Source organism: Electrophorus electricus, chromosome 22 (assembly GCF_041902795.1).
Source record: "Electrophorus electricus isolate QZ-2024a chromosome 22, ASM4190279v1, whole genome shotgun sequence".
In the NCBI taxonomy this organism is placed as follows: Eukaryota; Metazoa; Chordata; class Actinopteri; order Gymnotiformes; family Gymnotidae; genus Electrophorus; species Electrophorus electricus.
Genome location: NC_137518.1, coordinates 7,114,519 through 7,186,228, shown reverse-complemented (window position 1 = coordinate 7,186,228; position 71,710 = coordinate 7,114,519). Strand labels below are relative to the sequence as shown.

General features: G+C 38.1%; 4 protein-coding genes across 12 annotated transcripts in view; all 4 read left to right on the top strand.

The window, feature by feature from the left end:
- Positions 1 to 13,382: 13,382 nt before the first annotated feature.
- On the top strand, positions 13,383 to 19,589 carry LOC145653085 (uncharacterized). Of its 2 annotated transcripts, none has more exons than XR_014119394.1 (7): positions 13,383 to 13,518; positions 15,013 to 15,118; positions 15,224 to 15,289; positions 15,522 to 15,581; positions 16,234 to 16,317; positions 16,663 to 16,757; positions 16,873 to 19,589. XR_014119394.1 is itself a non-coding variant. In XM_081705545.1 (7 exons), exons 1-7 carry the CDS (start codon positions 13,501 to 13,503, stop codon positions 16,905 to 16,907), a joined length of 444 nt encoding a protein of 147 aa, XP_081561671.1. In that variant the 5' UTR covers positions 13,383 to 13,500; the 3' UTR covers positions 16,908 to 19,584. The 2 variants fall into 2 exon arrangements, 1 of the variants encoding a protein (XP_081561671.1); XM_081705545.1 differs by having other exon boundaries at positions 16,254 to 16,317; positions 16,873 to 19,584.
- Positions 19,590 to 21,724: 2,135 nt separating this feature from the next.
- Positions 21,725 to 41,585, top strand: lima1b (LIM domain and actin binding 1b). 5 transcript variants are annotated; one of them, XM_027001929.3, is made up of 11 exons: positions 21,725 to 21,862; positions 27,360 to 27,507; positions 28,902 to 28,947; positions 32,887 to 33,276; positions 36,493 to 36,547; positions 37,397 to 37,494; positions 38,031 to 38,114; positions 38,293 to 38,329; positions 38,580 to 38,650; positions 39,178 to 39,317; positions 39,705 to 41,585. In XM_027001929.3, exons 2-11 carry the CDS (start codon positions 27,386 to 27,388, stop codon positions 40,792 to 40,794), a joined length of 2,133 nt encoding a protein of 710 aa, XP_026857730.2. In that variant the 5' UTR covers positions 21,725 to 21,862; positions 27,360 to 27,385; the 3' UTR covers positions 40,795 to 41,585. The 5 variants fall into 5 exon arrangements, with proteins under 5 accessions (XP_026857730.2, XP_026857729.2, XP_081561845.1 ...); XM_027001928.3 differs by having other exon boundaries at positions 21,737 to 21,862; positions 27,338 to 27,507; XM_081705719.1 differs by lacking the exon at positions 32,887 to 33,276 and having other exon boundaries at positions 21,737 to 21,862; positions 27,338 to 27,507.
- A 17,870-nt stretch (positions 41,586 to 59,455) lies between these two features.
- Positions 59,456 to 60,844, top strand: igfbp6a (insulin-like growth factor binding protein 6a). The gene is made up of 4 exons (XM_027002042.2): positions 59,456 to 59,795; positions 60,262 to 60,296; positions 60,383 to 60,502; positions 60,731 to 60,844. Exons 1-4 carry the CDS (start codon positions 59,456 to 59,458, stop codon positions 60,842 to 60,844), a joined length of 609 nt encoding a protein of 202 aa, XP_026857843.2.
- A 10,803-nt stretch (positions 60,845 to 71,647) lies between these two features.
- Positions 71,648 to 71,710, top strand: part of LOC113572444 (atypical chemokine receptor 5-like) — a 2,701-nt gene continuing 2,638 nt past the window's right edge. Inside the window, exon 1 of one of the 4 annotated variants that reach the window (XM_027002026.3) lies at positions 71,648 to 71,710. This exon is cut by the window's right edge and continues 47 nt beyond it. The gene's annotated coding sequence lies outside the window, so the exon portion shown is untranslated. The other 3 variants (XM_027002028.3, XM_081705542.1, XM_027002027.3) reach the window with 3 other exon arrangements.

The following is a 71,710-nucleotide window of genomic DNA, read 5'->3' as shown; positions in this document are numbered from 1 at the left end:
CATTGACTCACAAGCCCATCTCACCACGATATACAGCAATGACATCGGAATGTCACCCGGACTGGATAAGTGTGGTCGTATGGTTACAAGGAGAGAGAAGGTGGCTAGAATAGAGGTACCTATACAAGTATCTTAGAATCCCACAGGCAAATGGGATTCATGAAGGGGCCACAATGAAGGCAGCTACGGCAAAAAACCTACAAAGAGTGAGGCAACTCCTGAGAAGTCAGCTGAATGGTAAGATCTGGGATATCAACATCTATTCTCTACCAGTCACCAGATACTCCACTGGTATAATAATGGAAGTGGCTGATATGGAGAAATCCTACCATAGGCAGGAAAATGCTGGATTGAAAGACAGCACAGAGGCACTAATCATGGTAGCACAGGAACATGCGCTAAAAATGAGATCAATAGAGGCTGGGATCTACCACATCAGGCAGGACCCCACATGCAGGCTGTGCAAAGACGCCCCTGAGACAGTCCAGTACATAATGGTGTGATGCCAGATGCTAGCAGGTAGGGCATACATGGAACGTCATAACCAAGTGGCTGGCATAGTGTACAGAAACATCTGTGCTGAGTACAAGCTGGATGTTCCAAGGTCTAAGTGGGACCTTATGCCTTTATGAATTTCTGATAGCTGGCTGATTTCTCCCGGTGTGGTCTTTATCATGGCCTCCAACCTCCTCCACGGAGGACACTTCTCCTTGATGGTGTTCATCTCGTAGCCAAGCATCTCACTTTAACTGTTATATCACTGTTTCTGTTACATATCAGCTTGTTGGTTTCAGTGATGGTCACATTAGGGATTGTAAGTAGAGCTGCATTCACATCTTCCAGCAGCCGTTCAGGTAATTCATTTGGTCTTGGTAGTCTGCTACATTTATGTAGTCGGTTCATCTTATCCATAATTTTCAATCCAAGGTCAGCAGCTCTGGTATTGAGCTTGGACACATTGGGTCTTAGTTCTGGGGTGTGGGGATGATAACTCCCCACTGACCTGCCATCCCCTTGCCATAGCATATGTGTACCTCGTCAGTCTCAAGTTGTGATAGTGATTTAAATTGGTGTTCACAAATTATATATATATATATATATATATATATATATATATATATATATATATATATATATATATATATATATATTAATTACACACACTATATTGCCTTCACACGCATATGAATTTGACATCCCAATCTTAATCCATAGGGTTTAATGTGATGTCGGCCCACCCTTTGCAGCTATAACGGCTGTTATAACAGCTGTTATAACTCTTCTGCAAAGGCTTTCCACCAGGCTTAAGGGCGTGTTTATGTGAATTTTTGGCCATTCTTCCAGAAGCGCATTTGTGAGGTCAGACACTGATCACTGATGCAACCGTCTTGTGCAACAAGACGGACAAAGATTTGATGACACCAATAGAATATGATAGGCTTAGCTTTCCACAGTTACTCCCTTTACCAACAAGGTGACTGTTTCTATATTTTAACTGCGGGACTTGCTGTGATACTGCCGCAATGTCTAGCAATAGAAGCTTTAGCATAAAATTTTTAGCCAGTGGCCGGTCTCCTAATATAAAATGTTGCTGATAAAACTCTTCAATACAGAAGTTGAAAATGCTTTGGATTAAATTTTGTGGAAGTCCACACATTTAAAATCAATTTTATTACTGTTCCCATGAGAACTCCACAAAGTTTATCCTCATTTTCATTGTTACCATTGGAATATTTTAAATTTTGTCCCTATACCCATACAGCCTCTATTAAAAACTTGTAGGGGTATGTTACATAATTAAATATAGGAAGTGTAGGTGAACTAGTCATAGAAGACGTGAAAATATGTTGTCTGGTGGTACAAGCAAGTCTGCATTTCACACACCATATAGCAGTCAAAAAATTTAATTTTGCATTGTGTTTTTAATTTACTTAAAGGGGTTGTATTATGAAAAAAAGCACTTTTTTGGTACTTCACATATATTTTGGGTATCCTGAATGCCCAAACTGTCAAATAAAACAATCCAGTTTTGTGTGCTGCCTACATCAAAAAAACATGAGCTAAAAAATCTGTTTCAATTAGGCTCCATTTGCTACATCAAGAGGGGAGTCATTAAAATTATGCCAGGATTATGATGAAGGGAAGATCTAAGCATGGGAAGTGTTTTGTTGTTCATTGTACAGGCCAGCACAAAACATTACATTGGCCCTGAGCCTCAGAGAACAGAAATGCTGAATGAATAAAGTTTATTTCTGATGGCAACATCCCAGCTACAGTCAGCAAAAACCAGTAACTTTCCCTAGATTTCTATATTAGAAAATGTCTGGTATGATTAATTTTCCAGCGTGGGTCAGTACAACCCAGGACAAGCAAAAAAGAATAATGAATACCAACTGTGTCAGGCTAAACTGCAGATGAGGGAAAAGTAGCTAGCTATGTATTTAAAAATTAATTATGCTAGCTAGCTATCAATGTATTTATCTGCAACCTATGCAGGGGTATTTGCTGATCTTGCATTGTGCTACTTTCTTTTTTGTTAATTGTTTTTGTTCTTATGTTAGTAATGTAGTTAATGTGGTCTCTGTTTTTTAAATGTTAGATGGGTGGCTTGTTCCTTGTTCTGATGCATCTTTCTTAATGGGTATTAAGTCACTCAAGGTGACTGGTGCTGTAGGAGACCTGGAAATGGAGAGGTGTTCATTCTCCTCCTGATAGCTTGAGGTGTCTTTCTCAAAATTAAAGATGTGAACTAAGGACCTCTACACATCCTCATGAGATGTGATCACCACTTCTTTAGTGTGCACATCCTCACTCAACTTCAAGTTTAGTGTATCCGGTACCATGGGAAGCTCAGATGCTGTGGGTAGCACAGCCCTCTCTGTCATGATGTTTGGTGAATACATGTCATCAAACAACAATTGGAAATATTAAAGGAGGACTTTATTCACCTCCTCAAGCTATGCAAATGTATTCCTGCTCAGATATTTATCTCAGGACCAATCCAAACTTTTACACGGGAAATTGAGCAGTTCAGCCAACTACTTGTGTAAAATAGCTGGCTCTCCTCTGCCTGGGGTCACCGCAAAGTGAATTTTAACATCCTTTGGGTGCATAGTGACTCTTGGATTTTCGTTGTTAACACACCTTGACAACAGACCAGGAAGTCCCCAATACTGCGCCACACCATGCCCTAAGGGGTGAATTGACTGACGGGTTAGAAATGATGCTACGACACAGTCTACTATTCCAGCATTATACAATAGCCAGTGACATGGTCATGAGATCCACAAGTTCACTTATTAGACCCCTATTAGATCTAACTTGATTATACTAAAGCTGAACAAACAAACTGAAGTATCACATGTTAAATGCAGCAGTTCTTAATGTTAGATTGTTACCTAACAAAGCCTTTACAATAGGGTGAATTGTTGAAGACTATTAGTTGGATATTATCTTTCCAACTGAAATCTGACTCAGCAATGACAATAACGTCGCTCTTATAGTCATTTTCCACCAACAAGCAACCAGAATCATTCTGGATCACACATCTAATTTTGAAATGTTCAGTGCATTTCCACCAAAATAAATACGTTCTGGAACCTGAAAAGTTTGTTATAAGCTGGAGCCAAAGAATAGTAGCTTCTTCAGTGTGAACCGTGATGACATGCTGGGACAAGATGTAGAGGAAGGGGTTATTGGCCAGTGCATTATGTTGTGCTTAATGGCATGCTAACAGACCAGCAAACCAGATGACCGGAGCACTGAATGCAACTACAGCAACACTCTAAGCTAACCCTGCATTTCCATCCACATCGGCCATTAATGACAATAGACATTATACTTAGCCTAAATGTAGTGTGTGATGGCCCGAGTGCCCCAGGGCAAGGAGCAGGACACGCAGACTCAATGAAGACAGACATTTATTAGATACAACATCATACAATGAACACAGTGGCACTCATGTGGAACAGGCAGAGTGAACACGAGCAACATGCACCACAGACAGAATCAGGATTACAATTAAAGACCGACAAACAGGCACACACTAACAGGGGGTTAAATATATACAAACATAACGGCAATAAACCAGATGCAGAAGTGTGCTAACAGGGGCTATGGTTATAAACAAGACAGTCTATGATCTCCCACCTCGACCCTCCAGCCTCAATGACTACCGCCCTGTTGCCCTCACATCAGTCGTGACGAAGTGCTTTGAAAAGCTAGTCAGAGACTTCATCACATCTTCACTGCCAGCCTCCATGGACCCACTGCAGTTTGCATACTGCCACAACCACTCCACTGATGATGCAACTGCACATCTGCTCCACACCACACTGACCCACCTGGACAAAGGGAGGGGTAATTATGTTAAAATGCCGTTTGTCGACTACAGTTCAGTATCATCCCCTCCCTACTTACTACTTAGTTGGAGGATCTAGGACTGCATACATCCCTGTGCTACTGGATCTCCAACTTCCTAACAGACAGACCACAATCAGTACAGGTGGGCAACTGTGCCTCATCCACCCTCACCCTCAGCACTGGAGCTCCTCAGGGTTGTGTCCTAAGCCCCCTTCTCTACTCACTGTACACCTACAACTGCACAGCCACTTCTAGCTCCACCATCATTGTCAAGTTTGCTGACGACACCGTCATGGGCCTGATCTCGGACAATGATGAGAGGGCCTACCTGGAGGAGATTAAACACCTGGAAAACTGGTGCCAGGAAAATAATCTCCTCCTAAACGTCAGCAAGACAAAGGAGCTGATCGTGGATTGCGGCAGGAAGCAGGAGCGGCACTACCAACCTGTGAGGATCAGTGGAACCACGGTGGAGAGAGTAGATAGTTTCAGGTACCTTGGTGTTCACATCTTGCAGGACCTGTAGTGGTCCCGCCATACCAACTCCCTGGCAAAGAAGGCTCGTCAGCGTCTTTACCACCTCAGATGCCTAAAAGACTTCAGACTACCCTCCAAGGTACTGTGGAACTTCTACACCTGCACTATCGAGAGCATCCTCACAGGGAACATCACAGTCTGGTTTGGGAATAGCACCAAGCAGGACAGACAAGCACTCCAAAGGGTAGTGCGTTCAGCAGAGCACATTACTCACACGGAACTTCCTGACCTGCAGACCATCTACTACAAGCGATGCCAGACCAAGGCCAGGAGGATTGTGAAGGACCCCACCCATCCGAACAATAGGCTCTTCTCTCTGTTGAGATCAGGGAAGCGCTTTCGCACCCTGAAGACCAAGACAGAGAGACTGAAGAGGAGCTTCTTTCCACAGGCCATTCGGGCCCTGAATCAGGGAAACTGATAAACTTTGGGGACCACCACCACCATGTAACATAACTGTAAATATGTTCAATTATCACCACGTAACATAAAACTGCAAATATGTCATCTACAAGATGGAACTGTACATTCTGTACATTGTGTACATACATATATACATAACCATATACATTGTACATTGTGTATATAAACATAATATAAATATATTGTACATACAATTGTTAATATATTTTATGCATATATAGAATATACATTTCTCTATGCACCCCTGTTTTCTTTTTCCTCAGTTTGGACAGAGCACTCTCAACCATTTCACTGCGATTTATACTGTGTATGACTATGTATGTGACAAATAAACCAAACTTGAACTTGAACTATCAGTTAAGGCACAACAGTATATCAAAAACCTAGGTGTCACATTTGACTATGGGCTAAGCTTTAAACGGCATGTTAGCAATATCTCCAGAACAGCATTCTATCATCTTCATAACATATCCAATATGAAAAGTATCCTCACAGCAAATAATAAAACTACTGCATGCATTTGTATCCTCATGTCTGGAGTACTGTAATGTACTGCTTGTAAATGTCCATAAGAATAATATTTCAAGCTTACAGAGGTTTCGGAATGCAGCAGTCAGGGTACTAGCATGCACAAAGATAAGAGATCATATTACACCCATCCTTGCCGTGGCTACTCATGTCCTCTAAAATTTACTTTACAATACTACTGTTTACTTTCAAGTGTTTACATGGCCTTCCCCCTCTATCTCAGCAATATGATCACAAGGCACACAGCCTCAATGCCCCACAGATCAGATGACAAAAACATGCTGATGGTGCCCAAAACTCACCTAAAAATTCAGAGGCTGGCTTTTGCTGCCATGGCCCCAAACTCTGGAAATCTCTCCCAGATGACCAGAGGGTCCTTGATGACTTTTAAGCTTTTAATTAAGCTGCTCTGCCTCCTCTCAGGGATTGATAAAAGACTGAGATCCTCTCAGGGACTGAGAGAAGAGTGTGTTGCTATAGCTGTGTATGGTTGTAAGAAGACTGCTATTCTCTCTGGGATTGAGAGAAGACTGTGTTGCTTCACCTGTTTATAGTAGGTATGCTCCAGTGAATCTAGGGAAAGATTAATGGAAATCTCCCTAGCAAGCATGGCAGAAATAGCCCTGTGGGGCCAGGCTTAAAATATGGCCCCATTTGGGCTTCCCACAGTAGACCCATTCCAGCTTGAACATTGGGGGTGTAACAGGGCCCAATTTTGCAGCTGCCTACACTGGCCCTACATAACGTACTCACATTTTATCTACACTTTTGTATTGTTCAGCCCATAGTTACCAATATTAGTGGCCCCTTAATTTACCCACAGTTTAGCATCTTGCCCACTCTGGGCGACGTATCTAATCAGGGCCACTACTCAGCCCACAGCTGCTTACACTGGCCCCACATAACTTACCCATGTTTAACACTTTTGCACTGTTCCACCCACAGCCACAGTGCTTTCCTCTAGTTTACCAACAGTTTAAAAACCACCCAAGAGTCTGAAAAAGGTCAAGTAATTTTTTTACTGTACAACATACAGAAAAAAAATATTAATTGCAGATTTTTCATTTGGATTCAATAAAGAATCTTAGACTTTATAACATGTCTAACATGCCTGCTGAATATTCTAAGCACACCAAAAATAAATATTAATATAAATAAACTGGAAATGTAATACCTTTCAAGTGCAAGGAAACGGACAATGTCAACCCTGTGATGGCAATGTAATGTATGACTTCTCATTACAAAGTGGCTTTTGTGCATAATAGCAAGCCCGTGAGACTACAGTGATCTGAGTACTTTGTATGTCAATTTCATGTATAATTTAAAATATACAAAATATTCAGTACAAGAATCTATAAAAGAAAATGACTGGCAAACCCTTATATAAAGGGGAAACCATAAGCAATCGACTGAACACATTACCATTAAAGGCTTTGCACAGTATTTTTACTACTTACTTAAAATGTTATATTAGTAAGAAGTATGTGATTATCTCTGTATGTCTGTTTCAGGTCAACATTTCTTGGGCACTGCAGAGTGCATAGCACAACCTCTAAATTAAAAAAAAATGTATTCTGCCCCCTAACTTCCATTAAATGATTACACTTTATTTGGTATTATCTTTGACCTCATAGATAACACTAATTGACTAATTACCTATAGAGAATCATAAGTTACCTTATATTGTATTTATATTGTATATACCTTATACTGTTTTTGGATGCAAGTGGGAGAAAGGTTACTATTTACATTTTCTTTATATTACATTTGTGGTGATTTTGTCGGCCAGAGGATGACAAAGTTCAAAGTTCATGCAGAGTGTGTAGCTTTCTCTCACAGAAACCGATTTTCTCAGCTGATTCAAAGAACTATTTGGAATTCTATCTCTTTTCCTTTGTTATCAGTGGGCAAGCATACCAATTAGAGCACACTGGGGTCATTGGGCGGGAGGGCTAAAAGATACAGGAGTACTAACAAACAATTTCTCTCATTTACAGTAGAGATGTACTGTATTAAAAAAATGTTTTTGGAACATTCAAGCATGTAAATTATTCTACTATACAAAACAAATAAAACTATGAACACTGAAAATGAGCACAACAGGTCTCTTTTAAATATAAGTGATATATTTAAACAAGTAATACAATTAACTATTATTTTTAAAATACAAATAATCTGCATTCACTTATTCTTTTGAATTTTTGCAAATTCAGTCTTCACTTAGGACTTCAGACCTGTGAACCTAAAATAAATAATTCAACTTTACTCATCATTTAATTTTTGTAGTCTTGATCCTTCAGTAGAATCTCCAGTCAATCAATATCCAAAATTGTGTTTAGTGGCTATGTAAGATCCTTTGGTGGAGCTATACTAGCTGTCTGTTTTTTAAAATACAGTTGTTAGCATTAGTTTGAAAACTGTAACTTCTTTAAGTTCAACTGATGACAATTTATGACAGCACAAAAATCAAAACAGAGTCCTTAAAAGATGATAGCAGATGCTCTGCGATAGATTCTCTATTATAATCAAGGAACCTAAACGTAAAACTTAAATGAGCCTATAAAAACATTTAAAAGTAACAGTTGTGGAAGTCTTTGTTAAATTATTTTTGGAGAGGGAAGATATTAGCATGAACTGGTGAAAATAAAGGACCTGGAGTGACTGAAGTAAGAACGGGGGTACTTAGAGGGGCCGGCACACTTGGAAGAGAAGACTGAGACGGGGAAGAGGAGGAACCAAAAGAGCCATAAAGTCTTCATCTTCGGGGGAGTCAATATATTATTTGTTGGTTCTAGTATGGAAATGAGAGCATTGTTTGCATACAATTTCTCTTATAAATGACAATAAAAAACAACTTTAATCTAATCCTAATAACGACAACACCTCAGTTAAAGAATACATACTGTTTTGAGTGATGTGCCTTCCCTAAGCATGCTAGAGTAAAGACAGTTTCAACAGATATAAACAGAATGTACAACAGCAACAAATCAGAGGCTTTGAATTTGTATTGAAGTTAACAATAAATTCTACAATTCAGATGAGATTTCTATATGCACATTTTGGTTCATTTGTCCATTTACAATACTGAATATCTACTATATAAAATTAGTGTTTGGTTCAAAAAGCATTTTTGTTTTAGAAAAGAAAAAAAGCACTTCTTCAGTACCTTAGGTTAGTAGTAAGACTAATTTACCAGTTCTGTATATAGGACAAATTTGCATGTTGTCAAGGCCTCCTCCTCACGAAACAGGAAGAGTTGTCTTGGGTACACACATAAGACATTTTAAATTTTAAATAAATATTTTAAATTCTGTATGCTTTTAACTTTTTTGTCTGTTGTTTGTCTGCTTTTACCCTTATTGCTGTAATGAAATATTTGAGGCCCAGAAGGGAAGGGTTACCTGTATAAATGCATCTAGTCAGCACAGCATGGGGGAGTATTAAAGACCAAGGTAAGATTGTTACTTCTCTGTAAGTAGAGAGCAGTTTTTGTCTGTGCAGACTTGTGGTTGACAGACTAATTAACTCATTAGTTACTACTAAGGACTTTGAGGGTTTTTTGGCAGAAGATTATTGCTAAACTAATGCACCACTGGACTTGTAAATACTTTCTCATTATTTTCACTTGTACGTTGGCTAAAGTAATAATTTGTGTGTTACATTACAGAATGTAGGAGAACAATCTGCTGTGGGAGCCTCTACAACCACTCAACACCCACACCTCCTCAACATCACACAAATCACAGAAAGTGCTTCATGAGTTAATTTGCACAGTTGCAGTAGTGTGCACAAAGAGCTGAGAACAACAAATATATCCATAAAGATAAGACTAAAAAATGATCATATATTGATGTGCGAAAGTGTCATATAAAAGAAATTGGTGGAATTCTGTAGCTTTCCGTCTGCTGACTTCAGTTAATCTTCTTGGTTTGCAATGGAATTCCCACAGAATGTGGCAAGCCATATTTACTAAAGTATCTTATATCCTAGTGACAGCATGTAGTCCAAGTCTGAACAGTTTACAAATAACTCCTAAATATGATATGCATGTAATCCAAAACAAACTTCGTGACCTTGTGACCTTGCCTAGTTTCAGTTGATTTAGAGATTGGCCTCTGTGATGGTCCTTATCTTTTTGCTGAGCAAAATCCTCATCTGTTAATCAACTCTGGTTCAACAATTGTCTGTTTTAGTAAAATCCAATCCTAAAAAAGCAATTATATTTAAATAATATATTATATAATAGTAGTAGTAGTAATAATAGACTAATAAAAATATAGCAAAGGTAACTACATCTACTGCTACTAACGCTAATACTACTACTACTACTAATAATAATAAAACAATTTAATGCAATAACATTTATTTTATTAATGGTAGAATGCTGAAATTCCCTGGTCAAGGAGGTCTGTTACTTTGCTACTTCTCTACTATTTGAAAACAGATGCAAGCTATATTAATTTATTCTATCTACCCTTAACACACTAAGTCAGGATCATATGATTTTTACAGCCCTTTTTCAAATTGGTAGGGAGAATAAATATTCGCATGACATGAAACAAATTTGAAAACCCACTTTTTTTCAAATCTACATGCAGGAAAATCTACATGCATGGTTTTGAATATTTAGTGAGTTTCCTGATTTCCCCTCCTCTGGTGTTGCGGTTCCCACAGTAACACCCTGCCATGTGTTCTTTGGTCCTTGTTTCATTTTTTCCATGTCATTTTTGTCCCACATTGATTGTTCCCAGCTGTGTCTTGTTTCCCCTCATTAGTCTGTCTATCATGGTTGTGTCCCTGTCTCTATGGTTTTCCTGTCTTGTGTCTTTGTTTTGCTATACTTCCTTGTTGTGGTTCATTCCTTAGTTTCCTTTTCTCTGCCCCTCATGAATTGCACCTGTGTCTAGTTAAATCTTCTTAGTACATGTATTAAACCCTCCCTTGTTGCTTGTGTATTTGTTGGATATTGTGATTCCTAGCCTCTGTGTTAATTCTTACAAATATTAGTTGTTTGTTCTTTTTGTTACTTGTATCATTGTATAGCATGCTCCCTTTTTTGTTATCTTGTGATTTTGTTTGTTTGTTAGTTAAGATGTATTCCCAGACTCTACTTATTGGTTCTATGGCCCTGGACTGTTCCAACGATTTTGATTCTGTATTTGCCCCTAATAAATCTCGCTCTTCTCTGCACAGGCGTCCGCCTCCTGACCACTCCAAGTTACACTGTCCATTTAAACCTTGTATTTCCTAGTGTGAGTCATTGTCCATGTTTCACTTAAAGTGTTCTATATTCTGGCTCCCTTGTCTTTTTCTTTTCTATCCTTTGCTCATTTTTCATGTTTTGTATTTATTCTAGTCACCTGTATGTTTTGTTATTCAGCCTTCTGTTTCTGATCCTATGCTGTCATGTATTCCAGGGTTATTTCTCTGTCAGACCCTGCTGACTTTACAACCCTGGACTGTTTCCAGGCTTACAATTCTGCATTTGTCCTTATTAAACATCACTCTCCTTATTGTTTCTGTCCTGCCTCACTATGTTCACTGTAAAAAGTAATTTTATGCCAGTGGTGTCTCTTAAGGACTTTACCATCTTGGCCACAGTTGTGTTTCTTCCTCTCTGTCATTCTGTGGTATAGCAGGGTGTCCGTGCTACCAAACAAGACAATTAAAGTCACATGCCTTCACAGGGGTGACCACTTAAAGTTGCCTCAGGCACTAAAACTTGGCCTGATGTACGTTTCTCTCTCAATCCTGGCTCTTTTCTTGCAATAAGCAAGACTGTAGCAGGATCAATGCAATGGCTACTATATGTAGCAAGAAGAGCAAGTGCTTGTCACCTCCTTGAATCTGGACACTGGTTGTTTTAGCAGATTGCCTAGCCAACCAACTTAAAAATGTTACCATGGTCCTAACTTCACTCAGAACATGCTTTGTCAATCACAGGGATGATCTACTGAAAAGAAAACAAGCTGACAGAAACCTGCATTTACATTTAGGCTAGTCGTGGTGCAATTTGCATATTTCTACAAGTTCTAATTATAAAAATTGAGATATTTACTATGGTTAGTTTATTACTCATTTACATTCATCTACATGTACTTCCTCAGGAAATCCTTAAATAACCTGTAGGAGTGTCCCAGGGAAGATGATAGGGTGTTGATGCAAACAGATACCTGAGTTCTGCTGTCACTGTGAGTCAGATGTTAGGTAGCACCTGGGTGACACAAACTCCCACACATTTCATGTTGGGAAAGGGAGATTTGTAGCGGCACGGAGCAGAACGCACAGACTCGCTCGACGGAGACTAACGCTTATTGACAAACGATGCAAACACTGAAACTCACGTATAACATAAACTATGAAAGTGAACATACAAACATAACCAATGACTGACAACAGTGCACACAGTCACAATACATACATACACACAGTTTGAATACATACAAACGAGGCAAGACTAAACCGATGCAGGTGTGTGCTTTGCAACATAGGCGTGGTTACAAACAATACGGTTAATGAAGAACTCCCACATCTTTAGGCGGGCCATACCACGTCACCAGTGGAAGGGGCGCATTCCGTGACAGATTAGTATTCACAAACACATGTTGTCATAAAGAACACCCTAATTGTGGCTACTCAGTTTGCCTGAGTTGATTTTAACAACTCATTAAATAAATGAACAGTCTTAAATCTTTGATTTAATTTAATTTAAAATGTGAAAAGTAAGGCCAAAATAGTGTTTATAAAACTCATGGACTTACTGAATGAATAAAAAGGTTATTCCTAATGGAGTATTTTTTAGTATTTTTTCCTGTTGCCAGAAAAAAAAAATATTTTAAATATTATTATAATTATCCTGAATTAAGACAATATTTCAGAAGATGTCTACTTACAAGCATTACACCAAACTTGCTCTCTCCCAAGAGCAACCGCCTTCTGTAAGCCCTTCAGCCAGCCTATACAGTGCTATCGTCCCTATGGATTTGCTTTTTTTGGCTTTGGCTTTGATGCAATTTCAAGTTTCCTTTTATAAATGGAACTGAATTTTACATACTAGAGACCTGATTGTTACTTGAAGAATTTAAACAAATATAGTTTGTCATTTGCTGTCAGGTTTGTAAACTGAAGGTTTTTTGTTTTTATTTGGTGCTATGCTGATATAGTCCTTGTTTCCCAGCATCTAACGACTGTATCTGACTTTCTGATTGAGGCTGGCGCTGAACCAACCTCGCCACGCCTGCCATGTTGCCGGTTCCTTAATTACCTTTGAGCCTGTAATGGCATGCAATTCTGTGCCGTGGGGAGGACTATGGGATGTTATTTTTACTTTAGAAATATGCATTTCACACAAAAATGAATAAAAACCTGCAAACATTACAAACATGGCGAAACTAATTAGGTAGTTATATCTAGACGAGGAAGTATTTAGAATGTTTATGTAAATGTTCATTAACACAATGTGAAATATATGTGAAGTTTTTTTGTCAGCCTTGCGCTCCAGTGCATGTAGAGGTGGAGAATAAACTGCACGTCTTACGCTCCACCTATAGTGCGTCACCTAAATACAAGGACTAGTTATAAACAGTCCATTCGGTTAAATCATTTTAGTATGATTTACTATCTTACGTTTTACAGGATTCAGGAATTGAGATGTGTTCGCATTTTTGGGTGAGTGATTTTGTTTGGTCTATCGTGTACTTAGACCTAAACATTCTATAGGTTATATATAAAGGTAAATTATAAATATACTTTTTATTAATTTTATGAGTTGTTTAAACCCTTAGGGTGCATATGTATTTATATTATATATTAGGTCCCTCGGTCTAGAACAAAGCAGAAAACAGCTCAAAACCAGATGTATAAATACAATTGCCTAATTAATATAATATTTAAGCCTCAAATAAAATAAATCTTAAAATATTTTTAAATGATAACACTGATTAATGGCTACACTGGCGTTAGGTTAGTAAAATAATTGCTCGTTATATTCGATGTCAAAGTTGATATTTACATATTTACTGTATTTAACTAGCAGACCAGAAATGTGACCAGAATACAAGAATCAAAGCCTGCTAATTTATTTAGGTTTAATTTCTGGGAAGAACATGTAGCCAAGGTATAACTTTGTAGGCTACATTCGGATAGCCTCGCTATAGTCCAAACGTATTCTGAACGTATTTTGATCGCAAAATTGGTATTGAAAATACAGTACCCAGGTGGGCGGAGAATGATGGCTTCCTAAATGAGCACACAAAGTTGTAGCTCCACGCTTTAGCTCATCATTTAGCTAGCTATCAAATACATGCACTTAAATGGATGTTTGACTAGGTCTCTTAGACGTATCTTAAAAGTGTTACAAATATATACATTTTATGAGTTGTGAGTTGTTTAAACCCTTAGGGGGCATTTGTACATACAGTCTATGCACACAATCATAGACTGATTATTAGAAGATAGAGGATTATTAACGTAATGCGGACGATTAGTAATGTAATGGGGTTCCGGCTTTATGCAGCCATAATCCAAACAATGCTAAAATCCACTTTCTATACGGCAACTATGTGGCAAAAATGACATACGTGTTAGATTTTGAATATAATGTAGTCCCTGTTTTATATTAACTGTTTAAGATTTTTCCAATACTTTATTTTTATTTTTTTTAATTATAAGATGGAATTATATGTTTCTTTTTTCAAAACCTTCATCAACTGCATCCTCAAATGGCAATGTTAAAATCTATGTGGGACCTGTAGTTTTGTTTTGTTTTTTACTACTTGCACTAGCAATTTCCAATGTCACACTTTACCCTATTTATCGATATTTATAGCCTGCGCTCTCTCTTATCGAATCAACATGCTGATAAACTGTGAACCTAATTATGTCTCAATGTCCAGTGACAAACTAACCTTACATGCTGATAAAATATGCTTCAGCATGCTAAACCCTGCACATAATTGCCAACTATGATCTCCACTGTCCAAGGTTTTGCCGGTCAATGTTAAAAAAAAGAGTAGGCTTGTTAGTTTTTTTGTAAAATAACTTTGCTATTCAATGTAATGTTAGGAGTAACAATTCACTTTTTTATGTTTGTTGCAAGTCAAAAATGACATTCAATGCTGAAATGATTTATTTATGAACTATTTGTTCTCTTCTAAATCTCAGATTTCAGTTTTAGTAGTGGTGACACTGGGCCATAGATGTGTAGAGACATGCAGAGAGGGTGAGTTTGCACTTCAAGATTCAACATGTTGTCCCCTCTGTGCCAAGGGTGAGTAAAGGAATAAAGTCTTTTGAGAACATGCTTTAAGATAAGACAACAGTCCATATAATATTTGAATGTAATTATACTAATATGTCAAATATGAATTTACAGGGTGGTATATAATCCAAAACTGTACCACAAACAGTGGTGTACGCTGTCATCCTTGCAAGAAATGTCGTAAGTCTTCCTCAAATGTATTTATAAAAATTCAGTAAAAAAGGTGGAAAAAGTTATTTTTAAAGGTACTGTTTACTGAAACATTCAAATGCATAGCCTGAGACAAGCATATCTACAGTCCTGTATGATTTAGTAGTTCTGGCTGTTGTGCCGTGACCACTACAAATATTTCATGGATCATAACATTTTATGCTCTAAATGCCTTTCTCTGGGTTTTTCTATCTATATCTAGAAAATGGCTTGAGGACTACTGCAAACTGCACCTGCTTTTCTGATACAAAATGTGAAAATGGTATGGTAATCTCATGTCCTGGTCCCAAACTCTTCTGCATCATTGTACTTTTAGGTACACAAGGGGTCGACCTTTATATGCAATTCATACTTTGTACCAGGAGGTTTTGGATGTAGTTTTGTTTCACTGTTATATTTCTTAATAATATTTCCACTCTGTTTTCCTTTTTTAATATTTTCAATATTCAATTTAAAAATCTCATAAAAGGTGTTCCCAAGAGACCTTGAGTGACAAGATAAAACCTTAAAGTTAAAACTTTAAAACTATATTGATTTAAAACTGAAATGCTGGCAGTTGATGGGCTTTCCTCACTACATGCATTCTGACCCATTTTAACATAATAAATACTATTAAGTAAACACTGACACATGTTTTCGAAAATTGGTAGTTTGCCAGTTTGGAAAAGAACATATTTAGAACATTTAAAACTGGTTTATTATGCTTTACTGTAAGATAAAACTTTCTTATAGAAAGTTTTAAAATATGCAGCAAAACCAGTTCAGTGTTTATGTATATTCAGAGTTTAGTGATGATTATGCCGCAACCTGGTTCATTAAATTGGATACACCATGTTTAGATTTTGTCTCATTCTGTAATTATATGTATAACATTTTGTCTCTTTGTGCTTTGTCTGTCTACTTATTTATTTCAGTTTTGTTTACATTTTTACAGTAAGTCCCTCATCCCCATGGATGACCAATCCCTCATCCCCAGTGACAACCTTTAATAATGATATGTAAGATTTCATCAGCACTCTCCACATAAATCTTTTGGATTTCTAATTCTTTTCATTTTCTCATTTGCTTTTGTTGATCTGTGCTTCCATATAAAAAACCCATAGAACCTATTTAGGACATGGTAGCTCAATGGTTGTCTTGTAATCAGAAGCTTGCCGGTTCAAGCCACTGCTATGTTGCTATTGTTAGTCCCCTGAGCAAGGCCTTAACCCTCAATTGCTCAAATTGTATTCAGTTATAATTCTAAGTTGCTTTGGATAAAGTGTCAACTATATGCTGTAAATTATTGTATTGTCATTAATCCATAGAATTTAACAGGTTTTTATGGCATTGTCATTCCTCAGCACTCCTGTGAGTACTTCATATGCTACAGTTACTGCTGCTGTCATTTTCCTTCTGATGGCGGGAGTCTGGAGGTGGTGTATAACTCATAAATATGGTAAATATATAAAAACTTGATTATTCTTTTGTTATTTTTGTGCCTGGGTTTTCTCATTCATGCTATGTTATCAAATTGTGTAATTGAGAAGAAGTCATTTGCCTTCTTCTTTCAGGAAAGCCATTTAAAATTTTGGAGATAGACATTTGAGTGGAATACTGAGTTAACAACAGTGGTGTGCATCAAGGTTCAGCTACACAGGGACTTCTGCTTAGCAACTCCACAATCTTCAACAATTGAGACAGCAATCAAGATAGAAACTTGGTAAAGATGAGTGGGTTTAAAATACCAAAATATTATGCTACCCTTTAGAATTATGAATAGTTTTGGCAATACATTCTACATTCTAAGATTACTTTGAGAGACTACTAAGAAGTCATTTTATTTTGATACTGTGTGTCATTTTATGTTTTTAAATCATTTATTGCCTGATTTTCTAGTAGGACTACTGTTACATTTTTGAAAGGTTTATTTTTCTTTTATAATGGACTAATAGACATGTTCCAAAAAGTTTAGGCAAATCCTAATTTTTAAAACAGTATTCTTTTTTCGTCAGCATTCCCTACAGTACCTCAGATCACAGGAATGTAGTTGGTCCAAATCTTGCAAGTTTTATGCATGTGGATCTTTTTGCTTCTCATAGAAGAGGCCTTGTTTTATAGGTCATAGTAAACAAAATAATGCTAATTTATCCATGAGTCAGCTTTTTTAAAATAAGAACCAAAAACCTACTTTATAGTACTGATTGATACAGAATTTGGTTATAGCACTCAGAATAGAATTTGGTCATGGTCAGCAACCTATGTTTTTAAAGTACTTTTTATTTAGTACTTAGTGACCTCAAAATGAGCAAATATAGTTGAGTTGGTAAAGAACATTGTCTACAAAAACCCATTCATAGCTGTACCTAAAGATATGATTGAAAATAAATATATTTATTTATCAAACACCCATAATTGTCAAAGCATGTAATTAGCATTACTGTTAATGTCAGTGAAGAGACTTGAGATGTTGTAATATGTCTATTTTTCAGGTTAATGCCAAGTGAAATATCTTTGAATGTTTTATAATTCCTGCAAAATATTTAAATCTTGGGGATTATAAGTATAATTTCACTGTGGCTACTTTGATTCTAAATGAAGTAGTTATTTGAAACTTTAAGAATTCTTAAAGGAATGATCCATCTTTTTTCAGTTCATTCTAGAGTTACTGTTATGGTTATCTACTGCATCTGTTGCATATGATTGATTACCATGTTTGATCATTTTGACAAATTCCTAATTCTCTAGAAAAATGGATAATCTTTCCAAGTTGTCGTAACTTGCTAGATTTAGGCCATTGGGAACATGTGACCTTTCTATGAACAAATAAATGCAGTGTTTTCTCATATCATGTGACTCTCTCAGACACAAAGATACTCATACAGATTATACAGCTAAAGACGTATGTCATATGAATTAACAATACATTTTATTTCTGTTAAAAATCCAATTAATTTCAATGTTATTCATATAACACTTTAAACAAAAAAACATGTCTAGACCTGTAGTAAACAGACCTCTAGTGAACAGGTAACAGCGGCAAGGAAAAAAAAACCTTGAGTATAAGGGAAAAAAACCTATGGAGGAGCCAGACTCAAAAGGAAACACATCCTCCTATGGGTGACACTGGATAGCAGTGTTCATACAAATAACAACAACAACAACAACAACAACAACAACAATGATAATGTAAATAAATAATAGTAAGTGAAAACAGAGATGCAAAATAGTGATAGTACTGGTCCAGGTATAAGAACCCTATCAATATCAACAATATGACATCTGAAGTAGCACACCACAATCTATAACACACTGCAAAATAGCATACCACAGTCTACCACACTATGGAATAGCACACATCAGCCTTGTCCCAGAATCCATTCAGACAGCAGGGCCGCACCTATAGCTTGGCAGAAACAGAACAGATTGTTAAGTATTTACACACAGAGTGATAGTAGCTAGATGATGCATGTAAATATCCATATGCCAGGAGCGACTTCAGTAGATCAAGATATGGCATCTTGGCTAAAAAGTAGATACATAATATAGCCCAGGTATGAGGTTTTTCAGAGATATCTCCAACACTCCAACATGAAATTGCCTCCATGTATACTAAGAGAAATGTTAAGAGACATTAGTCCACATTCACCTCACATTTCAGTTACAACACACTAAGACTTGGGCAAGTACAGGCACATTACTTCAAGGCAATTCTGTGAGTTTAACAGTAAACATACATTGTTCAACCTATCATCCCAGTGTTGAACAGTTTTAATATGAATACAAAGCATACAAATGCATTATATATTATGCAGAGTGGCTAGCTTGTGCCTGCTGAATCAATTTGCTTCACATACTGTCCCAGGCACGAGAGAATACATTTGTGACAACATGCACTGGAAGCAAAAATAAACATGCTTCATTCAAATTTGGACATTGATTCCACTGAAATTCATTGAAATTCCATTGAAACTCTTGTTGAATAGATCCCTGTACACTTGACCCCTGTGTTATTTCAACAACATCAAATATAACCTTTTATTCATTCCAAAACTTCAGTTGTCAGAGTTTTTCACTGCAATGATGTCACAAAGTCTGGGCATAGAGCTCTTTGAACTGCAACTGTATGAAAAGTGCTATACACATAAACTTGCCTTTCCTTTCCTTTCCTTTCCTTTCTTTGGAGATCTAGGCCTACCACCCTGTAGAGTTTCGTTCCAACCCTTATTTAACACGCCTGAACCAGTCAATCAAGTACTTTAGTAGCATGCTAATATTAAAGGCAGGTGTGCTAGATTAGGGTTGGAACTAAACATTGCAGGCGGTAGTTGTCAAGGAACGCACGCTGGCACCTCTAGGCTTTGGTCTCAAAGTCAACAACCACTAGATGGACCCAAATCATTAGCTTACAGCTTGTGCTAGCGGCGGATAAACTAGGTTTAAGGTTATTTGAACAAATTATGAACCGTCATAACTAGCAAATCTTCGGGATGTGCAAAAATAATAATAACTGGAGGTACACTGTTGTTACTACGTCTTTTTGAAAGAAATTGATGTTGGCAGTTTGTCGCTTCTTCTTGGTCTCGGAGGATAATATGACCTATGCACCTGTGGCAAAGTAAGGCTAATTAGTTGTTGGGTAAAATTGTAAACCCTTACTTCACGTGTCTGCAATTTTTATTTTTATTTTTTTGTTTGTTTCACTAATGTATGTTATTGTTTGTTGATATACCAGATGTCGATGGCCTAGGTTTTAAGGATTCTCTGCGGTTTGGGATATGCCTTGATGTGAGTTAGACATGAACTAATTACACTGGATTACTTCTTATCTGGAAACAAGAAAGATAATCGCACAGGCTAAATATATATCAAACTTTAGACAGACGTTAAAATTATTTAACAGGCACAGTTACAGTATGTGGCTACCTGTAGAGAGCAGTGTCATTGGTAGCCTGTTACTTGCGGTTCCAGCGGGAACGGGGATACATGCTACGCGAGTGTGATTGCCTTTATAAACTAGATTTGACTGGGTTACATAGTGATTTGAATAGCTCGTTTAAATGGGGCGCCTGTCTCGTCTGCAGTCTACGATGTCGTGTGTGTGTCTCTCTCTCTTCCTCTTTCTCCTTCTCCATGGCTTTGCTCATAAGAGTGAAACTGGCTGAAACTCTGCAGTATTTTTTTGCTGAAACCTGCCTAGTGAGAGGTATTTATGGTCGTTAAACATTTCATCCATCTGTTTTTCAGTATTCAGTCCTGGTATAATTAGATACATGCCTCTAATTAAGCATAATTTTATATATGCAGCAAATCTATCACCATGTAACAGCAGGAAGCAGGGACCAGAATGTCATCTCTGGGAATAATAAATGAGAAAGGACAGACACATTCAGATTACACCTGGCAGGTGAAATGCAGCTCCTTATGTCACTAAGACATAATGCTGCATAATCTAATTTTACCACTTGTGGCCCAAATGCCATTACATTATTTATCTTCTGTTGTCTGCTTGACTATGTCTAAGGAGTGAAAACTGCAATAAACTGTACAGGGTGTTGACAAGCCAGGAATCCAGAATAAGATCTCACAGTGATGGCAATACAGGAATCCAGAATAAACTTTTTGTCTTCCCTCAAAATGTTATCAGTTAATCATTGCAAAAGATCTCAAATGTGCTGTAAATTTAAAATCAAGAGGCTATTTATACATGTATATATCTATTAGGTACAGCATCTAATTTTTCCTGCAAAAGAAGCTTTCACTAACAAGTACATTTATGGCATTTAGCTAATGCTTTTATCCAAAGCAACTTACAATTATGACTGAGTACAACTTGAGCACTTCAGGGTTAAGGGCCTTGTTCATGGGCCCAACAGTGGCAGCTTGAACCAGCACCCTTCTGATTATAAGTCAAGTACCTTAACCACCAGGCTACCATCCCCAATTAGTAAATAATCAGATAACTACATTTATTTTTTTCTTATCTGTATTTCTTTGAAATTAAGATATGATAGTTTGTTTTTTGAGGTACACAAAAAAGACTTTTGGGTTGAGAAATGTATACTAGATTTACAAAAATGCTTTTTCATAGTGTTTAATAAAGTAAAGCCAACATTATGTATGATTACAGAATTAATGTGTATTTATTTATTTATTTTTATTTATTTATTGTTTTATACATTTCCTGTCTTAAATTATAACCATATGCTTCAGAGTTCCAGAGGTATACACTCTCTCAATATTTTCTCTTGCACATTAAGGTGCACTCATTAAAACATATGCATTACAATTATACCACAGCCAGACTCTCTTAAGGGAACAGATGAAGGGAAGGGAACATTCTTTAGTCTGAATGAGATGTAGCCCTGCTGTGCCTCCCCCATTAGCTCCACCCTTTACAAACTCACACTGAACGCCGCCCACATGAAAGCAGTATCAGGTGTCCTAAGGTCTTTCTCTAGAAGCAGGTGACGCAGCAAAGGTGTGGAGAGGCCTAACTAAAACTTGGACATGAAAACAATATAAAACTTTATGGTACAGCAGGGAAGCAGCTGAACAACAGAGGTGGGTCTCATGTTGTCCTTCTATGATAACATATATGTTAGAGAACTATCAAACATTCTGAGAATGTTGAATGAAAGCAGAAACTGCTACAAGGTGCTGCTACTACTGAAGCAGGTTGAAAGAATGGTCATCTTTGTGGTATTTTTCTTTGTACTCTTATCCACACAGAATAATATCGATTGAGTTCAGAATGTCCTTGGCTTGTGTTTCTGCTTCAAGCACTGAATTAGTCAACTCGTGTGAGACAGTTGATCTTAATGAAGGGATTGGCAGCTTTTTAGCACCTTATACTTTGGCCACAGATGAAGAGCCAGTTTGACTGCCAGTTTGTTTCCGTATTATATTCTCTGACAAAGAGGTCACACTTGGTATTGTTTTTAAATCTGATTGTTGACACAAAGCTGATGAAAAGGCATTGTATTTTACCTCTTAAAAGGTATAGTCTCTTTGTACAATTGTGTATTTTATTTATGTTGATTTTATATTATTTCACTTTCTCTTTTCCCTATATTTTTTGTTTTCTTGTTAAAGTATAGCCTTTTATTGGTAGTCTAGTGTGTGGTAACACCTGCAATAAAATGTCTCAAGAATGTTTAATGAGGAGTAAAATAAATTAATCATGTGTCTAAGGAATGAGACCAAAGCCATGGTTCAAACTGCCTCAACTTAGATTGTCGCAATTTTATATAGGCAATGTTATTCCCCATCATCATCAGAATATTTTTATAGGTCACATAGAAAGCATTATACTGTGAACTAAAAATTCAACTAAAACGCATCTATCTGAGAGGAATTCTGTGAATTTATGATATCGTGTCCAAAGTGTCAAATTTGGGTATGTAGATCATTTCTGCACAGTGAAAATATGTAGAATCGAAAGGATTCCTGAAAAGAAATCTCTGAAAAGATAACTGAATGAGTTACAGTGCTTCGGTTCACAGAGGTAATACAGTGATGTCACTACAGTAAAACCATTTCAGAATACAACACATTTAGTTTAGAGGTAGTTTTATGAAAACTTCAATTTAATATGCTTGAAATCAAGTTGATGTCTAAAATGATTAGTAGTTACTCTAATTTAAACCCATTTACAATGATTGTTGATTAAACTAAATTATTTATATTCTCAAGGTGTAACATAAATAAATGTTATCTTTGGAGTCTGATTAAAAAGCCAAAAGGATTAAAGGTAGTTGAATCATGCAGTGCTGTATGATTCAGAAATGATCGATTCTTCTGCCATTCTATTGGTGTGTTTGTCATGCCATTTTTAGCTTTGGGTATTCCCACCATTCCTAGCATAGTGGCACACAAAGTTCAGGTCCAAAGTTTCTTGCTTTAGTGAGCTTGAGTGACCTGAAAAGCTACAGTCCTAACAACAGGAAGTGTTACATTCTTTTAACTCTCACTTTCTAAAAAGCAGGGGAATAGTATAGTTCTTGAAATTTGCAAGGCCAAAAGTCTGCATAATAGATCCTGGTCTGTGACAAACATTAACTTGTAAACAAGTCTGCTACTATTCTGTGGTACACAAGTCAGTTTAGTAGAACCTGAATAACTAATGGTATTCTTTTAAATTCTGTCCAAGAGCCTATTTTCAAGGTGAGCAGGATTAAAATTCCAGTTCAGTTCTTCATTTTAGCCAATTTCAGAGGTGGATTAAATGCGTGAGTAGAATGTTGAATATAAGTGTATTGCTTTTCTTATGCAAAGACATTATTACTCTATTAATCTCCTTCTGAATCCCTTTTTTGCTCTACACTCACCACATGACCTAAAAGTAATTTCAGATCTAATCTTGGATATGCAGTTCTAAGGAAGTTACTCCAAAAATGCAGTTTGATGCTATCTAATCAGTAACATGAGAGGCTAGTGACAGCACATAATCATACAGCACAAAACTACAGAACTTTGGTCTCTAAGTCTTCATAGCCTTAAAAATAGTGATAATAGCGGAGCTCGTATGTGCTGGGCAGAATGTAGCAACCTCATGTGTGGTTGGCAGAATGTAACAACATGCTTAACAAGGCTGCTGTATAGCTATATAAAATGATTTTAGATTTACTTAAACTACAACAAAATGACTGATAAATGCAGCTGTAGTAAAATTTCACTTTACAAGCCATTTAGCTCAGATATTCTGCTTGAGTATTGTGTAGTACTGTGTAAAAGGCATTGGACTTGATTTGGGCAACGCAGCCTAAAACAATGTATACTCCACAGTATATTCAACAACACTCCACCATTTCAGCCATAACAGGGATTCTTGTATGCAGATTTTGCAAAATGCAGATTTTGTAAAAATCAGACATCATGTCTGGTATGCTCTACATGTAGGTGATCTCTTTGGAACATCACTTATGTTTTTAGATCCTTAAAAAAGGATAGAGTATAGATTTACACTGCTTCTTTCCAGGCCTCTCTTGTGGAAGAAACTGGCTTAAGATGGGCTGAATGTTCAAGAAGCTTGGAATATATATATAATCACTTGAAATTCTTTTGAAATCCTAGCTTGGTAACCCTTTTCGAACACACGTGCATCAGCTTTTTTTTTGGGGGGGGGGGGGTCTCTTTTAACCAAAATAGATCTCTTTTCAAACGAGTCTTCAGTCTACATGTGGAAATTTGAAAATGTTTTGCAACTGTCAGACACATTACATTAATTGTTTCTTCCACTCCAAGAATATACATTTATGCTGGTTTATTGAAGTTTACTTTAATAGATTACATAACATATTAATAATAGTTGAGATAAATATTTAATAACATTATTATAAATGTCTCAGACCTCACAAAGTTTTTGTGTGTGTGTGTGTGTGGGGGGGGTATTTTAGAAAAAAAGGTAATATTATGAAATATCGAAATATTATAGTTTCAGGGTTTATATTGGGCAAAATGTCATGAAATAGCCAACCAATATCATAAAAGGGAATCTCATACAAATCATAATGAAAAAAATGTATATAGAGCTTTTTTATAACAGATGTTGCCATAAAGCAGCTTTACGAATGTCCAAGTTCAAGCCCCCCAGTAAGCAAGCCAGGGGTGACGGTGGCAAGGAAAAACTCATGAGGAAGAAACCTTGAGAGGAACCAAGACTCAAAGGGGGTGCCCATCCTCCTCATGCCCCTACTCCCTCATTATAAAATATGGCAAAAGGTAATAATTTCTTCCGAACTCATGGACTGACACAAATGTGAGTGAAGCATGGGCCAGGGCTGCTCAGCATAGAGTGGTTTTTTGACTAAGGCTGAGAAGGAAAATTTATTGACACCTTTTGGTCTTCAACATATCTACATTATTTTTCATGCTGGCAGTGGTCTGTATCAAGTGAAACTGCTGATGCTTTCTTTGTGATTTCCTTGTACACAACATATTAGCTCACAAAAATATATATGTTGTGTTCTTACAGATATATGGAGTGCACTTAAAAACTAAACCTTCAGCTTAGTAGAGTCACATTTTGTGCAGGGGTTTATAGAACATGATCCTTTCTGTTTTAATTTCCGGTTTGCAGTGGATGTTTTTCTTGTCCATCAAAATCATAGCTGTCAGAGAATAAGTATGGAACAAGAGTAGCAGACTGTAAGATATTTTCACTCCTGTGAAGATAGTTAGGACCACCCTTTTTGTCTATCATGCATTAAAACAGCTGGGTAATATGAGAAACACTAACTATAGATAATTCTTTGCAAATTATTTTCATGGCTGTAATAAGAATTTTAGATTCTTAACTCAGTTCTAAATGCAAAGGTTTTGTAAAACCTGGTCAGCAACTGCATCTTATATCTCCTGAGCAGGTTATAACTTGTCCAAATGGAATTTTGATGCCAAACATCAAACTAAAGAATGCTGGGCCAAGTCACAGTCATCCAGGGAGCAACATCTGACATTTGCAGGTCAAAGTCCTGCACGTTACACTTGCAATAGAGGGTGTAAGCATAGGTGTGGCTGTAATGATGTAAGCCTGACGATGCTGTCATAAATGAGATATTTTAGAATTCTCTATTCATCATCACAGTTTACTGAATGACTAATACTGCCAGTAACAAATATATTAGACAAATATATTAGTCATTATAAACACAAATGTTTTGTTGCTAAGTGACGAATATTTAAAATGACTTTATTATTGGGTTTGATTTCAATTCCCTGGTTCTATACTGTGTGTATGCTCTCCTGTGTATTTGTTCCATGACTGAGGATTTATGAAGCCCAAATCCTCTTGAAATACAATGACAATCTACCATATCTACCAGTGGAACTCTGCTTAACAGATGCTGAAACCTATTACTTCACTGTGCCTAACATGACTAATCAGTGATGCAATCAGTATAAGACTTGCTTGGGCATGTTGAATAATGATGTCCTGGAGTGTAACCCTCTCGTTGTGTCTACCCCATCTAATCTCAAGGAACAATGCTGGAGACTGCTAGTCTGTGTAGATTCATATAGGATACCTAAGAGTTGCTTTTAGTGCAAGCATGATCATTACAATTTCTTAATTTCTTTAATTGGGTTATTGTCTTCTGTTAAACATAAGAACTTGTTAACTACTGAAATCAGATGGTTGTGTGGACAGATGAAATGAATACATGTGACACTGCATTCTTGTTTGGAGTGCAGAGGCTTGGTTGTAGATAGAATTTCTACAAGCGTGCAAGTCAGCTAAATGCCATAAATGTAAATGTACAAGCTTTACAAACATAAGACGTTACATAAACACAGAACTAGTATATCCAGATATTAAGAACATGCAATAATGTAATTAGACAGTAATATAAAGCAACCCTCTTGATTTGTGTAATTTATCTATGACCTATAACCCCTCATTAACACCAACATTTTAAAAAATTATCCTTTGACTTCTTTATTAACAGAAAATCGTACATTTAGAATCCCAAAATATGGATTTTTTTTTTTTTTTTTTTACTGTTGATTCTTATATTTAAAGCTCTAGAAACTTTTGAAACCCAAAATAGTACCTTTAAGACCTCTCATAAGGAAAATATCATCCATGTTGTTCACTAACAGCGATGTTTTCAAACAATTAAGTAGATAAGTGAAACATAGGTGCAGTATTTATAAGTATTTGCTATATAACGCATTCATAATTCTATGGGCATGAATCTCTCAAAAAAAATAGTAAATTATGACACAAAGAGTACACAAAACCCACAAACTATTATTACTGTAAATGTATAGTGTTAGTGCTGTAATAATAATGTAGAATTAGTGTTGTAATCTGTAACTTGTGTATTAAAGAAATAAAGGCATTAATGCAACTTGGCACAAAAAAAAATAAAGGAAATGGATAAGAACATTACATTAATTTAATGAAAACCTTGATAAAAAGACATATGCTAGTACTGATGTTAATGTGTCATTCTTGATGCTGCTATGATTTTATAATGTCATTGTTTATAAGCTGTTTTCCTGCACATCCAAATAGTGAAAATATTTATTTTTATGCAGGTTTTCTGTTCTTCTCCATCAGTGTCCTGAGTGTCAGCGTAGAGCACCATGGAGGCAAGATCATTCAGTCGGAAACAGTGGGCTTCACAGTCACTACGCATAACAGCAAGAGAACTCTCATTGGTTGGTGGTCGTGGCAAGTCCAATGCCATCGCTGAACGTTTCTCCAAGTAAATGACATGCCCTACACCTATTCCTAGTTTGTATATGCTGTGTGTGTGCTGCTGGAATCCTGACTGTGGGCCACTTGAACCTGTACTGCTTTCTAGAAGCCTTATATTTGCAGCATTTAGCTGATGCTTTTATCTAAAGCAACTTACAATTATGTCTGAGTACAACTTGAGCAATTGAAGGTTAAGGGCCTTGCTCAGGGACCCAACAGTGGCAACCTGGCAGTGGAGGGGCTTGAACCAGCAACCTTCTGATTACAAATGAAGTACCTTAACCACTGAGACACCACTGCCTTGGAGAATATGGCTAATTTCAAAACCAGAACTATTGTTGCTTTAGTAGTATCAGCATATTTTGGCTCACACAGGGGAAGAAGAATGGATGGCTCTAATGACATACCAAAATGTTATAGCCTCCACCTGAAGCATACAGTATATAGTAAAAAAAAATCCTTGGTGCTTTTAAAAATCAGACAGTTCATCTTAAAATGTGCATTGCAGTACTGTGTAGCATGGAAGCATCCATGAAGGTCAGTTAGGGCCACAGATTGTCCTTTTTGTATTAAGATGAGCATTTTTATTTCAGTTTTTACAAGAAAAGATCGTAAAGTGCCCCTTAAGTGAGGAGTCACATCAGGTCTTTCAGAGTAGTAGTGCTCATGGGTCAGGTTTGTAAATTCAGATTACCTATTGTTTGATGCCTTTTGATTCCAGCACAGGAAAAAAAAAAAAAACTCTTACTGTGTAGTCACCTAACAGGTTCAGCTTGAAGTAGTTTTGATTGATGCCCAAAGTTGGATGAGTAAGCCCAAAATTACCTTGCTAACCTAGAAATTATATTAAACAAATAAATTACTTATAATGTTCAAAAGACCTCAGTTCCAAAGGTAGATTCATGTTTTGGGACTAGGATGGGACAAAGGGCTGATTATGAATGTCTTACAAAGTGCACCATAATTTTGGAGTGTTATTTTGTCTTGAGGTGGGTTTGTCCAGAGGAAACTTTAAAAAAACAGTTAGATTTGTTCTGTTTCCCTTTTCTACTGTTTGGTAGCAGGTGATGATTTGATTATTTAGCATTAGTGATGGAGCCCCACCAGGAAGCAAGAAGAAAGATTTCCTGCTATTACAGACACGAGCAGTCTGTGGTACTTAAGCCTCAACCTGCTAAAGCTCAGCTATTTTCATGAGCTTCTGAAATGACCCCATGGTCTACTGCCCTCTCCTGGATGGTATATGAATGAGTAACTTTTTGTAAAGGAAGTGTGATATTGTCTTTTCCCACTAGAGGTAATAAAGGGTAAATTTAGCATTTAGTTACTGAAAAAGGCTGTATCTCATGCTAAATCTCAAAAGTGCATTATTTTTAAAGGTGATTATTATTTTTCTTTCAGGTATCAGAAGGCTGCAGAGGAAGCAAATGCCAACAAGATAAAATCTGTAAGTTTCTGATACTAGTTTCTGCTCTCTCCATCTTTTGCATGCTGTGAATGCATGCACATGTGCACACACACACACACACAAAGCACATGCATGCATGCTCCCATGAACACATGTGCACAAACATGAATCTGCCTGTTTCAGTACATGAGGGCTTAAGCAGTTTTAAGTGGATTTTTTCAAAAATTGTGTCAGTTACTTTTTATTGCTGCTTTTCTGATATCATAATGTTTTAGCAGTTGACTCGGCTTTGACGTTTCTGCTGAAAGTGCAGAAGATGCAGAATTCACAACATACAGCATACCTGAAATGGAAACAATAATAGTAAATTCTGCACTGTCAAGTCCCAACTCTTTATAGTTCAGTTCTTTGCAAAATGATATTTTAACTTGCAGGTATAGAAATAAGCCAGTGCAAATGAATGTCTAACGCTCTTGTGTCCTTTTGAATTCACTTCTTTTTAAAATGATCCCATTCATTGCAGAAAGCCGTTTCAGATGTGTAGGGAAATTCTGCATTGCTATGTGTAACGCGTGGAGGCTAGGCAGGATACACGAACGAGCCAAGTAAAACAATGTGATGTATATTTACACACAACAAAAGGCAATGTAGCACACAGGCTAACGTACGGTTAAACACCGACAACAAACCAACAAGACTTTATATACACAAACTTTATTGACACCAAACAACAAACAGGTGTGATACATGGAGAGGGCATGGCCATGAAGGCGAACACACACACACACACACACACACACACACACACACACACACTTTTGGGAGGAGGGGGCCGTACCGTGACACTATGGTACGGATCTGACAAGAGTTTGTATTGTCTAGTTGATTTTACTAATAGGTTCTACCTGTTGAATTGAGCTAATTAGAAAATTTTAAAAATTGTATTATAGAAAAAAGACATCATAATGAGGCTTGTGTATTTGTTGAGATTGTGTATACAATGGAAGTAAACTTCTTTCCAACATAAGATTGGATATCTCTCTCTAACAAAGTTGGGAATCACTACACTGGGGGTAATGTATGCTATGGTTACCTTTTTATTCCCCTTTAAAATTGACCATCGATTATTGCTTAACATAATGGCGTTTGTACTTCAGAAATATGTGGAGTGGTAATGAATGTCGTGTTTGTATGACAGGGCTGTCATTCCCATTCTTTAGCACATTGTTTCTCAACCCAGTTCTGAGGACCCACCAGCCTGTCCATGTTTTTACTATAACCCAGCTCAAAGCGTGCCAGTACGAGGTGATTGCCAGTGTTCTTAATGTATTGGTTCAGGCAAGAGAAAAAATGTGGATGGCTTGGTGGGTGCAGAGGAGTAGAGGACCTAACACTGGGGTAATTAGGTCTACACCATAGCAGGTAAACACTCATTCTGACAGGGTTCAGCTTCAAGGTTCAGCTTGAAGTGCTATGCTGTGTAAAGTTTTCACAGCAGTTCAAAATACCTGATTGAAATTATGATGACTTAAGTAGTATATAGTCCTGTTTCTGCCTTGTGCTGCTTACTTATGTATAAAATCTGACTAAGAAGAGAACAAGACTGGTTTGTCAGAGAAGAATAGACCTGTCTTAATGTGACAAACAGAAAAGGAAACAGATTCAGGCAGTCAGGAACTACCGATGCTGTCATTGAGAATGGGTCTGTAGTTTTCACAAATATCCATACATATATTTAAGGTAATTTGATAATTCATGGTTACTAGATTAAATGGTTTAAATGTTCTTTTTAAATAACTTCTGTTTTTTTTGCAATATTTCTAAAATAAGGTGTTTATACAACTTGTATGAACAAGGAGCTTATGCATTAAGCATGCATCATGTGTATCATGGCATTAAGAGAATTAATGTGACTCAAATTAAAAGTGAGTCTTAGTTAGTTAGCCATAGCTAGTTGTCTTTAATGCTTGTTAAGAAAGTCAAACACATTCGTTACACTGAGACTGCAAATATTTTTGTTGCTTTGATTATCAGATGTATACTGAGCTTTAAAGTCTATAGTTCATCAACCATTAAAGCAAATTAATTCATCAGGGCTAGGTTTTCCAAAACCATTACATCACAAAGATTATTAAATAGTAGTGCGACTATCATATTGAACACACTCTTATTTACAATGACTTTAACACTGTGGTGCTTTTGGTGAACAAGTCTAGTTTTGAAAGGTTACAAAGATTAGAAAATGAAATGCAATCTTTCCATCAGTGGCAGTGAATACAGCCATCGGTAAAACACAATACTGCTCTAAGTTCTGTTTTTCTTTTGTTTTTGGTTTTCTCTAGTTCCGCATTTACCTGACCTTACCTTTCCTCATACACCAGCTGTTGCTCTTCACCTGTCAGTCAACAGTACAACATAAAGTTGTATTATGATTTTCCTTCACCTTGTGACAGGATTCACCCCACACTTACACTGCATTTTTTTCTATATATCTACCTATGGTTGTGTCAATATCACAGTGTTCTGGGTGTAATTGAATCATTTTGAGAGAAAGGCTCATACTTTTATCATTTTTATCTTTTTGCCTTAGTTTCATAACTGTAAAATTACCATCCAAAGTTTGATATACAAACGTATTGTCCAATTCCTTAGGCTAACTGAATATTGAACAGCCTGTATGAACAAAAATGTGTCCCAAATTAGCTAAGATAAATGTTTACAATTGGAGATGAAAGAGTTAATTTTCCTCACAAATGTTTCATTTCCTGCCTAAAGGTTTCGATGAACTCCCCTTACTAGTTCTCTTTCTCTCTTTCTCCCACGTCAGCACACTGTCCGAATTTCTGGATACCTATCTGTCCTTTCCCCTCTTTTCAGACTCTTCCTCACTGTCTTCCTCTCTCCTTCCTCCTCTTCTTCTCCTACTTCACTCTCACTTCATTCTTCCACACTCGCCCCCTTTGTCTCACTCTTCCTCCCTCTGGGCAGTTTGGCAGGGGGGAGGGGGACCTACACCTCAAGTTTTTCTGTCTGCTAAACATCTGGGAGAGCTTTATCACTAGCTCACACTCTTAAAGCCACAAGCGCGGAAGCAGCAGCGAGAATAAAGCAGTGGAGCAGTGGAATAAACTGTGGATAAAGCGCCTCATCCACCAGGTCTTCACAGTCATTTCCTACAGCTGCTCTTTGTCTGTTTTTTTAACTGGTTTCACTGAGGAAGCAATTGTGTAAGTGTAGGGAGCTCCTCTCTTTCTTGTCTCATTTTTCACTTGGAGTACAGAGGCAGTAGGGGGGAGACAAGGTTTAGACAATGAGGAAATATATTTGCTTTGGGCTTAATTATATACTATATACTGTACAATGAGATAATAAGGACTTTTTTGTAGTCACTTCCTTGTTCTTCCATAAATGTTTGGTCATTGCATGGCTGTTTGGTTTGTGAATAATGAGGATATACTAATTGAGGATATACTAACTAAGTTGCACTGAAACAAAATAACTTATGCCAATTTAGACACCCCCTTTAGTTGTGTGTGTATAGTCATGTAGGTCATGGAGTGACTGTTGTTTGCTGGCAGTTATTGGCCCATAGATATTGCTTAGAGCTGTCTTAGTAATGCTATGTTTTATTAATGCCAGTGTGGTTTCACTACATTAGCACTGGACAGCTTCACTGAATTAGTGTCCACTAGGCTACATTTTAGAAATTGCTTGCTTGTCTTGTCCATTCCAAGAATACAAATGTCTGCCTAATGCAGACTGATTACCTTATCTTGGGTCACCTTAAGAAACAAAAAGTGCACTCTTATTTTTTATGGAGAGCAGAGGTATACCACAAATATGCATGAGTGTACACAGAACCAATATGGACCAATAACACTGACTTAAACACAGATCTATTTAACTTTATTTGTGCTTTAGTCAGTCTCCATTGACTCTTTTTTGCATTGTTTACTTTTTCCTCCATCTCTCCATTAGCCTGTCGAGAGCCTCCCCCCTACTTTACGCACAGGTAACCTCAGCCTACTGAAGAAGCGCTGGGAGCAGAAGCACACGGTGCAGCCCGAACCAACGACCGAAACCATCACTGCCACAGCTCCACCCACCACACCAGAGACCCACCCTCTGGGCCGCCTGGGACGCCTCACCCGGCACAGCAGTCTCAGGCAGCACGTGCCCCGTTGGGAGCAACCCACAAGGCTCAAGGAAGTAAAGGAAGGGGGGATGGAGGCAAAGAAGGAAAGGCAAATAGATGAGGAAGAGGACCATGGGGGTCTGCTGTCTCCAACCTCCCCCTGTTCACCCTTGGATAAGCCGAGCATGCCTCTCAACAGCCTCAAGATGATGTTTGAAAAAGGGGAAGGCAGGGTAAGACAGGTTCATGTGAATGATGATTACATTAATGTACAAGTACAGATGAATACATGAATATATGCCAACACATACATATATGCAGCCTCCTTCTTTCTAATTATTGATGTTTATTATCATGCTGTTTCACACTTGTTCTAAAACTGACTCATCTTGGAATTCTGGTGTTCCGTCTCACTGTCTCTTGGACATAAAAATATGCTTTTTTTGTCCTTGCCTTGTTTTTAATGACTTCATTAAAAAATTGAAACTAGCTATAGATAAATAATTATGTTGGAAAAATGGCTTTGCCAGAATTCTTATTTTTTAAAAATACATTCTATATATAAGTTTTATCTATTTTATCTTTTTCTCTTTAAAAAACTATTCCTGTTAAAAATCTTGTATAAATTACTTTGTCCATTAGTGACTTTTCCATTTGACTCTAAGTGTTAAGACAACTAAATAGGTATGGACTACCTTGTAAAAACCAACTCTGTAACTTTCACTAAAAGGTGTTGATGGAAAGACAATGCATTTGGCACAGTGGCACACTTTGGCACAGTGGCACAGTTTCCTGCCTCAGAAAAATGCTGATTCAGTGAAGTGGTAATTAGATGACAAAGTAAGCCTGTTTTGTCTGGTCTGGTCTTTTAACATGGATGTTCCTCATGAATCCTTAGTCAGATTTTTCCTCTAGTGAAAAATGTGCATTAGAAGTTTGATATTAACAAAGATGAACAACAGCTTGCATTTTACACATTTACACACAAACCTTTAACATGTTTTTCCATGCTTGTTTTAATTGAAGTATGGCACTTTAATTGAAGCAAGTCTGCTGTTAGTGCTACGTTATATTTTTTTTTCTCTTGCACACACATTCCTCACTGCACTAGCTGTAGTGTAGCTGCGCTGTGCCGAAGTTGTCTTGAAGCAATGATGTCATGGGAGAGGTATGCACACAATCCTTAACACTTCCCTGCCCCACCCCCCACAGCCTCCACAACAAGCCTCCTGCTGACTAGCTACAATCCACATGTCTCAAGTGATTCAAGTTTGGTTTATTCGTGTCATACACAGTATAACTCGCAGTGAAATAGTGGTCTCTCCCCCTTCTTCTGCTCATGCCACTCTTTCACTTTCGACTGCTTACCTTTGCCATGCCTTTCTTGTATCTCTTGGCTCATACTGGCTACATGCTGATTATTGCCAAACCCAAGCAATGCCTCGTAAATAAAGGTCATACTAAGACAACAGTGAATGCAGGCTAGTAGGTCAACAGTACAATCAGCTGGTATGATCATATTTCTCTCTATGCGCTCTTAAAGGTGAGGACATTATATGTGACCTGTTGTTTGCTAGATCCCTGATGAGATGAAGCTGTTCATCATAGAGCATCAGAGGGTGTAAAACAATTTTGTGAGATGTAGGTCTGTTCATAAGGTTTACATGAGCATACAGCTGTGACAACAGCTCATATTGCAACCCATAACTTTTCTGCTCTGCATACTTGTATTACATTTCCTCTCTCAGTCCCCACTGGTGCATAATGTAACATTCGAACGATGGAAACCAAGAACACAAGTAAAGTTATTTATGGATAACAATCCTAGCTGAAGCATAAGATAAATAAGATTCCTGGCTGAAAACAAGTACATCAATTCAGTACATTTTCATATACCTAATTTGAAGTTAATGTATTTAACCAGTTCACTAATTAATCAGTTTATTTTGAAAACATTTAATAACATTGTTGACACAGTTTACATTTATAGCATTTAACTGATGCCTTTATCTTTGCTTAGGGGCCCAGCAGAAGCAAATGGTACTGGGGCTTGAACGGGCAGCCTTCCAATTACTAGTCAATTGGAACCTTAACCACTGAGCTGCCACTGCCCAAAATTATGCACTGATGAAAAATTATATCTTCAAAAAGAAAAATAATTGCTGTTATTATTTTTTAAATATTATTTTTAACCTCTAAGCCTTCATGTAAACATTGTAACATCAAATTCTATCAAATTCAAATTTACAAAATATTCATCATATTAAACGACCTTCACCACTATAAACAGATACAAAACTGGAACTGTTTATGCTAATTAGCTCATCATTAGTTCCAAAATTGGCATCATTTAGACTAATTAATTCTGTTTTGTGTGGTATTTGGGTGGCTTTTTCTGTAATTGTCACTGACATGACTCATTTTTCTTGCTGAAGAGGACATTTACCTTGGCATAATCTGATTTGAACATGTGACATCCTCCACTCATTAAGATGTGTCCTGGATTAAGACTAAGATTTTAAGATTCCTTGTCTGTCATCAGTTATTTGCATTCTTATTTTTGTTTGTCTATTGTTATATTTGATATTTTAAACTTAGAAACTTGTTACGAATATAATAGAAAAAACATTGTGTTTAGGTCATTCTAAATACTGATGTGTACTTATACTGCAAATGCATTTGTGCACGTGCATTTTTTAAAACTTACATTTTAGCAATGTCAGTAGAATTTCATAAGAGAGTATGGAATTGGTGTATAGGGAAATAATTGCTGCTGAGAGAATTGGTAGGGATGGGTACAGGGAGGATGGGCAGGGTGGCATGTTTGTCTCACAATAGTTCTTAAATTAATTCATGAAAAGAGTATGTGTCTGTGTGTGTGTTTTCTTTTTTCCTTATTTGATTACCCATTCTGACTATACCCAAATTTAATTTATTCACCTTAAAAAAACAAATTCGCAAAGGGCTCCTGAAGTATCTCAAGCAAACTTACACCATTGTTTCAGTTGCTTGCTTGATTACAATGGCTTATTTAGCTTGGACACAAATGAATGGGTATTTTTACTATGCTAATGATTTTCCAGACCAATGTTGTCTCTCTCTACCAAGCTTGTTTACAGTACGGATTCAGTCCAAGGGGTTTCTGTATTCAGCCTTTGTTATGTTAAGATTGTTGTCACTCTTGGGAAGTAGATAACACCTTTGCGTGTGTGTGGTTTCCTGTGTAAGACAGAGAGGGAGACAGGAAGAGAGGAGTGCTATAGTCAGCTGTGCGTGTGGATTGTCTGTGCACTCTCCTTTGCTCTCTTCCTTCCTGATTTTCTGGCTGATTGGAATCCAACTATAAGTACTTCACCTTTTTTACATTTAACCCTGTTCTGTGGAATGAGCTACAATTCGAATCTCTTTCTAGTAGGCTGAGTTTTTTTCTTCTTTGCTTTGTTGTTCAGGCACGAGGACAGAGCAGCACTTCAGAAGACATGGATATCCGATTGGGAGACCGAGGTATGCGACATGCCTAACCAGACTCTGTTACTCAGAGAAATTTATGCACACGCAAATTGTACATCAGTACATCAGACTTGCATTCAGAAGTTTGGCAAAGTTTGGATTGCCTAATTAAACCATTACACTGAAATTCCTGCTCATAGCCATGTGGGATGTATATATTGTAAGTGCAAAATAAAAGAAAGGGTAAAAAAGTACAATAAAGCAACATGATTCCTGGAACGGTGTAATGTACAATGTAAAATACAAAAACTGGGCATATAACAGAATTTGTATGCATTCATATAAGCAATTTAGCTTTTATAAAAAAGCTCTTTCAGAAAGGCACTTTCAAGTATCTGTGTCTTTGGAATTCTTGTGAGAGAACTACTGCTTCTTGTCCAAGTCTTTTACCATTTTACTGACATTCAAGACAATTGACATAATAGAAGACTATAATGTAACCTCAAACATTAATGATTACTGAACATGACACCATGTTTAGACAAACTGGGTTATATACAGAAATAAAGGGCCTGTTTGTCTCTTTTGTCAAGGTCCTTCACACTTGTGTTATTCAAAGAACATAGCAGAGGGTAGACTGTTCTAGCACATGATCAGAATTCTATTATACCCAATACACATTCTAGTACATCTTTAAAAATAGCATGTGTTTTCAATTACACATATGTACATCCTGTGTGGTGTTGAATACTTTTATGTTTGCAATAATGTTTATTTAGTGATTAAAATAAAACCGATGATTCCAAATGTTTTAACTGTAATTATTATGTAATTATGTAATTGTAGTATAATTATGCATATAGTCTGAAAGTAAACAAATTTTCCTTAAATGCTCTTTCTTAGGTTTGGTATCGCTGGAGCGGACTAAATCTCTAAGGGACCGGATGGCCAAATATCAGGCTGCTGTGTACAAACATGAATCCCATACCCAACCAAGCTCAGTAGGTGGACATTTGTGTGTATGTGTGTGTGATATATGCATGTTAAATGGTTGTGGGGATTATATCATTAGACTCATTTATATGTTTATGGTAGTCTATTCATGTAGGTTGAGTTATTTTATAAACTGATTTTCTGTATCTCAGTATATTCTGTGAGATCACAGAAGCTGTTCCCCACTTACATTACATGATGCTGTATCATGTATGGGTATTTAAGAAATCCAAAGCTGTACGTAGCTCATACTTATTGCCATGTGAGTGCCAAGTATTCTGTTCTTTATTGTGTATGTCCTTTTAGGCATTGTCTTCTCTGCGACAAAATACACAAATGAGCAAGGCCTGCATGATAAATTCACAGAAGCACCCAATGTTATCTATCTATCTATCTATCTATCTGTCTGTCTGTCTGTCTGTCTGTCTGTCTGTCTGTCTATCTATCTATCTATCTATCTATCTATCTATCTATCTATCTATCTATCTATCTATCTAAATAAATAAATAATAAAGCACTCATATGCTCTATTGGAATTCTGTAGTCTAACCAGTCTGAGAGTGAAGCCAGCCCTTCCACCTTAGACCACAAGGAAAATGTGCCCCCTGGTGACACAAGACAGACACTGGTATGTTTGTTTAGTTTCTGAATGTGAAACATTTTAACCCCATTTTTAAGATTAAGATTTTAATATCATATTCATTCATTTAATTTATTCATTTCTTATTTTCTTTATTTCATTTATTTGTTTTTCTTTTTTTCTTTCCTTGTCTTTGTTTGTCTACCCTATATTTCTTCCTTTGCAGAGTTCACTCTCAGAGTCAAACAGTGCACAGACCAATGGTGAGTTAGTGTTTCCCCACCCCGACATTCATGCCCAAACTGAAGTCATCAATATCCTTTACATAAAAATAGACTATATCATCTCCTTGATGAAGTGAATGGTATCAAAAAGTCTTGTCTTTTCTGCAAAAACGTAGATTTTATTTTCCATTTTAGATGTAATGTGCATGGCCAGAACACTGTAATAATCTGATTACATAAATTAGTTTTAGGCATTATTTATTTATATAACTGGGTGTGCTTCCTTCAGGGGTGTTAGCTAATGCAGCAAGCCCTGGAGTCTCTGAGCCAGAGGACAACGACACACCCAGACTGGTTAGGGTAAGTGAACTGTGGTGTAATTTGCATGTGTTTTCTCCAATTAAACATCACTCAATTCTTTTTCCTCCCAAGAGTCAGCTCTTGGTGGCTTAGCAGTATACCTTTTTCAATTATTAGTACAACCTAACACTACCAACATTTGTCACATATCATTAAGCCATACATTTCTTGCACATATATTGTGCAAAACTAGTGGTCATTTATGTCTGTGGGTTATGATTATTATTTTTTGTTTTTTGCTATTTGTCAGGAGGGCTCTGGATAAGTGCATTACCATCAGTAAACAATGGCTTTTGTCTCCTCTTCAATTGTTCTCCTTGTTCTTAATGCTGCTTGATCTCTTTGATCTATGGTCAGAAGCCTACTATCATTTGTGTTAACTAAATGCTAATGCAAAACATCCACTGATACACTACTCATAGAATAATTGCTGTCCCTCAGTTTGTAATCTGATTAACTCCGCGTAACAGATTTAGCTTCTATCCCAGTCTCATGTAGTGCCATTTATGAAACTTGTTCTTTTATAGGGACAGAAGTTCCGTTTTTCGGTCAGGGAGATTTGTGTAGCATGCCAGAAGACTGTTTATTCACTAGAGAAACTGGTGGCCAATCAACAAGTTTTCCACAACACCTGCTTTCGCTGTGCATACTGCAAAAACAAACTCAGGTAAGATCCTAAAAGGGTAAACAATGGAAAAACCAATTAATTTGTTTAAGTTTAGTGTGGTACAAACACTAATAGTTTCCATTCATTGTTAATGTGTAAGGTCATACTGTGCCTTTTAAGCACTGAAGCACACACTTCCAACATACCACTCATGTAACTTCAACTGGCTTACTAATTATACTGGATTTTTAAATTTATTTAATATTTAAAACACATTGATCAATATTATAAATGTTTTACTTGATCAGCATTTAAAAGACAAGCTGTGTTTTTGGAAGTTCCCTGGACTTTGGTTCAGAGCAGTGTATCAGCTGGATGAAAAAAAGGTTTATGGAAGGAAGGTTTTTTTTCCCCCTTTCTCATGTATATTTGCCCTCTGCTGGTTAGCTTGGCCAACTACGCCTCCCTCCATGGGAACATCTACTGCAAGCCTCACTTCAACCAGCTCTTCAAGTCTAAGGGCAACTATGATGAGGGCTTTGGTCACAGGCCCCATAAGGAGCTTTGGACAGCCCGCACCGATGACGACGTTACCGAAGATTCAGAAAAGCTGAAACCTGCTGCAGCGGAGCCTGTGCTGGCCAAGCCCATCTCAGAACATATTCTAGACCAGACAGTGGATGAATGCCTACTGGCCAAAGTCACTGATGTCACGGCTTCTCTCGAGAAAAGTGCTCAGATGAAGAGTGCAACAGAAAAACACCAAGGAGCCACCTCGTTGGAGACTAGGAGGCTGAAGATCTCCTGGCCACCACCGGCTGATGGGGAAACTAGTCCCCGCATCTTGAGTCCAGCTGCTGAGAGTGGAAGGGTACCAGCAAGAGTGTCTAGACCGAAGTGGCCTCCAGAGGGAGAGGCACAGTCAAGCATGGAGAGTACAGAGAGGGCAGAACTGAGGAGTCTGCGGCGTAGCTCCTCCCTCAAAGAGCGGAGCCGCCCTTTCTCTGTGGTCCCTTCCTTGGAGTCCACCAATCCCATGCAGCAAGAGCGCCAGAAGTCCCGGGTGGTAGGGCAGGGATCACTGGAGGATCTCTGGCTTGCTTCTAAAGCACAAAATATCCAAGGCAAGGAGGTAAAGGAGAAAATGGAGGAGAACAAAGAAACCAGGAAGGCCTCATTCACAGACCACAAAATTATATATAGTTATAAGGGCTTGGAAAAGGATGAGGAATATCTCCCTAAACCGGAGGAGAACGTGCCCCAGTCAATCCTCAAAGAGCCACAGCCGACGAAAATAGAAGTCCTTGATGACCATGAAGAGGATGAGGAGATACAGTGGAAATTATTCAACAAGTCCACTAGATCCTCTCACCTTTCCACTCCTTCCCTGGTAGAGAACAAAGCCAACAGGACCTCTGTAGACGTAGGCTTCTGGGACGGAGAGGAAGCAGAGGAGGCTCTGACAGTGGAGGAGATGATCAAGAGGAACCGCTACTATGAGGATGAAGAGGATGAAGAGGAAGTGGCTGAAGTGTGAAAGCACTCATCCCACCTTTACATCTGACTCTCCCCAGCAACACTCAATTGCAGAGGTGCAAGAGCAATATAGTCCACTGGCCTGATTTCGATTCTTGTCTCAGTTCAGTGTGTCTGTATTCTTGTTTTCATCTCATTTTCTGGCTAGCTAAATACTGTACCAAAAAAGAAGCGCATATTTTTGGTACTCTTTTTTTTTTTTTCTTTTAACCATGCTTATGTCTGCTTTAATTCCTGGAAAAAGTCATTTTTACAATCTTTTTGGCTATCTTAATATTTTATGTCTGAATAAATGTTCTCACTGGGTTTTTTGTTTGTTTGTTGTTTTTTTGCTTTGAAAAATAAATGGCAATAATTAAACTGGTTAAAATATTTGCTGCAAATCTCTTTTAGTTGTTTTAATGCTGTATGGAGCTTTGATCTAGAACAAAATAAAGAAAATGGTAATTACCAGAAATTCAAAGTTTTACAGTATGTTTTATAATAAAAAATGTTAAAGGGATTCTTACTCTGAGTATGCATTTAAAAAAAAACAGCCTTTTGTATTTATCCTTGAGGATTCCCAGGCTTTTGGTCAGAAGCCTACATTTTATGGAACATTCTATATTAATGGGCTTATCATTTGGTTGTCTTATGTGCTTGAAAACATGGTGCCTGTCTTAGTGATTAACTTGTCTAGCTAGAATAATTTACAAAAATATTCTACTCTATATGAGACCAAAAAATCCTTTAAAATGCTGATTATTTTAATATGTAATGTCTCAAATTTAATAAATATTGCAAAAAAAAGTGTATTTATTGTAGAATTCTGTGTCGGTACTTTAGACATCATGAGCCTACATAGACTAAAGCATTCTAAAGAATATTATTCAGTAAAATATATGCATGTTATTCTTATGTTTAAAATTGAACTATTTTTATAGATTTTGTGCTGAGCAATGCACACAAGCTCATTTAGACTAGTGACAGATTTACTGATTCCTGATTAGTTTTTTCAAAGTCAACTTTGGTTAGACGCACATACTGTATACAGCAGTCAGCCATGACATTAAAATCATTGGAAGGTGAATTCAACAACAATGCAAGTGAAGATCAAGTGCAGTGAAGAGTCAGTTCTTGAATAATTTCTTGAAATTCATTGTTAAAAACAGGAGCAATGGGCAAGCATAAGAATCTGAGCAACTTTGACATGAGTGACGATTGGGTTAGAGTATCTACGAAATGGCAGGGTGTACTGATCTGCAGTGGTTTAAAAGTGGTCCAAGGAATTCCAATCAGTGGCAAGTTCATGGGTGCCCATGGATCACTCATGTGCCTTTATCCGATCTTACAGAAAAGCTACAGTACACAAATTGATGAAAAAGGTAATGCTGGCTATAATAGAAAGTTACCTCACAGCTTGCACAGCTGCAGACTGCTCAGAGTGCCCACACTGACCCATCCCCCACCGAACGTACCTACACTGGGCACATGAGCATCAGAAAAAGACCATTGAGCAATGGAAGAAGGTGACCTGGTCCGATTAAACACATTTTCTTTTGCATTATGTGGATGGTTATGTGTGTGCGCGCGCGCACGCGCTGCTTCAGCCCGGAAGAGCTGGCACCAGGATCTATCAACTTTCCAAACCTACAACCAAACAACAAACAGCCAAGAAAAAGGCCACAAGACAGGGTTTAAATATATGAACTTAACAAGACTAGAAACGAGGAACAGGTGAAAGTAGTGACGGGCATGGAAAACCAAACGAGGGGCGGAGAAAACGAAACTATGGAATGGAACTAAAATATACAAGACAGGGAAACCATGGAAGCTGGGAGGGACTAACTATTGATCACAAGGCCTGACTTTAATTATCCTTTTTTAAATAAGCCATTATTAAAGAGATCCACCTACTTTTTCAATTATCTTGATTATTCAAAATATTTGTTTGATTTGTTTAAATTGTTGAGTGTTTTTGTTAAACAAGATTGTATTTAGTTATCTTAAGACTATGTTCGATTTTGTATATTTTTGTTTAATCTAGTGATGGGCGGATGAAGCACTATTGAAGCTTTAGGAGCTTCTTCCTGATTGTGCCGAATAAGATTCGCTGCATTGGAGCGTTGAAATCCAACATCAGAGAAGAGTGACATCTGTTGGCCAGAAAAAAATGATTGCAGCCTGCAGATCAAGCGTGTTAATGCTGTGTGGTCTTACAGTTCAACTCGTATCTGTTCAGATCCGCTGAAAATCATGTTTAATTATTAAAATGCTGCAATTAAATGCTTGAATGTTATTATTGCTTATAGAATGTATAAGGCCTACGGAAAATAAATCAGTCATATATTAGCAACAAAGTTACCACTCATCTGTGAATCATGAAACCATGATTTTATAGGGACTATGACGGGGTATATAGGGAGTATAAAAATCGTCTACAAAGGTTGAAAATATGTTCTGAGGAAATACGTTGCTGGTATAGTGACTGTGGAATTTAATTGATTGTGCTTGTGGTTAACTAGGAACAGAACATAATATAGAAGAGGAGCTAGTGTTCAATTCATTAAACTGAGCCCAAACGAACAGTTATGCTGACAATTTTTTATTTAAGAATAAAAGTTTCTCCACAGTGTTGGGGTTTAAATCCGTTTCTTCTCTGGTTCACGATTTCACCAGTATGTGGTGCTGATGTCCTCTCATGTTTAGCACGAAGGTGTCTCGTCATTGAGGACGTGTTGTTATTCAAGGACAACTCCTGGGAACACTGCCGACATCGCACCTTTAAAAATACGACTTTTAATTAGAATAAGACTCTTATTGTTATTTTACATAAACCTTAAAGATACATTATGTTTAGTATTTACCCTATTTCTAGATATTTTATCAAAATTTTCCTATGCTTTGGAACACTGATGTAGAAGTTTCCATTTTTAAATTACTCTCTGCCACAGAAATGGCGCTCAGGAGTTTACTTTCCCTTAAATAGTCATTGAGATACGGTATGATAGCGCCAAAACTTTGAACCAGTCCCGCCAATTTCCGGTAGTTCATTGTAGTTGTCGAAGCTTCAAACGTTATAGTCACGTGAGGGTAAGTGACTCAATACAAGCTCGGGTACACTGTGTCGAATCAGCAAGTGTTGGAAAAGTGATACGAGTTTCGAAGCTTCGGTATTGAACGTCCCATCCCTAGTTTAATCTCGCATCTCGTTCATATGTTTTCTCCCCGCGCTCATTGTTTAGTTCTCTGCTGTTCTCTCGTCTGTAGTACTTTCTCTCTGTGTTTTCGTCTACGTTATTTCCCGTGAGTATTCAAGTCTTATACCGCTTTCTTTTCTCATTCGGTTTTCTCCCGTCGCTTCATTTCGCTTTAGGTCACTCATACCCTGTTAATTGATATATGCAAGCGTTGTCTGGTTTTCCTTTCAAGTTTTGTCACCTGTGTTTTCGTCTTGGATATTGTTTGTTAATCATTCTGTGTATTCCCCACTAGTTCTAGTTATAGTCCTCATCGTTATTCTTCGTTATTCTTCCCTAACTGTTTACGCCCATTTTACCCAGTTCCCGTACTCGCCTTATTAGCCTGTTATTCTTATGTTAACCTGTCTGTTCTTTGTTTTGTTCTGTGCTGTTCTGTTTCTGTTATTAAACCTATTAGTTATTTATTCTATCCGATCAGGCCCGTTCATAATGACATCCTCCGTTAGTTCCGTTCCTCATCACATCCAAGGCACCAGCACTTTGCAAGTGTGTTCACTCATCACCTCTCCCACGTTACATGTTTTTCCTAAATCGCCAATGAGTTAGTTTTAAAGTTAAACATTCAAATAGAAAATAAAGATGCAGACTTCAGAATTAGCTGAAAAATAGCTGGTCCCATTCTTTATTGCAAGTCAAAGATAACATGCATTTGAGGCATCCTCCGGAGAACGTCTGAGAGGCACACGAGTTTAATTTTTATACACTTTTTCAATGACGATTATGTAATCGCCCCTCCTTTTTACATATTGTTCTTGTCGATTCCACCATTATGCCCAACTAATACATTATTTCCCATTATGCAAATTGAGATTAAATACTTATACCAGATAGACCTTGGTACCATTACAGTCCAAGACAAGGCTTCTCTTTTACAAAAATAACTTCATTTTACATACGGTTGCTTTTCTGTACCATCCTGTACCTGCTGGACAGATGATGTGTCTTACACAGAGGTCTGCTGAAGCCTACCCAGAATCCATTGCAGAAGCCTGCAGAGGGTTCTACAGGGGTCCTTTATGTTTTGTTATTTATATTTCTAATTCAATGTTTAAACCTCTTTTTCATGTAATCACTCTTTTATTATCTCGTTGGATTTTAGTTTGAATGCATTACCCTTATGCTGATTTTAAGATGAATTTTAAAAAAAAAGCCCCGACACCTCATGCTTGTAACTTAACTGCAACCAGCAGAGGCAAGACAAAGCTGCTTTTAAGGATTTAAAAAAAAATAAATAAAACACCACTATGTCTCCATACACTAGAATTGTACTTGAGAGTTCTAGAAACAGCATTTCCTGCTTCCTCAAATTTCCTCATATATTATTAATATAGTTCATAAAAGTGCTTAATTACATTTAAAAGAAAGAGTTCATCTACCCTGTTCACCTAGTTTTGCTACCCTGTTTTTTTAGATTTTGATAATTCACTGAAGGCAGTCTATTTTGTGTCCTGATATTTCCTTAGATATTGTAATGAAAGACATGCAATTTGTTTTAACTTGCCTTTTTTGTGATTTCAAAATTAAAATCTCTGCATTTTTACATAGCCACATGCTTGATGGCAAATATTAGTGCTTCACAGCACTAATACGGCATACAGCATTAGTGTAGTCTTTTGTAGTGTAGTCTTAGTGTAGTCCAGTATAGCATGATTTCTGTGATTGTTTAGTTGTTTGTGGTTTAATGTAGCACCTTCAGGCCCAGTGATGGCTACCCTAATAAAGTTGTTCTAGTGTAAGTGTGTGTGTTTGTGTGTGTGTGAATGCTTGTCTTCATGACCATGTCCTCTCTCCAAGAAAAAGGCTCTGGACAGGTGGCAGTTACTTTTTCCACACAGAGCAGAAGGGTTTATAGAAGTATGGTCCTGGTTAGCAAGTGTGTGTCACGAATGACCACCCTCCTGGCGTCCCTGTTTCCGTGGTTTCCCTGTCGCGTGTGTTTTCCTTTACTTCCTAGTTCCTCGGTTTCGTTTTCTTCACCCTTCGTCTGTTTTTCCACGCCTGTTATTCCTTTCACCTGTGCCTGGTTTTGAGTTAATTCGTTCATACATTTAAACCCTGTCTGGTGCCCTGTGTCTTGGTTGTTCATTGAATGTCTGACAATCGGAATATCTGTATCTGTATCTGTATCTGTATCTGTATCTGCATCTGCATCTGTATCTGCCTCTGCCTGCCTGCATGTAACGATATGTATGTTTCTCCGAGTTCTTCCTAGAGTCTTTGTTATAGCTCGCTTCCCGTTTGCCTTCGTGTGCTTTTGATTTGTGTTTCCTAGCCTTCGTTTACCCTAGCCCTTGTTTTGTTTATCATGTATTCTCGTACTCTTCGTGTTGGTAAATTGACCTTGGACTACGCTAACGAACATGACTTTGGATTTGCCCATAATAAATCTCGCTCTTCTCCGCACTTGTGATTAAATGAGTGGATGCTTCATTCTCTCTAACACACGTCCACATCTTTATTTATTCAGTCACTAAATTAAGATGACCGGGTCCATTGCGTTATTTAGGCCTTACTTCTCATGACCTCAAAATTTGGTAACAACTGTAAACACCTTTGCTGTGTTCCCACGCATAGCTCGCCACAGTATTTTTGGCCAGGCTATTAGTGAAATACAGAACGTTATCCAAAGATATACTTCATTACTTGCTTAGGTCAATTGGCTATTTTAAGATCTCTCACTGAAACATAACTGTATATAAGATATTCAAGTGACATTACTAAAAAAAGATACTGAAATAAATATGATCAAAATCCGGAACACTGGTTTTAAAATATTTAATATAATGATGCGACTATTTTCTCTCAAGTCCTGCAAAACTCTTGCAGGCAAGCAATAACAATTGCTCATTCTCAACACACAGCATCATTACCCACAGGGCTAAAACATTAAAAGCAAGATTATGTAATTTGTTGATAACTTTAAAAGTCATAACATAGGCATTGCTTGGTAACCTAATATAAAATTGTATTATTACTGGAAAAGATGATATTTAATTACACACTGCTTTTGCTATGATATGCTGTAGGCAACTTCCACTTCAAATTTAGTTGAATCTGTACATAATGTCTGGAGAACATTCATTGGAAAGGCTTGGTGAGAGACTACAATACCTCCTCTGTGCACTACCAAGCAGATATGATTAAGGAAAACCACAGAACCACAGTTGATGGAATGCACAGGAAGAAGCATCTGCTATGAAAGGTGAAAACCTTTTAAAACAATGGGAATGCAGATATAATGCCTGATGTGTTTAGTCGTCTATTCTGTGACAAAGACAATACTGTAATGATCGTTACCAAGATATCCTGACAGTAATTCTGTAAGAACATAGAAATGAATCCAGTTTCTTCAAATCCAGTAAATCTTTTATTGATGTATTTATGAAGTATAGTAATATAGATGCAATGTCTTGTAAGAAGGTATTACATATACAAATTATGCATATAAATAGTAGGACTTTGGAAGCGGTTCCATAACTTTTTGTGTTAATATACAGTGTTGTCATACCAAAACAGAGTTAAAGAGTTAACTGAGAAATATCTGCTTTCAAATGATCCAAAGATCTGCCTATTTTCATCACAAGTCATCACCAGCTTCACTATATTTTGTGTGCCTCTGGAATTACTGCTGGCAAAAATTCCTGTAGCTTTTCAAGACTTTTAAGTGGTAGGCGAATTTGGTTCTTGTTAGATGTGACTTTCATGCCATATAATCATTGTTTACATCTATGACTTTATCTATGTGCTGTCCTAAAGATCTTCAAGATCTGAAGACACAGATAGAGTCTGTCTTCAAGATGTAAAGACACCCTTATAAAGTCCTTTAGTTTCAGATCAATCTAGGAATCCTCAAGATGTGTGTGTCTCAAGCCACATGGCTAGAGGGTTTCTGATGGTGATTTAGTGAAACAAGATGAAGCGTCTGTTGAGCAGCACTGGGTGTTTTTTATTATTGTTTTGGAGCTGGTGGGTGCATGTCCACCTTAGGTCTTTCAGAAAGAGGTTCTTCATCAACTGCATATGTACTAACATGCATGCATATATATATATATATATATATATATATATATATATATATATATATATATATATATATATATATGTTACACACACACACATACAGACAGGACAAAGAACAATACAGCTTTCATTGTAGCCTACTTTCCTGTTGCATGGTGCCTCGTTGCTCATTAATGCCAGGTATATGCACATCATGGACAAATTTTGTAATGCTCAGGTTTAGTCTGCACAAACCAGAAGTTGTCAGAAATCAACAGAAATGAACACACTGTATTCAGTACATTTAGGGAATTGTTGCCACTTTTAAAGGTAGTTTACATACATATTAAATGCAGCTGCAGGTAAGTTGAAATAGTATAAAATTAAAGAGTTGAAGGTTTCTACATGAGCATGTGCATTCAGTTTAATTTAATTCTATTTATTTATTAGTGAGTGGATATGCAAAAGATGTAACAATATTACAAGTATTTATCAGACACACAGCAGTCATTGATATAACAGTCACTAACACAAGGTAAGAATGCAATATTTGTTAAATGGAATACTATACTCATTAATTCATAAATTAGTAAAATCAGAAAATTAAAGAAGAAATTGGACCACAGAGTGTGTGCAAACTATAGAGGGATGATAGTCTCCCTTGGAAAGTCTTTACCAGGATACTGGAAAGGATAGTTCATCCAATTGTCAAGCCTCAGATTCTAGTGGAACAAAGCTCTGAATTTACTATGTTGGTCTACATCCCCACCCTCATCTATGGTTATGAGCCATAGGTAATGACAAAATGAATGACATTGCAGACACAAGCAGCTGAAATCGGTCAGGTTCACTCTCCGTAATAAAATGAGGAGTTCAGAGCCAGTTGAGGTCGCACTACTGTGTGGGCTAAAAACTATTTCTCTTGCTCTTCTCTTATGTTTGATGTTTTCCTCTGGTTCCTTTGGTTTTTTTATTCTGTCCTTGATATACTCTTTTTCATTTCCCCATTAAATTCAAAGTCATGCATAGTTGGTGTTGTCATGAAGAATTAGGGAAATCTGATTAATGTTCACCACACCTTTCTGTCCTCCCACAGCAAATGTTTACCTGATTTCCCATGATTTCCAATTCCAATTTCTTTCCCAGAATCTTTCAGAGCCATCAAACAATGGTGTAGACAGATCCCTAAATCTCTGTCTCTGATGTTAAACACAGATGGAAGGTGTGGACATGACACTGCTTTGTTTTGTTGACCTGCTGCTCTGGCAACAGCTGCACCACTGTGGGCAGGAATTCAGTTATCATCATAGTATTAAACGTTGCAGTCTGAATTTTACAAGAGAAAATGGATGTCAGTGGATGTCAGTGAGCGTTTAATCTCAGAGTGATGGCCAAAGAAAGAAGATTTTGGTTCTACTCAGACACTTCATTTTGGAACCCTTGACTTTTCTTGAACTGATGAATGATGAGTTAATGGCTCGACTTATTGCCTAATAACAAAGTAATGCTGCATATATCAAGATTTTAACATGTCACTCAAAGCAAAAGATGACCCTTTAACCCCTGACAAACATAAATTTTGTATGTGCCATCACTATAGCAAGCCATGAAGATAACATTAACTTTTTTCAGTTCAGTGTTCTTTGCCCATACCTAACAGTAAGGTAAATTCCTTTATGGTTTTATCCAACAAGCAAATGGACACATAGGTCTTATTGAAATCCATCTTCCACAGATCGGGTATTTTTTGTGGTATATAGCATACGAGTTGAGTTCACTGGCTCTACTGCAAAACAATGTCATTCCACCTACCTAGAAGGGTAGGACCATTTTGCTGTTATAGAGCCAAATAAAGTTGTTACTTGTCTCAACCCAATGGATGTTACATCAGTAAATTCAGAAGAATGCAGGACATGACTTCTAGAAGAATAGTGCAATGCATTAATGCTCAACATGAAAAGCCATGTTGAGAAAGGTATCCTGGTCTCATGTTCATGAGCTACATTGAGGATAAACAAATGAAGATCATGATGTAAAAAACATGGCCGAGCTAAATATAAAGACAGCTTGTTATAATGTTACTAGTGACCTAAAAACAAATAAAGGTGCTGAACTGTTTTGAGTTAGGAAGGGCATTATTATTCAGTTGTAGCATGGAAGCTCTCGTTATCCTCTTCCCATTCAGCAGGCAGCAAGTCACATCAGATAGGCTACACTATCTGATATGCTTCAAATCAAAGGACCAAGGGCATCTCAGAAAGATCAGACAGTTTCAGAGTTCTTAGGAAGGATACTGAGTTTTACTGAATTTTAGATTACAAAGGGGCATCTTCAGTACCCTGTAAAACAGTCAGTTGTCTTTCAGCAAGCCTATTATCATGACCTTTTTCTTACAAAGTGCCAAGTGGAGAGCAGTCCCTAGCCACATCAGGTTTCTTTTTAGCTAAGCTCTGACTCCCTCACATGTGCAAAGACCTACCACCACCAGCAGTGAGTTCAACCAGCTGTGGATAACCTTTGAGAGTCATTATGGATAATCTGTAATTGGAAGTAATAAAACATGTAGCAGACCTGAAATTATAGTGACAGCAGGGATTAATCAATCATCGCATCACAAACTGGACTACATATTAGTAGTTTGAATTACTGTTTACCTTAATGACTCACTACACTAATTATTTTAAAAGATTTGGGCTTTATAAAAGAAGGAGGTTTATAAAATAATGGTGTATTATCATTTTTCTGGTCCATTGTTGAACCAGAAAGAGCAATTTCCCTAAAACTATGGGAACAAATCTCATCATGGATCCCTCCTTGTTGCTCACCGTCATAGCCGCATCTGCCCCACTGCCTTGCTCTTGTACCCCTCACTGTCAAGGAGCCCTGTGATTTCCAGAATCTGCCTGCTTTTATTTTCATTAAATATATACAAAATGCATAAATTATATTTGTTTATTATCATTAACTAAAGGGTACGCAACATGTCTTACATATAGAGGCATTCACAATGCTTCTGACAAAAAAAAAAAGTAAAATGTTGTATGTGCGTTGTATGGGTGTCACAATAATTAAGGCCTTAACAGGTCACAGATAACACAACAACAAAAATATGCTGGCTTTACACAAAAAAAAACAAAACAAAAAAACAAAACAAACAGATATTACCAGGCAAAAAAATTTAATTATCTCCTTTAGATCAGCCTGCCCGGCATTCCAGAAAATATAGAACATCATTGAATTTAACAATTTTATAGTTCAGAAATGTAGCAAATATCATATGAACAAAGATATGATCATATATAAGAAATAGGAAAGTCAGTAACAGTAGGAGAAGAGGCAGCGGAATATCATAATGAGTGCAAATTGGTATGTGTAATTAGCATAGTACAAAATTTAGATAATATTTTTGTATAGGTGTCAGGCAGACAGGCTAATGTGCAGGTCCACTTAAGTGGCATGTTCAAGCAGTGAGAATTTTTAATGGCCTGTGGACAAAAGCTCCACTTGAATATGTCAGTGTAGGCTATGTGGCAGCAGTGATGATTGCCTAACCTCTGCACAGTCTGAACTGCCATTGTCTGGAGTAAGAAGTGTCCTTGTTGATTTTAAGGCTTGCAATCTAAACCCACCTGGTGTCGGTATCGTGAAAGGAGAGCATTATTGATCTAGGAATATGTCTGTAACATCAAAAAGGATGAGACACGACAAGCAAGATTGAGCATGATTTATTCTGAGCTTTATTCAGTTTTGGGTAAAGATCTATGACACTGCTAGAATATAGCGAAGCAACAGAATCTAAAAACCAAAATTAAGGAAATATTGGGCACTTACAGAAAAAAAGGGATCTTCCTTAACAGAAAGAAAACCTTGGACAAGTGTAACAATGAAAAGCATCAATGAATAATTGAAAACAAGAACAAGAAACACCCCATATTAAGAAAAAGAAAACATTAGGATTAAATGCACAGGCTAACAAGGAATAAACAAGACAGATGAACACAATAAGGAATACATAACAGCACACAAGGTAGAGACAATAACAAAATAAAACAAAGACCACATGCCAATGTTGCCATGGGAACCACGATGCCAGAGGGGTAAAAGTCACAACAACAATCAGCTAAACATACCACTCTCTGTAGGGCATGGTGGTCTTGGTTGGAGCAATTCCTATACCAGGTAATGTTGCCCGCCAAGATATTCTCAACTGAACATCCTGAGGATGTAGAATGACAACACAACACAAACCTCTGAGGTTGTCTGATGTTGTAAAGCTGTTGGCTCTGTTGAAGATGGAGTTTGAGCTGTGGGTGGCCACAGACATGGATATATGCTGAAAACAAAAGGAGCTCAGAACACACCCTTGGGGGGGTCAGTGATGTTGAGAGTGACACTACTTCCCTAACCCCCTGTGGTTGGATGGTGGGAGTTGAGAAACCATTGGCAGAGCAATTTGTTACCATGGTTTCTCATCTTTGTGACCAGGATGGAGGGAACAATGTTACTGAAAGCCAAATTGTATTCAATGAAGTGTCTTACAAAGTTCCCCCTTCCATTGTCAAGGTGGGAGCAGGTGAAATGCAACAGGAGGGAGATGGTGTCATTGGTATTTCTGTTTTGCCTACAGGCAAACCGCAGATGATCAAATGAGCTGGGAAGGGAGGAGTAGATGTAGTTCATTAGTTTTTCAAAGTATATATATAATACATATATTGCCATTACCGTTTGCCCCAGTTTTAATTACTGAATTTGTGCACATTTCAAACACATCACATCGTAAAGTAAAACCTACTACTACATAAAAGGGATATGGAGGCAACAAAAACACAACAATGTGATGGATATTTTATGTATTTATTAAGAAAAGATATACAACACCAAATCCCCTTGTGTGAAAAAGTGATTGCCCCCTTCTTTTCAATAGCTGGTTACACCACCCTTAGTAGCTGCAGCCAAATACCTTCTGTATGTTGATTTCTCAAAGCCATGGAGGAATTTTGGCCCACAAAATGGCATGTTTCAGGTCCTGCCACAACCATTCAAGAAGGTTTAGGATTGGACTGTATTGGACCCATTCCAAAAATGTAAATGACTTGTTTAATTTCATTACTTTAGATACATTACAAATCGTTTCAGAATTCAGGAGGATCATGTAGGTCTTTGTCAAACTTAACATGAGCATTTACAAGTTTTCTTAGTAATTCTGTCCATTGTGCTGCTCTTTCATGGACCCCTTACTTGGCCGGTATTTTTCTTATGTTTGACTTTTGCCTTAGCTGAGGTAAAAGAGGTCTGCAGTTCTTTCATTTTTTTTTTTTGGTTCTTTGTCACTTCCTGGATGGTTTTATACCTTGCTCTCTGAGAAGTTAAGGTGCAGTCTGAACTTTTTCCATTTGGACAATAAGATTCTGATTGCCATTCAGTAGAATGAATGGACAACCTGTGTGCTGCAGCAGCATCTTTTCATACCTGAAGGTTGCACAACTGATACCCATCACACCAAAGACATGAAAGAATCACCAAACTTTTGTCAGTTTTATCGTTAATATAATGCAGAAAAATGTGTCCAAGTCCAGGAATTCAGACAGGAGGCAAACATGTTTTCACAGGACTGTATATATTAAAACTGAATACATGTTCTGCCATAGGCAGAACTGGCTTGCCATACACAAACGGTCATATAAAGCTGAATTGGGTCATACATTAATGCTCACTGGGCAGTTAGCATTCTCCTCTAAGCATGTGTAGCTCTCCCATAACAAATAGCAAGTGGAAGGAAAAGTTCAGTGTTGGCTTCACATGTATTATCAAATAAATAAATAAATAAATACAGTTTAAATATTTGTAACCATTTTCCTTTCAATAGTTTGGAAAAACAGTTACAGTCATCACCACTTTTCTTTCTAACCAAGTTAACAACTTCATTTGCCTCCCTTTACTCCACACACGGACATACCAGAGACAGAAACTGTGAAGGAGAGAGAGGGTTATATGAAAAATCTTTGCGTTGGCTTCCTGTGACTTATTCAGTCCTTCTTGTCCTACCTTACAGTACAAAATTGTTTGTTCGAAGGAGGTGCAATGCTTAAGAGTCTCAGCAAGGTAAGTGCAACAGTGACCACCTGCAAATTACCAGTTACATCAGCCAGGAAGAGGAATACACACACACCAACCTACAAAATGTAATTATACACAGGATGAGATGTCAAATATTCTGTAAATCATTAGGGTTTCACATAGGGTACAATCAACTCATTTCAGAAAAGAAAAAGTGTTGAGAAAGCTAGCAGAAGGATGACGGTTCTCCCCTCAGATTCCCACTCTACTGAAATGAACACGCTATCACGCACACGCGCGAGAGAGACGTTATACAATATATACATAACCAAAGCTACCTTTTAGAGGCACAGCACAACTGTCTGTTACATTTCCCCCTGGGTTAGACAAAGGCTGTACCTAGCCATACACAGAAAGGAACAGACCCATCTTATCAGAATGCCATACATGGTTAAGTTATAAACAGTCAGAAACACATAGGGTATGCATACAAAACATACATAATGCCAGAAACTGGCACACATGTCAGGACAAAGCCCATAGGTAGCCATTTAAGACATTAGAATAAAACAAATAATGTAGTTTCACTGCTGAACCAAACAGAATACATTTTTTGAATAAAACATTTAGAACAGACCAGTTTTTTTGTCTCGAGGTACAGAGCATTATTATGCCGTCACCTTCCAATGTTCTGAACACCAACACTCCCAACACACAGCAGTAAATATTGTGTAAATAATAGTAAATATAAAAAAACAAATCAAACTAATTAAAGGCTACCATGTTTTTTGTTTCTTTTTAACAGTAAGAAATTAGTACAGCCCAACCAAAGGTTAATTCTGTCAGAATGATAACGGTTGGTCCACCGAGCTGTTGACCATGCAGACATGACCCTGGGGACCCATCTCAGCCTAAAGTTATACCAACTGAATGCATCAGGGACAACATTGAAGTCAGTCAGTGTGTCCTCATCTTTAGATGCATCTTGTGAATCGTGTGTAATCATGAGCCAGGAAGTCTAGCGATTCATTAATCCTTGGGAAGGGATAGGAGTCTCTCACAGTGAGCTAATTCAGTCCCCTGTAGTCCACACAGAACTTTGGTTTGCCACAAGGCTTCTTCAGAATGACAACTGGTAGCCCATGGACTTGAAGAGGGCTCAATGATTTCCTCCTTAAGCGTCTTTAGTATCTAGTCCTCAATAATTATTTTCTTTGCTGGTGAAGTACAATAAAGCAGAAGGCTGACAGGCCTAGCATCACTATCATCACGGTATCAATGACATGCTTAGCCAATGATGTGTGGTCCAGGTGACCATTGAATAGATCCGTGAATTCCTCCAATAGCCCCATCAGCTTCACATTTTGCTCTGAGTTCAGGGAGGCTTCCTTGACCTTAATAAGGATAGTGTGTGTCGGAGCATCAAGACACATCATGCAATCATCCTGATAGGCTGGGCCAATGGAGCCATCCACATCAGAAGTGGAATCGGAGGAGCTGTCGTCACATGTCACAGTCCTGGATGGAATGTGTATACAAACTGATAAAATCCATACCGAAAATCAGTGACAAAGAGAGGTGTGATATAATAACAAACCTGTGGTAGAAACGCTTTCCCTGGAACCCTACTGAAAGCCGTATTATTCCTGAGGCCTCACAGCATGCGCCATCAGCTAATCATATTGAAGAGGCAGACAAAGCTTCAGTTTTAGATGTACATTAGCTCTTCTGTGGGTTGAGGTCAGCACATACAGCTGACAGTGAGGCACCGGTGTCCAGTGTGGCAGAAAGAGCTCCTTCTATAAAGTTCAATTTGGTTCTAAATGGCATATTCCAAAAAGCTTCTGAGGTGATGTCTTCCACATTTCCTAGGTAAGGTCATGTTGGGTAGACCACACATGTGTGAGGCAAGTCTATGTTCTGGAAGGAGGGGTGCCTCTATAAAATGTCGTCTCTCTCTTCTGAAGTTTCCCCTTTGCCTGCTTCAAGACCTCTTGCCACCAGAATGATCTGCACGAGACATTTCATCCCCCATAGGGCTAGCAGGGTGAGAATTGGGAGGGTGGGGTGCACAACCCGCAGGGATACTGTGACTACTGTTATCTACCTGAGAGAGTGGAACTGCAATGCAGGCAGTTGTGAGATGTGAAGCCAGGTAGGAAACATTTGAAACAGTGTTTTTCAGTCTAAGGATTGCTCCTTTTATGAAAACTTAAGCAGCGACAGTAACTAGGGCCAAGAGCAGAATGGAGCTCATGGGCCCACAGTAGAAGGTCCATTACTGAGGAAATAGGTGTGCCATAAAGTGCCACTCTGTATCTTTCCAATGTGTGTTTGCATAAAAGATCAATCTGAGTCTGTTCCAGAGGAGGACTTCCCAGTTTATTAAATTCACTGAGCATGGGCGATACAAATGTAGGAAGTGGCCCCTCGGGTGCCTGAACCCCATCAAGAATGCCTTTCATGACTCGGTCTTGTCAGATGGCAGAAAGACCTTTCTGAATAGATCACAAAATTGTGCCCAGGTGACCATATGCATTCTGAGAACAGTGAACCATTTCTGTAGCTCTTTAGCTAGAAAACACAAAAGTTCAAGGAAAACCTGGGCATCAGTTAAGTCGTTAAGACGTTCCATAGCTGTTCATGGACAGAAGCCACTCATTTGGCTGGATTCTGCCATCTCCCGCAAACACAAAGGGCTCCAATTTTGACTGGTGAATCATTGTAAATAGTTCGAAATGTTGTCAGAAAAATGTTTTATAGCCTACATGCAGAAATGGAGCTGTGCTGTGACGTTAGGAGGCCAAGCAGGATGCGGGGACGAGTAACGTTAAACAAACACATTTATTTGTACACAACAAAGACGTAGCACGCAGGCTATGTGTGACACAGGGAGGGCGTGGCCACTTTGACGAACACACACGGAGGCTTTCGGCGGAAAGGGCCGTACAGTGACAGAGCCCCTCCGCAACGGCGCGACTCCCGGTTTGCCACTCTATCGGGCCGCAGCCCCGAGGGGGTGCACCAGCTATCTCGCCCGTCTCTGGAGTGGGCACGGGTATCGTAGTTCGGCTGATCTCTGTAGGACTCAGCAGAGTCCGACCCCGGACCATAGTCAGGGATCCCCCTAAATCCTCCAGTGGGTTCCTCCCCTGTTGTAAACTTATTGATTGAGGCCAGGATGAGTGAGGGTCTCTCGGCGGGATAAGAGGAGTCTATGGAATCCGACTCCGAGTCCTGGACATCATTGTACCAGTCCCGGTGGACTGATGCGGTTCCATACGACTCCCCGGCATCCGCAGAAGGACCACACTCACCTGGACTGCTCTCCGCTTCTGTGGGAGTCAGGAGTGTGTCAAAGAACATGGAGGGCTTCCCTGCGAGGTCTGTGGGAGAGTGTTTACTTCCCTTCTTACCCTTCTTTTTCTTTCCTCTTCCAGGCATCCTTTGTCGGTCGGTGTTTCTGTGACGTTAGGAGGCTAAGCAGTAACATACATATATAAACACATATATTTATTTATTTATACACAATAAAACAAAGCTGTAGCATACAAGCTATCATGGTCAAACACCGACAATACAAATGCCTAAACAATAGACTTTTATACGTGTATGCTAATGATACAATGAGGAGCAGGTGTGAGACATGGAGCGCGTGGCCACTTTGACGAACACACGCTCACGCACATGGAGGCGTTCGGGGGGAGGGGCCGTACCGTAACATGTGCCAACGTAAAGAGAAGCATTTAGAAATGAGATGCAGTCAGAATGGGTGGAATAAGATATACCACCTCTTAAGACAATTAATCATTGCAGGGGTGGATCAGATGGAAACATTTCCAATGCAACATGCTTCTGAATGTGTAAGAGCAACGGTTAGTTTCCTTATTTTGGCTTCCACAGCTTTTCAATAAAGCTAAGAATTCATACAGCTGGAAATCGATTATTAGAAAATCCACAAACAGCTGAAGATATTGACATTCTCAAAAGTCTTACAAAATCACAAAACCATATTACATATGAGCAATATTAAAAGGAATTTTTATTAATGTGTATGTGCCCTACCACTATATTATGTTAATGAACATTTGTAACATCAATTTCAGTGAAAAGCAAATTATAGAAACAGGACAGTAAATTAGTAGTACCTGTGGTTATGCCCCAGATGTTACACTCAAATTAATATTCTTGTTAGGGAAAATAATTGAGTTAGAGTTGAGTTACACATTTTACAAGTGTCCTTCAAAGGCTCTCAGGCAGTTAATGGTATTACATGGGGCTGTTATGGGCTCAAACCTCTTCATATCCATTGAAGGTATGGTGAAGGTATGAATCCCAAATTTATAGTGCTGCCTTGTATTACAGAGTACTGTGAAAAAAAAGATAAATCATATAAAAAAGAAATACATTCACTCATTTTTATAGTTTTCACAAAACATTTTCAGTGTTAAACTTTGGTGTATCTTGATAAGATACTCTGTTGTAATTGGTTGCTAATTCCGGTTCACTATCCCAGAGGGCATGAAGCATGTTGTATCATGCCAAATCAGTTTTTTTCTAGAAAATGACACATGCTGACTACTTTGGAATCTGATAAACAGATTCTTTCCATGACAACTTCAAATACAAACATCCACAGATAGGTGCATAGGATCTCATGTTATGACTAATGGTTGGCTGTTCATTTCTGTGCATTACATACACATGATAACACAGCATCACAGGGCTGTGTTATGTGGTTGTGCCCTAATGTTTCACAATCTAACTTCCATCATGGGGGAGACACAGTATAAGGAAGTTGAGGTATTGAATAGTATAAGATATTTTCATTAATTTTCATTTCATATGTGTAATTATTCCTAATTATATAGAACATTCTATTGTGTAACACTCTGCAACCAAACTATATATCTCCAAACAGTATGTAAACCAAACATATAACACACCCAAATAGCAGATAACTTAAATTCTTCCACCAGGAAATACTGACGATAATAACAAGGGTAAAACAATAGCTCCTTATTATACTCCAAAAGTTCTGTGCAGAGAGAAGCATGTTTGACAAGAAATGTGAATGATGCAAAAATGGGAGGGAATTTTATATTTGATTTCATTCAATTGTGTAACTCCACCTCTGGATGTTACTATGCCACCTTTTCTTGAATTCCCTCCTACCATACCATCTCAGGCCTTTAAAAGCGGTTGAAGCTGCAGCCGTAGACAGCACCTAGTTAGTCATTATCTTCACATCACCTTTCTATAATCTTCTCCACTCACAGCCGTGAACTTTACTATTCCTAAGGACACGCTGGGGATAAACTAATTAAGAGGCTCTTATGTTTCAGACACTTTAACGGAATAGACATGCCTGCTCTTCATGACATATTGACCCTTTTAATCACCATACAATTCAACCTGTATGGCAGCTACTCCCTCGCTCCTCAAGGTGGACTCAGGAAGAGCTGCTCATCTTGCAGTGGGCTTTCAGGGGCCATGAAAGGCCACATAATTGCAGCTCAAGCAGGGGAGGCGAGCACATCCATGTTGGGGTTGGGAGAACCCTGCGGGGTTTACACTCAGGCATGTGACAAGGGTCTTCGTTGCTTGCCCCCAGATAGCGTTCAAAGCCCCCTCCAGGTACTTCTTCAAGGCAGGGGGATCTGCAGTAGTGTCAAAGCCAGTACCAAGAGTCCTCCACCGACAGGTAAGTCTGCTTTGCCATTTATTTGTTGTCAGTAACAATATACCTTACAACAAATTCCATCTCATAACCACACATATACACAACAGTATACCACCTCATAATAACACTTATATTTTCTCAACTTATTTTCTACTGTAATTAGGTTTGTTGAATCTTAAGTATATTGCATTAGAGATTAAATCATCAAGTTATGATTTAGGAATGTAGATATGGTCTTATGATTTTCAATGCCAACATTTCAATGAACAGAGAATTTGTGGTGTTCAGAGCACACATAAATGTATACAGAATGTAATAGTTTGGGTTTTGAAAAACAGGTCTTTTGTGAGTATATTAATATGTGAAAATATTTCTAAAAATTACAATTATGTCAACAGTTGATCACAACCTTATCTAAAGTAAGTCCATGTCTTTATTCCTCCTCTGGGCTTATTACAAAATAATTGTATTTTTATTTTGTTTTTAGAGTCTCAGCCATTGATTAGTGAGAACAGTGAAAAGGTAATATTCTCTTCTCCAGATGTTTCAATGCAAATACATAGCACACTGTAAAACACTGCAATCAGTGCGCTGTGTCTTTTCTGTAGGGTCCTTGCCGTAAACTGCTGAACACCATTCTCCAAGGTATCAAGCCCACAGTTATCCAATCCAACCAAGACATCTACATCCCCAACTGTGACAGACAAGGCTACTTTAGGAGGAAACAGGTCAGCACAGTGAAAGTGTTTGAATAGTGAGAGAAACTAATTCAGGGACTAGAATCAAAGTCAAAAAAGTGGTATTCAAAACATTTTTTTGAAGTTTATATTAAATGAAATACACATGCATATTAAATACACTGGAATATATGTAGTGTATTTATGAACAATGATTGGTGTTAATTTGATTAAAGACATTGTCTGAAAATCATTTACTCATTGTTTTCCATGTCAAAGTGTCGTTCATCTCGGGGTGTGCAGCGTGGTCAGTGTTGGTGTGTAGATTTGAAGGGAACCAGAGCTCCATCACAAACCAGAGAGGATGGTTTTATCACCTGCAGCAGTGCTTAAAAAGCATATCTGGTAAACCAAGTCTATTGGAAAAACCCTGAATAAATAAAAATAAAGCACTTAACGGAAGATAAAGAAGGAAGTGCCTTGCCATGCATTGTATCAAATTGTAAGCCTGTGTTCATTTTAAGATGCTATGTCACCCTCTACTGGGCTTATTAGACTATTGCTCAACATTTTCACATTTTTACTTTAAAAATCTTTTTGGCGGGGGTACGTCTAGAGATTTCAGAACTCATTTAAATCATTATTTTTATCAGACTCATAACAGTGATGTATGCAATAGAAACCTTCTCGCATATATAATTTAGCTATATGAATGTAACTGGAACATTGATCATATGTATTTGAAAGTTGTGCAAACACTTATGGGGCCTTTAAATACTGATCTGTATTTAGTTTTGTAGAATGGCTTCACTTTAAAATTATATCAACATTACAGGCAAATGTTTACTCTGCTGCTCACTACGCAGTTGTTTGTCTCAAACAACTGTGGTCTCAAGATAAATTGTTTAATATGATTGTTTAATACAACTTAAAACCTCTTATCACACAAGCATATTAGGGCTATGCAAATGTATATACAAAGTCTGTATAGCCTATTTTCTTAAAATATATTCATAAATTAAAAAATAATTTATTGAACTTGCCATTAAACATGTGATATTTATCTTTTCTAAGGTTGTAGCTTTTGGAGATCTAATAAATATAATACTGTACATCTTCTCTCAGTATTCATGACATCACTGCTTTCTGTCAATATTTAAGATAAATGAAATTAATGTTAATAAACTGCTGAAATGAAAAGTGTTGTCAATGCTGTTTGTTATTTCGTGTAAATGGATAAGAAAGCAAGGCAAAAATAGCAGGAGTCAGGCACAGTGGTTAGTAATGTTAATAACTTATTTATTAAATGATAACTGCCATGAGTATATGAGGTAGGGAGAAGAAATAAAAAGAGGATCAAATAACCCATTTGAAATGATCATTTCATTGCCTTAATAGGCAATGATTATTTATATGTAAATTTGAAAAAGATTCCAGGTGTGTAACTGCTGTGTGCTGTAGTGAGAGATTGTAGTGAAGTACACAAGGTTTTAGAGAAACAGAAAAAAATTAATTTTTTATATATATATATATATATATATATATATATATACAGAGAGAGAGAGAGAGAATGCAGTTTCTAGCAATTTTATATGCATCTTCTGTTCTCAAAGAATCATCACCAAAATATCAACTACATGGTAGGTCAACCACATGGTAGGTCACTCATTTGGACAGGCTATTCTTGTTACTTTCCTTGTAAACAGAAGTTAATAAAATCAATCACCTCTTCAAGAGCTAATATTTCTTCCACTGTTTGTGTGTTTATATTTGTGTGTTGTGTTTAAAAAAAAAAACCTGGCTTGATGCCATCAACACCTGCTCATTAAATTTACTTACTCCATTGAAGCCATGTGCTGACATTGTATTTAAATGTGTTCACAATTTTCAGGTAAATGACCTATCCCATGTGCCTGTGTCTGTAATACTTCTTCCAGATGACTTCAAAGCTAACAGAAGAATCAAAGTGAGCAACCACTTATTCAACAAGTACAGCCCAATCTATATAACATCTCCCTTAAATGAAATTGAATGCCATGAATTGAATTGTCATGAATGATGTTTAGTTAAGGAGTGGCATTCTGTAAGATTCAATTGAATGTTTTTAAGATTCAATGGAACTGAAAACAGTTGTGTTGTTAATATCACTATCTGACATTTCACAGCAGAATTTCTGGTTAACAATTTTTCCTTAGTAAGTGTCCCCTTAATTCAAGATGGAGGAAAGTGACATTGGGTTGTGACAATAATTCACTATTGTGAATGATAGTTAATTGCTGTTTAACTGCCTGTTATTAAGACAAACGAATGTTAAGTCTTCATATAGGGTCATTACTGTAAAGTCTAACAAGCTTTTCCATCTATATATAACTTTCTTATGAATAGTATTGGGTAGTTACTCTGAAAGAGTAGTGTTTTTAATTACTTCTCCTAAATTATGGGACACATTTTACTGATTACTTTATTCAGTAAGTGTAATCCATTATACTACTTAATTAAAGGGACATGCAATTAGATTACTTTACATTAAATTAGATTACCCACAACACTTTGTGTATCCAAAGTATCTATTGTTCTTCCCAGATACACCTATGACGTTGGCGACACAGAGCTAGCAAGTGGCGTGGCTGAAGAATATAGCTCTTTATTCTCCATAGTTAACTGAAGCAGTACAACAACTAAATTAAAACAATAAAGATAGTAGGATAGTAGTATTCCATATCGATACGAGGTGCACCCTGTGGAAGGAGGTGATCAGGTCAGGGTCCAGTATCTGGGAAGCCGGTAACCAGCTTCGCTCCTCAGGGCCGTACCCCTCCCAGTCCACAAGGTATTGCAACCGTGAGCCCCTCCTCTGGGAATTGAGTAACACATGAACCCTATAAACAGAGCCACCCCTCAACCTCCAGTGGTGGCGGCAGGACTCACGAAGTGTTGTCCTCCTCCGACAGGGGACCTTCCACCACCGGCTTCAGGGTGGAGACCCTTGACACATGACTCGACCCCAGTAAACCTATCCAGTATAACAACTCATTCACACGACCAGTTATGGTGTACAGACCCTCATATTTGGCTCTCCGTTTACCAGGAGGGCCCACCCGGCCGTCCTTAGGGGCCACCCATACCTTTTGTCCAGTGTCAAACTGTGGAGTCGCCCCACGTCTCCTGTCCGCCTTTCTCTTGTAAGCCACTATGCCCGAATGCAGCCGTCTATGAGTCTCCTCCCAGACTTGCTCACTGTGCCTACACCATTCCTCAACTGCTGGTTGGTCAGATGTGTGGGAGTTCCAGGGATAGAGTGGAGGTTGGTAAACTAGCAGACATTCAAAGGGGGTTAGTTTTGTCCCAGCATGACAAAGGGAATTCTGTACATACTTCTCCCATGTGAAGGAGGCACGCCACATCTCAGGATGCTGCTGACAATAAAGGCGTAGAAATTTGCTCAGCTCCTGATTTACTCGCGCCACTTGGATGTTTGCCTGAAGGTGGTAACCCGAGGTCAGGCTAACAGAGATGTTTACCTTCCATACTCGCAACGTGAATTGAGCCCCCCTGTCTGAAATGACATCCTCAGATAACCCAAACTGCCAGAATACATGGCAGAATAGCAGGTCTGCCGTCTCCAAGGCTGTAGGTAGACCTTTCAATGGGATAAACCTAACCATCTTGGAAAAGCAGTCTATTATCATCATAATAGCAGTGTTCCCCTCAGACACCAGTAAGTCTGTAATATAATCTATAGAAATATGAGACCATGGTCATTGGGGAATAGGCAGAAGAAGCAGCTTACCTGCAGGAGGGGTGCATGGAGTTTTGCTGTAAGCGCAGTCTGAACATGATGCCACATAATTAACTACGTCTTTCTGCATGGCCAGTCACCAGTACCTTGAGCTCAGCAATTGCGCCGTGAGTGTTGACCCTGGATGTTCCGCTCCTACTGAGGTGTGCACCCAGGTGATAAGATCCCCCCCAATGTCTTTGCGTAACATACAACCAGTTTGGTGGGCAGTGGGGATGAAGGTGAGCAGCTTCTATGCTGCGGTCTAAGTCCCAAGCAACCATGGCCAGGAAACATGAAGGAGAGAGGACCGGCTCCTGGCTGGATGACTGGGCTCTGGGCTGATGTTGCTGTGAAAGTGCATCTGCCCTTACATTTTTCTCTCCTGATCTGTAGGTGACACAAAGAAAAGGGTAGAAAAGGGACCACCAAGCCTGCCTGGAATATAGCCTCTTAGTGACATGGAGGTTTTTATAGTTGGTGATGACCTTGAAGGGGTGTCGCACTCCCTCTAGCCAATGTCTCCATTCTTCCAAGGTGAGTTTCTTCACTAGGAGTTCTCTATCCCCAATACTGTAGTTCCACTCAGATGGACTCAGTTTCCACGAGAAGTAGGCTACTGGCACTAGAGAAGGCGGTCTTTAGGTCATCAAATGCCCTCTCTGCCGCTTCTCCCCATTTCAACCGTTTGGCTTGTCTCCAAAGTAAGAGATACCTAGCCAGGGTGCTAAAGGACTTTATAAACCTCCTGTAAACGTTTTGCGAAGCACTGCAATTCTCTGCATGTCGGAGGTCTTGGCCAGACCTTTACTGCCTCTACCTTGCCCTATCCCTGAGCACTGGCCTCCTTGTTGTATTGTTCCATAATACAGGTTTCTTACTGAGAAAGGGGGGAATCCTGCTTCTGGGGGGAATAAACCCATCCTTCAGTGATATGGCACAATCACATTTCTGATGGGGGGGGGGAGCTGTGTAGCTCTTGCTTAACTAAACACCTTAGCCAGTGCCCAATATTCTCAAGGAATGGCTGTTTTTGTGAGTGTCAGGACTCTCTATAGAAGTGGACTGGAGGGTCATCGCTTTACTAGGGGTGCACTGCCTGCTGCAGGAGGGCACCCAATGGAGGATGCGGTTCTTAGACCACAGCAGGTGAGGGTTGTGCTTACACAACCAAGGTAAACCTAGTGTGAGAGGGTGAGACAAAGATGGTAGTAAATTAAAAAAACATGCTCCCCATTTATATCCAGGAGAACATGGGGGTGACTTGAGTAATTAACCACCATCCAACCCATGCACACTTAAGGGAGAGGGTAGAGACTTTGCCATTATCTCCAGTTTCTTAGCCAGGCTCCAGTCCATTATGTTCCCAGCCGCTCCAGAGTCTACCATAGCTGCGATGGGGAAAAGGCAACCCCGGTGTGACAACCTTACATTGATTTGGAACATTGAGAGGGCTGGGGAACAACTCACTGAGTCGCTCTTCTCCTTTTGTTCTCTTGGCTTTCAACGCACCCAGGCCCCACCCAGTTGCATAGGCTCATCTAAGATCTCGGTTGATCTGACCGGAGAAGTAGCTTCCCGATGCAGTGAACCTCAGGGAAAGTGTCACTGTTTTTCCTGCAGTAGCTGATCGTAAATGATGGCTAAGCGAACTGCCTCATTCAACATTGACACCTCCTGTTTAGAGGCCAATGCTTAATGTAATTCTCCCCTCAGTCCATTCAGCAACATATCAACCAGTGCGGCTTCATTCAGTATGCCGAACTCCACTGAGTAGTCTGCAGCGATACGCAACCCCTCCCTTAGCCGCAGTAGAGCCCTTCCGCAGGTGGTGAAACACTGCCTTGAGTTTCTGTAGAAACCCCTGGTAATCATTTAAAAGAGGGGAGGAGTTAACCACTAAAGCGGCTCCCCAGGTACGGGCTCTCCCTGTGAGCGTGAGGATCATAAAGGCCACTTTGGTGTGAACTGGCAGATGGGGCTGGTGACTGAAATAAAGTTCACATTGAAACACGAAACCTTCACAGCTCTCAGTGTCTCCATCAAAAACCTCAGGGGTGGTGATCAGACCTCTTACCCCCTCTGGGAATGATGGAGTTCTGAGTGAAGTCGCTCTGTTCTCTGCAGGTGTGCCCAGTCAGGGCTGCCCTCCACGCTCCCTGGAGGCTGTGCATTCTCTGACGTTGGTGACACAGAGGGAGCAAGAGGTGTGGCTGAAGGATAGAGCTCTTTATTCTCCATAGTAAACTGAAGCAGTACAACGGCTAAATGAAAACAATAAAGATAGTTGGATGTAGCATAGTATTCTGTATCGATATGTCCGGATTTAGTCCACTAATGCGCAGCAATGTCCGCAGGGATCTGTGGGTTAAAATAATGGGAAACACACAAAGATCAGGTGAGTATAATCAGTGCGTGGGTGATTTGGAGTGTGGCAGGTGTTTGTTATGATTCCGAACCAGAGTGGGCGTGTCCCTCCTGCTGGGAGACTGGCCAACCATGATAACACCACAATTAGACATGCAAATTATGTCACTTTTATGGGGAAAAAATCCAAAAAATGAAATGTAAGTCATTAACTAATGTTATCAAATTATGTTGCATATATTACTCCCTCATATATAGAATATTTACATTTAACCTTATACATAGTATTTTTATATGTATTGCTAATAATTTATTTATTACAGCATACTTAATCTAATGAAAGCCTTCTACCTTTTTAGGTCTATTGGGCTCTCGTGAAGCAAGTGAAAAAGAAAAGGTTAGATTTAGAAGGATTGTGTAGTAAGTAAAAGTGCATTTGAGGAGCTAAGGGATATTTCTGGGTTGATTTTTCTTTTCTGGCAGCTCCCACTAAATACTCAGAAACCCGACAGAATTGCAGGCACCACTTTCATTGCTTGTGTTCATGCTGAAAATCAAGATGAAGCAAGCCTTTGCCCTTGAGCACTTGTCCACCTGTATTACATGTCAACAAGTGCACCATCCCAGTTCACTTTTGGGGTTGTGTTCATTTCACAAAACATCCATTGTTCTAGAACTTTAATGTTGCTATGGGTACAGATGATAGCTCCCCATGCACAGTATTGAAAGTACAGGAAAAGTAATCACAGAGTACAGTCGTCCAGCAGATGGGCCAATGGGTCAACAGTTTTTGAATCTTTAATGAATAAATTGTTAACCAGTGAGATTGCCAGTGCACTGGTATAGTTTACCAACAAGATAGTAACCATCTTATGGCATTTTTTTCCACTAGGACATGCATTACAACATGGTTCTGATACTAATCCAAAGGCATAACATCATGTACCCTGTTCCAGCTCCTCTGTCCATTGCTTAACAGAAACATGAAAGTACTTTGGGATATGGGGACTGTGTTATAGTCATGTGATTTGCCATGTGATGCTAATTTAAACAGTAAAACCAAAATAGCAACAACAATGGAGGAGCTTCAAGTTCTGCTTTACCCTTCACTGGGCATTTGATTTTATGCTAAGGCAATAAGAGACAATAAGAGACTGCAAGGAAGCTGAGACCTACCTCAGGACATTGTACTTTCATTCTGTGATTGGAGTGAGTATTTAAAAAAACCACTGGTTGTATTTGTGTGACTCAAGTACCCCAGCAAAAAGAGAAATCAAATTCACCTTGGATACTTAGCTAGGGCATGGGTCACTTGGCAGTGGAAACATTGTGAAAACACATAATCACATATCAAAACTGTAACTAGACATTCTATTCTGCCCACTTGGAAAACAACCATTAGCTGGCACTAGAACCTAGTAAATGGTGTTTGCCAACAACTACTTCCTTAAAAATCCCAAGAAGACAATGTCTTCCATGTCCACCATCCAGTGGATCAGGTTATTGAACACTGCAAAACCCATCAAACAGTTGACTAAAGGTTGACTGCTAAGTGCCAGACAAAATGACTTGCCTACATTGCCATCAGAGCATTTCGAGGATGAACAATGATCCCAGCACAGACCTTGACCAGAGGGATCCATGAAAAGGGTCTATATTGCAACGAGGGTCACTGCTGCAGCTCTGCAAACCAATGTCTCTGCCTGACTGGTGTAGCAATGTGGGGTGCCCCTCCACCCTCAGAGCACACATTTTTAATAAGGGAGAAGAACATGATGAGAAGAGATGCCAGGCATCATGCTTTCTTCCAGAGCAGTTTGAAGATGAGAGGATGGCTACTTCACACCCACATCCTTATTCCAAAGTTGTAAAGATTTTTTGCCATAACAGTGGTGCTGGTTTAAGTAATTGTACGGTGATGCAGTTTTTGTTGATTTGTCTTTTTAATCCACTTTAAATGAAAGAATGTCTGTAGGTTTTCTATGAAGTACAGAATGCCAGTTTTATTTTGAGGGTTTTATCTATAATATTTGAACCATATACAAATTTCTGTGTGAAACACAGTTGCCCCATTTCAGGAGTGTGATAGTAATTGATCTGCTGTATCTTTAGATGTTTAATTTGCTAAAAGGTCTCATAAAGATTAGCCTATACCAGTGTGATGGAACTAAGTAACAGGTAGATGTAAAAAGGAACTGTTGATGATCCAGAAGACACCATATCAGTGCATATAAAATGTTTTTAGACCCTTTGAAGTTTTCCATATTTTGTATGTTTCAGACTCGGCATCTGTTTTACCTTATTTTAAAGATATTTTTGGTGTTTAAAGTTTTTTTTAAACCATTTTCTGATCTTACACATTGTAATGAATGATTAACAGTGTTTGGCCAGTTTAGATATAACTGGAATGATATTAGATTTTTTCAGCATATTCATCAAATACACACCACAAGTTTACATTTAGCTAACACTTTGATACAAAGCAACTTATAATTATAACTGACTACAACTTGAGCAATTAAGGTTAAGAGCCTTGCTCAGGAGCCCAACAGTAGAAATGTGGCAGTGGGGGGACTTGAACTGGCAACCATCAAATTACTAGGCAAGTTCTTTAACCACTGAGCAACCACTACCACTGGTTATGAGTAATAGTGTTTTTGTGGGCAATGCCTGCTGTTTATTGTATAAATGGATATGTAAGGATTTTGGACTCAAACCCACCAACCCTTTTTTCATACCATTCCAACTCAAACACCATGAGTCTCAGTCTTAACTGGTAAAACTAGATGGTCTTAACTACAACAATGGTTGAATCCCTGTGATATGGTGTGAGGTCATGCTTTAAACATGATGTAGCAGAATGAAAGCATTTTTCCAGCTTTGGTACCAAAATGTCTGGCCCACCCTAAGATATAAAATTGAACTCTTTCAGAAATAAAAAATAATAATAATTTTTCATGTATCAGTATTAAAATCTTTTAAAGCCAACACCACACCAACACAAGCAGATATCCTCAATTTTCAGCATCACTTTCTGACCATATATTTTAGGAAAAATGCTTTCTTACAGTCTGCATTTATAGCCACCCACTGAATTTCTGATAGTTTGTATTTCTCTGTCATCTAGGGGTAATATGAGATATTAATGCTTTTGGCGTAGACAGTCACTGAGATCACACAGTAATTAACCAATGAACTGTCAGATACCACCCAGGAAGTTCAAATAATTTAAACAAGAGACTAAGAAATGTTATTTTATGTAATATTGCACAGGTAAAAAAAAGTCCAACATTCAAGGACATAATAATGAATTTATATTTGTGACAAGGACAAGGAGAAGCTCATAGCAAAACTGATCAGAGATGTAGAGGCGAGCAACTCAAAATGTTCACATGCATATACTGTAAATTATACTGTTTAAATAACACTTTATTGCCCTATAATTATTGTATTCATGTATAATTTCCACTGTCTTTCATGTTGTTGCAAAGTGTTGTTCAGGATCACTGGGACTTTTTTTTTTTTGGCAAATGCATTCAAAAGGACCTTTCCTGTTAACTGAGAGGTTAGCATAAGTTATGTAACTGCCTGTGTGCAACAGAAAAGATAACACACATAAAAGATTCCTCAGCATTTCTCACCAACAACTTTTGACACCTATTGATCTTGTTAAAACAACAGCAGGAAAAGTGTACAAATGAAGGAAAACATAAAACTGATTCAGACCTAGAACCTTGATAAGTGTTTTTAGCATGACATAAAATGTATTACTCAATCTAACAGTTGTCCTTTTGAAGTGTCTTTAAAGTTGTGTTCAATTTCATTTGATATAAACTCATTGGGACCATAAAATAATTGTAATTAGTCATAAAAAAATAAATAATTAAACGTGTACATGTTTATTGACAGCCCAAAGCACAAAATTAAATATATTCCATAGATGGTTAACTAAGGCTCTTAAAGAATGGAAATGTGAAGGTATAATATGCTCTTCTGCTGGGAATGTTTGGTTCTTATGTGATAGAGGTTGAGTGTGTATAAGGTTGAGTGTGTATAACTGAAAGGCACGAGCAACAGATTATGCAAATATTTAAGATATGAATACTGGCCAGTTACTAATATTATGCATCCTGTTTTGCTAATAATATTCACGGAGCTACTTCTGCCTTGCATGTGTATGTGTGCATGTCTGTGCTTATTCCTACAGTTGTTTGTGCATTTGAAGATCATGGACTACAGCCTGATGTTAGGGATCCATGATGTGCAGAGAACAGAGTGAAAGAAAGAAGAGAAATATGCATATTCCCCATGAGAGCGGGAAGAGGAGCCAGAAAATGGCATTTCCACTGGCCCACCTGCTGAGGCTTCTCTCAGTGCCTCCCCTAAGGGCATCGTGAACTACTTGGGTGTTTTGGTTCCCAGGGAGCAGACATACTGTCATGTTGATAAAAATGTAACTCTGCCTAAGATCATCTCCCATATGCTGTATAAACTATTGTAATGAATTTGTGTAATTAAAAGAATATGATAGAAAATAGACCCTGCATTAAATGTGCTGTGCTCTGACCTCTTTTGAATGTCCTTTATTCCTTCAAAATCTCATGATCTGCAAGAGTGTCCTATAAGTTCTGTCACCTCAGTGACTGGATAACCGATATAGGTTCCCAAATCTTTCTTTTTCAAGTTTTGATCTTGGTTTTTGTAGAAGACTTTATTTCTTTACTTCTTAAGAAAGGCCTAAGAGTTACACATCTTTTCATCTGTGTGTAAGGGTGTGTGTGTGTGTGTGTGTGTGTGTGTGTGTGGAGGGGGGGTGTTTGTGTGTGTGAGTTCGTCACTGTCCTTGGATATCCACTGGGTTCCTCACATAAATGTATTAACGCAAGCATTGTCTTTTTGGTTGTCATGGGATTTTATGAATACTGTTTCCTCTTGAAGAGGTCAAAAGGTTAACGCCTGTTCTAATAGATCACGTTCAATTCTGCTGAGGTTTACAAAAAAGTGTATTTCCCCACTATCATGAAGTGCCTACATTAAGGCAAAGCAGAGTTGTTTAATCCAAGTCTTCCTTTGTCTGCTCATCTGTGATCGTCCATTTTCAGCTGCAAGTAACT

Coding starts and splice junctions, on each gene's coding strand:
- LOC145653085 (XM_081705545.1), top strand. Junction 15,582..16,253: donor TGATACAAAATGTGAAAATG/GTATGGTAATCT, acceptor ACATTTTTACAG/TAAGTCCCTCATCCCCATGG. Junction 16,318..16,662: donor ACAACCTTTAATAATGATAT/GTAAGATTTCAT, acceptor GTCATTCCTCAG/CACTCCTGTGAGTACTTCAT.
- igfbp6a (XM_027002042.2), top strand. CDS start 59,456: ATGCCTGCTCTTCATGACATATTGACCCTTTTAATCACCATACAATTC. Junction 59,796..60,261: donor CAAGAGTCCTCCACCGACAG/GTAAGTCTGCTT, acceptor TTTTGTTTTTAG/AGTCTCAGCCATTGATTAGT. Junction 60,503..60,730: donor GCTACTTTAGGAGGAAACAG/GTCAGCACAGTG, acceptor TCCATGTCAAAG/TGTCGTTCATCTCGGGGTGT.
- lima1b (XM_027001929.3), top strand. CDS start 27,386: ATGGAGGCAAGATCATTCAGTCGGAAACAGTGGGCTTCACAGTCACTA. Junction 36,548..37,396: donor TATCCGATTGGGAGACCGAG/GTATGCGACATG, acceptor GCTCTTTCTTAG/GTTTGGTATCGCTGGAGCGG. Junction 38,115..38,292: donor GTGACACAAGACAGACACTG/GTATGTTTGTTT, acceptor CTTCCTTTGCAG/AGTTCACTCTCAGAGTCAAA.